General features: G+C 41.5%; 1 long non-coding RNA gene and 1 pseudogene across 1 annotated transcript; both read left to right on the top strand.

Annotated features, from left to right (window-relative positions):
- The first annotated feature begins 21,371 nt into the window (after nt 1–21,371).
- LOC127425160 (uncharacterized) lies at nt 21,372–25,642 on the top strand. The gene is made up of 3 exons (XR_007894570.1): nt 21,372–21,566; nt 21,850–21,963; nt 22,552–25,642. It is a non-coding gene; the product is annotated as an uncharacterized LOC127425160 (long non-coding RNA).
- Nucleotides 25,643–25,870: 228 nt separating this feature from the next.
- Nucleotides 25,871–62,628, top strand: LOC127425735 (CMP-N-acetylneuraminate-beta-galactosamide-alpha-2,3-sialyltransferase 1-like; annotated as a pseudogene).
- Nucleotides 62,629–72,089: the final 9,461 nt, after the last annotated feature.

Below are 72,089 nucleotides of genomic sequence, written 5' to 3'. Positions count from 1 at the left end.
ACTTGGAAGGGGTATTTAGTTCCCTCAAGCCAGTGTTGCCATTCTTCTAATGCAACTTTAATTGAGAGGAGTTCTTTGTTCCCCACATCATAGTGGCTTTTTGCTGTTGAGTTGAGGCCGTGGTTAATTCCCATCCACTAATTCTGGGAACCAATTGGCCTGGTTTTAAAATTTTATTGAGGGTAATGTGTATGGATGGGTCCTGCAAAGTGCTGTTGCGGTGTGTCACGTGCGACGCTATGGCTGGAGAGGCGGTGCCAGGGCTGTCGACGTCTGCTCCGCATCATGATGATGCAGACGAGGGAATTCCTGTACTCGGGGGCTTCCCTGAGGGGGATTTCCCTCTGGAGCAGTCACGTGACGAGTCCCTCAAGCACGTCTTTGACCAAGTGAAAGTAATTGATGGTCAGCAGCTCCAGCCTAATGTGGCGCTCACATACCCATACTTTTCTATTATTAAAGAGCGGTTGTATCGAGTGATGCAGGACACTCAGACCAAAGAAAATGTAACTCAGCTATTAGTACCATAGAGTCGCTGGGAAACACTCTTCCAGGCGGCTCACTATAGCCCAATAGCTGGTCACTTAGGTCATGAAAAGACTTTGAACCGTATAATGGCCCATTTTTTTTTTTTGGCAGGGCATTCACGGCGACGTACGAAAATGGTGTGCGGCGTGCCGCGAATGCCAATTGCAGAATCCACCGGCCACCCCAAAAGCGCCATTGCACCCTCTGCCATTGAACGAGGTCCCCTTCGAGAGAATTGGCATGGACCTCATCGGGCCATTAGAGTGGACTTCACATGGCCATTGCTTTGTATTAGTTCTGGTAGATTATGCAATGCGATATCCGGAAGCAGTGCCTCTACGCAACATCTCAGCATGTAGTATTGCGGAGGCACTCTTCAAAATTATCTCCTGAGTGGGGATTCCAAAGGAAATCTTCACTGACCAAGGCACAACATTCAACCCTAACCCTGTAGGAATTATTAGGTATTAAATAAATTCACACCAGCATTTATCACCCGCAAACCGACAGGTTGGTCGAACGATTTAATAAGACCTTGAAAAACATGATTCGTAAGTTCGTACATGAAGACACTAGAAATTGGGATAAGTGGCTCGAACCCCTGCTGTTTGCAGTACGAGAGGTTCTGCAAGCCTCCACAAGGTTTCCCCCATTTGAACTACTGTATGGGCGTCAGCTGCGAGGCGTGCTTGATGTCATATGGGTAGCTTGGGAGGAAGGACCTTCGAATAGCAAAAAACTAATTCAATATGTTCTTGACCTTAGAGCAAAACTCCACACTTTGGGGCAAGTAACACAGGAGAATTTGCTCCAAGCACAAGAACGTCAGCACTGACTGCATGACAGGGGCACTCGACTATGCAAACTCACACGGGGAGATAAAGTGCTTGTATTGCTGCCCACTTCGAGCTCCAAATTACTCACCAAGTGGCAAGGGCCCTTTGAGGTCACATGACAAGTTGGAGATCTCGATTATGAGGTTAGACGAACGGATAGGGGAGGGGCACATCAAATCTACCACCTCAACCTCCTCAAACAATGGAGGGAGGCGGTACCTGTAGCCTTGGTGACGGTAGTTCCAGAGAGGGCGGAGCTCGGGCCGGGTGTGAATCCCAAACTGGTCCTCGGTCCCCTTTGGAGACCACCTCTCACTGTCGCAGCTTACAGACATTGCTTGGTTGCAAGCAGAATTTGCGGACATGTATTCACCCTTTCCTGGTCGCACGAACCTTATAGATCACCATATTGAGACCACCCCGGGGGTGGTGGTTCATAGCCACCCCTATCATCTTCCTGAAGACAAGAAAAAGAATGTTCAAGAAGAATTAGAGGCAATGCTGGAAATGGGCGTAATACAAGAGTCTCACAGCGATTGGGCCAGCCCGGTAGTTCTAGTATCAAAGAGTGACGGCTCGGTCCGGTTCTGTGTTGACAGTGTTGGGGAGTAACAAAATACATGTAACAGGATTACATATTTAAAATACAAAATATAAGTAACTGTATTCCACTACAGTTACAATTTAAATCATTGGTAATTAGAATACAGTTATATTCTAAAAGTATTTTGATTACTGAAGAGATTACTTTGCATTTTATTGTCATTTGTTTCATTTAATATTTAGTCCTTTCAGATGGAAAAATGTATACATATAAATGATGCGATCCAAAGTGCATTTGAACAGCGGTGAAACACTTTCTTATGATGTGTTACATTCATACAAGCAGACAGAGAAGTAAGTTTGAAGTAAGTTTGGAGCAGAAGATATAGAAATAAACCTTGTGTATATTGTCAGTTTTACGCTAAGCTAAAATGCTATTTCTAGCCATTTTACATGCACGTTACCAGGCATGATCATATTTTTTTTTTCAAGAAGGCTTGTCATCGTCGCGCCACCTCTTTGGGCCGCCCTTCAGCCAGGCTCATGACGGGAGTTGAGCGGAAGAGTGAGAAGAGGTGCATAATTAATAAGCCTTGTTTGGTCAGCAGTGAATGAAGCACACCTGATGGGGATAATGCTTCATCACCGCTGTCTTTAAAACACAGTGTGCACCTCTTCTTGGGGAGCCGGCTTCAAATCTCCATGTGTGCACACTGGCATCCTCGCATGGCCAGGACCAGAGCTGGGAAGGATCGGATGAGTGGATGCGCTAATGAGTCGCCGGGGGTGAACTGCTCACGTTGCCGCCGATGGGTTAGATGCCGGGCCGCCTTCCCCTCATGCCCCACGTGCCATGGACTTAGGAGGGGAGTGTGAGTGGCCGACTGACCCAGCCCATGCCTGGACTTTCCTATGAACACTACCCCTCCCCTTTCACGGAGCCCCGTTCACCACGAGGATGCCAGATTCCCCCTTTTATTATGAACACTATTCCCCCTGGACACTTTATTATCCCTTTTGGACATTTTTACATTTATTATTCTTTCCGAGGTTTGACGCCACACCCACTGTGTCTGTCTCTTGCTCCACCTGCCACAATAAGATACTTAGGTTTTTCAGAGAATGTATTTTTAACATGTGTATTTTGTCTTACTGTACTGGCAGAGTTTTCTACCAGTACTGAAGAAGTAATCTAAAGTATTTAGAATATGTTACTGACCTTGAGTAATCTAACGGAATACGTTATAAATTACATATCACAGCATGTATTCTGTAATCTGTAGTGGAATACATTTCAAAAGTAACCCTCCCAACCCTGTGTGTTGACTATCGAAAAGTGAACGCGGTGTCCAAATTTGATGCTTACCCAATGCCGTGAATTGACGAGTTACTCGATCGGTTGGGCGCGGCTCAATTTTACTCGACGCTGGACTTAACAAAGGGTTATTAGCAGATCCCTTTAACTCCAATATCCAGAGAAAAAACTGCTTTTTCCACACCATTCGTATTACACCAATTCGTGATGCTTCTATTTGGTTTGTTCGGAGCCCCAGCCACATTTCAGCGCCTCATGGACAAGATCCTCAGACTGCATATCTAGATGATATCATAATTTATAGTAATGACTGGCGGAAGCATATGCAACATCTGAGAGCTGCCCTGAGAGCACTGCGACAGGCGGGACTCATGGTCAGCCCGAAGAAGTGTGCAATTTGGTGGGTGGAAGTTAGGTATTTGGGGTTCCACTTGGGTCATGGGCAAGTGCGTCCACAGGTTAATAAAACCGCAGTGATCGCAGCTTGTTGACACCCAAGACCAAAAAGGAGGTAAGGCAGTTTTTGGGGCTGGCTGGCTACTACCGGAGGTTTGTGCCTAGTTACTCTGATGTTACCAGCCTGCTGACTGACCTTACTAAAAAGGGGGCTCCCGATCCGGTCGGGCCGACAGGCTTTCCTTCAGGTAAATTCCGCACTTTGTGGGGGGCAGCTGTTACACCCACCGGACTTCTCTCTTTATTTTGCAGACGGATGCATCTGACAAGGGGCTGGGGGCAGTGCTCTCGCAGGAGGTGGGAGGGGAGGAACGGCTGGTGCTGTTTATTAGTCGCAAGCTCTCCTTCAGGGAGACAAAGTACAGTACCATCGAGAAGGAGTTTCTTGCGATTAAGTGGGCTGTTCTTACACTCCTCTACTACCTGCTGGGGTGGAACTTCACCCTCTGTTCCGATCACGCTCATCTGCAGTGGCTCCACCGCATGAAGGATACTAATGCGCAGATCACCTGTTGGTATCTGGCTCTTCAGCCCTTTAAATTCGAGGTTATCCACAGGCTGGGGGCGCAGATGGTTGTGGCTGACTTTCTCTCCAGAAAGGGGGGGGGGTAGGCAGGTTGGATGTAGTCAGCGGTTGGGGTATGTGGCATGAGGGGGTGTGGTCATATGTCTGTCTATGGGAGAGGGAAAGCGGTTTAGGCTTTTGGCTAACTACACCTGGGTTGCAATTACTCTAACACCTGTCTCTCATTATAGTGATGGTGGAGGGAGACCTGATAAGGCATGCCAGAGTGTCAGAACAAGAGAGAGAGTGACCAGAAGGCACAAGAGAGAGAGTGCCCAGTGATTTAGAGAGGGTGTGCACCGAATCTACGAGTGTTTATGTTAGCTGATGGTTGCCGTCGAGTGTGTGTGTCTTTCATTAAAAGAACTGACCTTGAACCTGTTTCGTTGTCTCCTGACTCCTCCATTGCCCATGAACTCAACATTATCACACATGTATAACCAGATTTTTGTCTCTGTACTCACCCGCTGAGGGCGGTCAGTAGATGAATTGGCCTTGTTGGGGCAGGTTGAACAGAAGTGACCCTTTCCACCACAGTGTTGGGCCTCATGTATTTGGATAGAAGACAAATGTAGGCCTAACACAGTCATAAAATCTAACTCAGGCCCACATACCAAGTCATAAATCTTACTGCTAAAAACCACGCCAAAATCAAACAAAGGGAGTCCAAAACAGACTACAAATCCCATGAAGCCTTGCTCACTAAAGGATCAAACTCTCAACTCCTATTGGATGAGGCACACGACAGAACGCTCCTCAACCATGACATCATCAGGAGTAGAAATACCTCTGAAATGCTTCCGGGATTTGCTTCCAGCAACTTTGTTCGCCGTGCGTAGACGCAGCTCATCGCTGCTTCCAGGTGTAGCCTTGTGGCACAAGGAAGTAACGTCTGACTTGAAACTGTGGCCATACAATCTCCATCTCGCTGGACGAGTTGAGATTACTCTGTGTTCCACCGAACACTCTAACGGATCCGAAGGAGAACGCCGACAGAGCAAGGAAACGGCCTCCCGTCATCACCCGAGCTTCGAGGAACCGAGTCGGAGTTAAAGGATGGATGAACACACAGTCTACCTGTGTCCTCATGCTATTCAAGTAAGAGATTTATGTCTGGGCAGAGATAGAATATTATAGTGTGTTATTCTTGTGTATCAACGTTATTGCTTGTACAGTTTACGGACCACCGAGTCCGCTCATTGCGGCTAATACTCAAGGTATTAATTATCATGAATGAGATTTGCTGTATTGTAGTCCAACCACATTGGACTGTTGTGCATTTCTGCCATCGCGGGTGAGACCGGCAAACTGAGTTTATCCATTAAAGAACCAAAGACAGCGGGACGGTTTACAAGCCGTCCACCGCGTCTCTGAGTGATAAACTAACAGCTGCTTTCTCTCCCACGATCGCGAAATCGGCTTTGGGGCCGTCACTTTATTCTCTCTCTCTCTCTCTCTCTCTCTTGTACTAACCACATACACACACGCGCGACCCCTCACAAACATTCTCGCACACATTTTTGGCTAGTAGATAGCTTCGTGATAAAGCTCAGCTTTGGCCCTAAGCTATCGTACAAGCGGCTACACGCGGTAACTGGTAGACGCCATTGACTGGTTTCTCTCCGCCCACATTCGCGGCCATATTCTCAGACCAGAAGTCTCGCGTGACATACTCTCCACGAGAGTCACGTCCGCCATTTTGTGCGCGTCCCTCCTTACACACTATCTCTCTCTCTCTCTCACACACACACACCCTCATGTGTTATAGGATTACTTTGGTTTCCATATCTAATCATATCACTGTTTAGTTTGTAGTTGTAAGTCGGAAGTTTATTGACTGCATTGTATTAATTATTAATTGATATTACTGCATAAATAAACTTTGTTATATTTCAGAGAGAAGTGTTTTGGTTTGTTTTGCATACACCTGTGTCACATGCTGACATGATGTCAGTGCTCGGATTCAAGCCTTCATTCATTGTTTTTTTTCCCGAAAATCGATATACTTCGGATGTCGATTTTCCTAAGAAAACAATTTAATATTGAGACTGTTATACTATCTGGTTATTAGTACCTGATTCCAGTGTGGTGCCCCGGCGAAATTAATCCTAATTAATATTCTATTGATTTTTTTTTTCATAATTATCTTTGATAATTGTTGAACTTGAGGGATCAAAAAGCTAGTGTTAATTTTAATTAATGTTTCATCGATGTTAACAATTGATGATTATCTTTGATAATTGTTGATTTAAAGGATTAAAAAAGCTAACATTGATTCAAATCAATGTTCTGTTGATTTTAATAATTAATAATTATCTTTGATAATTATTAATTATTGCTAATAACCAAACCCGCTCCTAAACGTAGCGCACTACATTTACTGGAGCCCCATATGAGGCTTTTATGAGGTTTTAATGAGTTAGATTCAATTAATTAATTTAAATATTAATTAATAACTAAAATAATTATTAATTATTTCTGATAGTAACACTGATCTAAACAATCAGTAAAGCCCTACATAATAATTAGTGCCCTGTGTGAGGCATCCTACTTGCAAGTTTTGTCACAGTGTGTATGCATAATTATCCAATGTAATAATTTGAATCCTTACTTCAAAGTTTGGTTCTGTTTGACAATTGACTTCTCACAACTTGCCAAGCATAAGCCAGTGTGGTGTGAAAGTGCTCTTAAGAGTGAATTAGGGGTTGGTAAATTTACGATAGTCTGCTTAAAACCTGTTGTTGTTGTTGTTATTTAACTCCTAACGCTTTCACCTAGATGTTACAGAGATGTGCCAAGTCACCTCACTGACATCCACAAATGAGAGAACACAGTGAAATTTGCACATTACATAACAATAGCCCGTAAGCCACAGGTCGAAGCCTCTCACCTGTGCGTTCATGTTAGCATTATAGAAGCTGTAAAACAACAAGCTATCAGAGCCACTGTGTCACAAGAATTTTTACTGCTCCAGTAAAATGAGTCACCAATCGCCCTGCGTGACTGGAGCTGAAGCTCCACAGAGGTTAGTCGACCCAGCACTTCAAGATGTAGTCGCTGCTGTCCTCCGTCTCTCCGTAGAGGAGAGAGATAACCTTAACGGCTACAATATTAGTCGTTGTGATGAAGCATTGCAGGAACTAGTTGATTATGTCAACAACCCGGTTGGGAAGCCAAAGCGCACAATCCCAGACCTAGTGGGCCAAATGTTCCTTCTTCATCACCGCAGAACCCAACTGCAAACCGCAGAGCACCAGGCCCAGCTCGCCAAGCTGCAGAGCAGCTACAAAGCAGTGCAGAGGGAAAATCTCAACCTGCACCAAGACGTTAGGTGCACCCAAGCTGAGAGAGTCCAGGCCCAGGAAGATAATGCCCGGATGCAGGAGGAAAACAAAACCCTGCGCAAGCAGCTTCAAGCTGCCCAGCTAAGAGTAGAGTCAGATCAGGTAAGTGCAGCTGAAACACACAGCACCACATCTGACATAGAAGAGGGCCCCCTCTTTAGCGCTATGCGTAGAAATTTGCCCCTGAGAAACCCAAGGACACACGCTTTGGATGACTCGGACGACCCGTGGTCATACCGCCACCAATGCTTGCGCATCCGACAACTCGAGTCCCTCGCAGGGACATTGAACACATTGACCCAAGTAATCGAGATTCAAACATCGATAATTATCTCAGAGAAATTGAGCACTGCCTGGTTGACTTACCTTATGCTTCGTTGTGTGAAAAACTCAAGCTTATATGGAAGACCACGGTAAGGAGTGTCCATGCGTTCATGGAAACGCTACCGACTGGTACACAAAACCGCTACTCAGCTCTGTGTAAAGCCCTATGCGAGGAGTATTCGCTGTATATCGATGAAGCCTCCGCTACCATAGCTGCTTTCGCCGTAACCCAGAAGAGGCAAGAGCCTCCGCATGAGTATTACAGACACCTGAGAACCAAGTACTTCCAAGGAAGTAACGCACCAGGTCTGGAGTAGGAATGAGCTTTCGAGTCTCTCTTCCTTCACAACCTCCATGAGTGCATGCGATATGACATCACGATGCACTGCAGAACGGGCAACCCCACCGTGCAGGAAATCAGAAGGTATGGGCAACTGGCATGGGAGACATGCATGAGCCCTGCCCGAGGGCACAAAGGCGATGCCAGAGCCCTTGGGATCCAAGCCTCAGAATATGCAGACCTAGCGCTCAAAGGCAACGAAATGCCTCGCGTTAAGGTGAATGCTAGAACAGGACCCCAGAGGTGCCGATCACCCCACCAGCAGGGTAGGCAACAGAACCAGGGGGGTGGTGACCAGACACACCCCCAGGGTCATGGCAGGCCTAAATGACAAAACGTTCGCCGGCCGAAAGGAAAAGCACAGTTCGAATGAAAACCCAAACAAGAAGGTGGGTGGGTAGAAAAGGTTTCAAACCCCCTCAGAGAACAAGATTTGAGAAAGGAAATGGAGGATATAAGGAGATGCTTGACTGAGTTAGTGTAAAGAGGAGGCGAGAAGCAGCTTTCCTGGTTCAGGTAAGTGTTTTATTCTCCTTACTGCAGCAAATTCACTCTCAAAGTAAACAAAGTATTTTACAAAAATAAACTCTCAGCTATGCTATGATAAACTTCCTGACTTCACAATAGGGTCTCTGGTGCCCAGGCTCTCTCTCTCATCTACTTGCGGTCTGGCTCTATTTATGCCGCTCTCCCCGTGCTCACTGAAATTAGAGACAGGTGTTAGACATAATTTAGCTCAGGTGTAAGCGCCCTTACCGCTTTCCCTCTCCGGAGAGATGCTTGACCACGCCCCCGCTGCCACATATCCCCACCGCCCGACTCAGGTCGGGGCGGCATCCGGCCTGCCTACCACTCCCCCCCATTCCTGGAAAGGAAGTCGGTGACAGCCATCTGCGCCCCTGGTCTGTGGACCACCTTGAACTTAAACGGCTGAAGAGCCAGTTACCAACGGGTGATCCGGGCGTTAGTATCTTTCATGCGGTGGAGCCACTGGAGTGGGGCGTGATCCGAGCAGAGGGTGAAGGCCCGCCCCAGCAGGTAGTATCGGATTTGTGAGGACCACCCACTTGATGGCGAGACACTCCTTTTCCACGGTGCTGTACTTAGTTTCCCTTAACGAGAGCTTACGGCTAATGTCAGTTGAATATAAAAGCGGCCCCCCGCAAAGTGCGGCTTTAACTTGCGTGAACGCCCGCTGACACTGCTCCGTCCACTGGACCGGATCTGGAGCTCCCTTTTTAATGAGATCAGTCAGCGGGCTGGTGACGTCCAAATAATTAGGCACGAACCTTCTATAATAACCAGCCAGCCTCAGGAACTGTCTCACCCCCTTTTTGGTCTTGGGTCTCGGGCAGGTCGCAATCGCCGCTGTCTTGTCAATTTGGGGACGCACCTGCCCGTGGCCCAAGTGGAACCCCAGATACTGTACCTCCACCCGTCCAATCACGCACTTCTTCGGATTCGCTGTGAGTCACGCTCGGCGCAGCGATCTCAGAACCGCCCTCAGATGTTGAATGTAAGCTGAATGCGTTCTGAGGATTCGGTCCATGAGACACTGAAACGTAGCCGGGGCTCCAAACAAACCGAACGGAAGTGTCACAAATTGGTGTAATCCAAACGGTGTGGAGAAGGCGGTTTTCTCACGGGAAATTGGTGTCAAGGGGATCTGCCAATAACCCTTCGTCAAATCCAATGTTGAATAAAAACGAGCAGTGCCCAACCGATCGAGCAACTCATCAACACGAGGCATTGGATACGGATCAAATTTAGACACCGCGTTGACTTTTCTATAATCCACACAGAATCGCACAGACCCGTCGCTCTTAGGCACAACAGGGCTGGACCAATCACTGTGGGATTCTTCTATTACACCCATATCAAGCATCACATCCAATTCTTCCCGAACGATTTTCTTCTTGTGTTCGGGTAATCGATAGGGGCGGCTGCGTACCACGACCCCCGGCTAGAGGGGAGAAAAAAATCTGCAAACTCCTGTTGCAACCTAGCAACCTCCGCGAGTTGGCTCGGTGAGAGGTGGTCTCCGCAAATTACCGGGGTGAACTGATTATGTTTTGAACTCACCTCTGGTCCGAGCTCCGCCTTCTCGGGAACTACTATAGCCAACGTCACAGGGACCGCCTCCCTCCACAATTTCAGGAGATTGAGGTGATATATTTGACGTGCGTCCCCTCTATCGGTTCGTTTAACCTCATAATTTAGATCTCCCACTCGTCGTGTGACCTCAAAGGGTCCTTGCCACTTGGCGAGTAATTTAGAGCTCGATGTGGGAAGCAATACAAGCACTTTATCTCCCGGTGCAAATTCCCTTAGCTGAGTTCCCCTGTCATACAGTCGGCGCTGTCGTTCTTGAGCTTGGAGCAAATTCTCCTGTGTTAGTTGCCCCAAGGTGTGGAGTTTTGCTCTAAGATCAAGAACGTACTGAATTTCACTTTTACTGTTTGAAGGTCCTTCCTCCCAGGCCTCTCGCAATACATCAAGCACGCCGCGTGGGCGTCACCCATACAGCAACTCGAATGGGGAGAAGCCAGTGGAGGCTTGCGGGACCTCTCGTACTGCAAATAACAGGGGGTCGAGCCATTTATCCCAATTTCTAGAATCATCGTGCACGAACTTACGAATCATGTTTTTGAGGGTTTTATTAAATCGTTCCACCAGGCCATCCGTTTGAGGATGGTATACACTGGTGCGAATCGATTTAATATTTAACAACTCGTACAGTTCGCGTAGTGTTTGTGACATAAATGTTGTGCCTTGATCGGTGAGGATTTCTTTTGGAATTTTGGAGAAGAGTGCCTCCGCAACACTGCGTGCTGAGATGTTGCGAAGAGGCACTGCTTCCGGATATCGCGTTGCATAGTCCACTAGGACCAATACAAAGCGATGTCCACGTGCTGACCGTTCTAATGGCCCGACGAGGTCCATTCCAATTCTCTCAAAGGGGACCTCGATCAAAGGGAGAGGGCACAATGGCGCTTTTGGGGTGGCCGGTGGGTTAACCAGTTGGCATTCGCGGCAAGCCGCACACCACCTGCGGACATCGCCGCCAATGCCCTGCCAATAGAAACGGGCTATTAGACGGTTCAGTGTTTTCCTTTCTCCTAGGTGACCCACCATGGGATTATAATGAGCCGCCTGGAATACCATTTCCCGACGGCTCCTTGGAATCAAAAGTTGGGTTGTATCTTCTTTGGTCCGAGTGTCCTGTGTCACTCGATACAACTGTTCATTTATAATTGCAAAATAGGGGTATGAAAGGGTGATGTCCGGCTGGAGTCGTTGACCATCGATAACTCTCACTTGGTCAAAGGCGTGTTTGAGGGTTTCGTTTCGCGACTGCTCCAAATGGAAATCCCCCTCAGGGAATTCCCTGAGAAGGGGAGGGGCTGCAGCCTCTCCCCCTCTCTCGTCATTATGACGTGGAGCTGTCGAGGATGGCCCCGGCTCCGCCTCCCCTGCCAGAGCATCGCATATTGCACATCTCCCTAACTTTATACAGGACCCATCCGCGCAAATTCCCTTTAATAAAGCTCTAAAGTCAGGCCAATCAGTCCCCAAAATCAGCGGATGGGTGAGGCGGGAACTAACCGCGGCCTCCACTCTATGCTTTTTCCCCCGGAATTTAATTGTCAGGGTCACCACCGGATACTTGTGAATATCCCCGTGTACACATTTCACCTTCACCGTTTTAGTTGTGACCAATGCCTCGGGTTGAACCAAGCGTTGGTGGATAGTGGTTTGATTACACCCGGTGTCCACCAACACTTGGTGAGTACCCCCCTTGACACTTACCGGTATCCGGTACGCTCCGGCCCGGTCGGGGGCAGCCTGTGGGATGTCAGAGACCTGCACCACCATCCCCAGCTCCATCAGAGGGCACTGATCTCGGAAGTGGCCCGGGTCTCCGCACCTCCGGCAGGCTGGCCCAGGCGCTACGCCCGCACTTGCATCAGCGGGCGCCCCCCCTGAGGGGGAGAGCGGCGGGGCATTGGAACAGAGGAAGGTGTCGCCTCCCACACCCGGGGAACTGGTCTCCGTGGCTGAAGTCCTCCTCGTCCGCGTGGGGCAGGAACGGGACCTGGAGAGAGAGCAGAACGAGAGGAGATAGGGAAGGGGAATGAGACAGGGGGAAGAGAGAGGGAGGGTTCTTCCGCTTGACCACGCCCCCGCTGCCACAGTTAGTAACGAAGCTTGACGTGCTCCGTTGTTCACCAGGTCAACCGAACTCAAAGGAATACAGTGCTGAAACCTCGTCAGTATGACTAGACGATGTACCCTCTCCCGTTAACGCCAAAGTTTACTTTGTAGGTCGCGAAAAGGGAAACAGGGTCCAAGTTGCTCCCCAAAACAGTCACTCCTAACATGCCACACCCTCCTTTTCTGACCTTCTTGGACGATCTGTTCCGTAAGGGCAACGCCTGACATGTGGGTGCATCAGATCCCACGCACTACTCGACACTGGTTCCGAAATAAGTGTAATGGGTTCCAACACCTTCGCAGAGGTGGCTAGAGCAAAGCTCTCCCTTGGCAAACCGTTATAGACAGAGATCTGCAATGTAAGCATCACAAGCTACACGCAAGATAGGTCGTCTATCACAAAACGGGCCTGGATTGACACCTTTCAAGGGATGATGCTAATAGACCCTGTTTACATATGTCCAATTAATACGGAACCACTGTTAGTTGGCCAGGACCTACTGAACCAATTGGCTCCGCTCATTGACTGCCATCGTGGACACGTGGGCTCAGGTTGACATACCGAGAAAACAGTTCGCCAGCTTCAGATGGACAAGTCATCATCATCCAAAAATCCAACAAGAACAATTACAGGGCCTGGGTAAAACCTTTCAGGGTACTATAGTCACTGTAAATTTGCACTCCGTCCTTATCAATAACACTTTGCACGCTTTAGGGACTTTGTCAGAGAAGACAACTTATGTGTGTATCATTAGAGATCTAATGCAGGACCTCAGGGAAATTAGCTCCTCAGTCAACAGTCTGAGTGGTGGAAGGATTCCAGTTTACCTGGTCTCCCTAGACCTTGTCGAACAACTCCTTAGATCTGCTACTATCTCCATTGTGGAACCTTCACAGATACACCTGGCATATAGTTTTGGCTTTGAAATTCCAATCCATGTAAATCCTCAGAACCTCGAAATAGGATTTATCCTCAATCTACCATCATAGGCAGAATACTAAAGTCCATATTTAATGTTGGTTTTCAGAGAGGTAATGCACACATTCACTTCAAAACACCACCAGCACTCGCCTACCGTGATGAGGACCCCTCGCTCTACCTTATCCCTAACCTAAACGTGTACCAAGACAAAGAACATTCATTGGGTTTGTCCAAACGCAACCCCTTTGTTAGAGAGGTGACTAACTACCTCTGCGGCCTAAGAGCCGAATTCCCTGAACAAGTGTCATGGTAGCATGTCCATCAAAGATGAAGGAACAGAGACAAGGGTAGAGCGAGCAGGCAATCGCTGGCTCGTTAACACACCAGCCACCGAAGTCCCAATGTCATACAACCGCCATGATACAGCCATTAAACTAAGGCTACCAAACCAAACGGTGTTCTCAACGGTTCCCCAAGGAGCCACAGTGCACATTGACGATATTGTCCTCCATCATCTCAATGTCGACAAACATGATGCAGAAATTGAGATCATGGACGCATTTAGAGGTCACAGCCTCACCGTTGATGACACCCTTCAACAGCAGCTTCAGGCTGAAGGGATGAAATTAGTGAAGTTCAGTCTCAAACCGACTGGCTTGACCACTATATTTCCTAGTAACATAAGCAGATCGTCGTCTTACCAAGAACACCCTATCAGTTCTGTTGGCCTCTGGCTCCTCTTTAGTGGTTAGATCATCGCGGCAATTATTGCACACGCTGTGTACAGGTACATTCAACACCTACAGGCCAGACTGGACTCCCTCCTCATGCGTTTTACACACCAGTCTGAGCCCATCCCACAGGTTAACCCCAATCATTTCCAAGGATAAGCCTTTTAACCTTTAACCCTCCTTTCCTCTAAAATTTTGTTCCAAGTAAACAATGTCAGGTTCTACTTTGATTTTGTGTTATGACCAAAGAACAACAAAGGATTGTGTTACAGTTAATGCTGTGCTTTCCAATAACTTGAAATGTTTATGTGTGATGAATGTAGTTTTAGATTTAGCTAGAAGTTCTATGCCCAGATGTTCCTCAATCTCTGTCCAGACTATAAAGCCTCTGTGAAATGTAATGAACTGTATGGACTGTGCAACCGTTTTCTTTCCTATCAGGAATACATGGACAAGAACTGTTCGGCCCTTCAGTTGCTCTGAAGATGCTGGACAACAACCAATCTTCAGACCAAAGGGGGGAATGTTGGGCCTCATGTATTCAGATAGAAGACAAAGGCAGGCCTAACACAGTCGTAAAACCTAACTCAGGCCCACATACCAAGTCATAAATCTTACTGATAAAAACCGCGCCAAAATCAAACAAAGGGAGTCCAAAACAGACTACAAATCCCATGAAGCCTTGCTCACTAAAGGAACTAACTCTCAACTCCTATTGGATGAGGCAACTTTGCTCGCCGTGCGTAGACACAGCTCATCGCTGCTCTCAGGTGTAGCCTCGTGGCACAAGGAAGTAACGTCTGACTTGAAACTGTGGCCATACAACTACAAGCATCCATCTCACCCCTTAAACCCATCTCCCTCAGGCTTTCAGGGTGGTGATGCCCTGCCTTAGGTTGCCCCCTTTCTTGCCATTGGAGAGTCTTACCCATCATTGGGTCATCACTTCTTGCCACTGGTCTGATACCGCTCAGTCCTATTAGCCAATACTTAACAATTTGGTATCAGTAAACAGATATTTTCTTTTGTTTCAGGGAGTATCTTCTGAGAACCGTCACAGCCAATGGAACCATCAACAACTGCTTAAATATGGAGACAATTCATAACATGGTTAAATTCACAAAGCATTATTCAAAATTCAATAATCTATTAAAATTGTCCAAATTAAAAGTAAAATGCTACAATTGAACTCATTTACAGATCATTAATTTCCATTCAGGTTGTATTTCTGCTCCTTTAGCAAACTTCACAAAAGACCATGTATCTCGGTAGGGACTATCAGAACAAAACAAAATAAAGGTAGCCTCTGTCAAGCTTTTAGGAAGCTTAATTTAAAAACATCACCTTAATTCAATAATAGTCTCTTTTTGAACCTACATTTATTCTTTCAGATGACCGTTCAACTGAATCTCTTCTCTTTAGTATAAACACTTAACTTCAATTTGTCCTCTGAATATATAACAGCTTTAATCATGATGAGGAAAGCCGTTTGAACCTCCCTTTCATATCACTGTATCTAACTTTATTGTCAGTTCACGTCATTGTCCATATAAAATAAAATAAAACAAAAAGAAAAGAAAAAAAAGAAAAGAAAACAATTTAGAGATGTGCCGTTAGCACACTTCAAAAACTTAAACTGAGAGTGAGAGAGAGAGCGGGGCAGGAATTCAGAGGAGGACATTCCACTCCTTCACACTGTTTCTAATCTTGTTACAGTTATTCCTTATATTTAAGTTACTCTTCAACAGTGAAAATAGTGATAATTATAATAATTCATTATATTAACTGCTTTCAAACTTTCCCATCTTAACCATCTTCAAGAAATCCTCTTCCAGAACTTTCAACTTAGTCGTTCCCTACTTTCTTTTGTCCATTCAAACAACATTCATCAAAAACTATAGAACCTTTCGGTATTCCGAATCTAGATATTACCTCCCTTGTTAGAAATTTGATTACTGTTCCTGATCCCTGATCAGCTGATGGTACTGCTTCAAGCCATCTGCTAAATCTGCATATCACCACAAGCATATAATTCTTTCCATGAACTTTATTTACCATACCCACATAACATTGTTTTGAGCACAGACTTCACATGTGGACAAAAACTCATCAACCTTCGCTTGCAAAAATGGAGACCAATATCCCTAATATTACTGTTGTTTAATTCTCCTTATAACTTCGCATCTGTAATAAGAACATTGAGAAACTTAGTTGATGCAACAATCTGTCTTTCATGAGAACACCATATACCTTGTGATCCCTAAACCAAGAACCATCAAATCTTTAATAAAACATAAACTTTTCCTTTCTTTTTTCGCCATTTTCTTTTCATTCAATACAACTTATTTTAGCCATCTGTTCAAGCAGAGCTTTACATTTACAACACCTATCTTGTAGTTTTGTCATTTTATTGCTGTCCTGATATCTTATTACTAATTTAATCCGCTCTTTTTTTTTATTTATTTTTTTTAAGTCATTTATCTCTCTTATGATTACTTTCTCCCTTTTCTTACTCTTTCTCAGGAGAAGGAACTTTCATTCTAATGAAGCAACACAATTCACCTTTTTAAACAAACAGAAAAGTAATTACAAATTTTAAACAAAATATAGTAGTAAATTGGCACAATGGAATTTCAGGCAAATCTCTTGTGTTTTGAAATATTTGATCAATATCATACACTACGTCCTTTTAATTTTTCATGTCTCTTATTATTATTATTTTTTAAATATTCTACTGTTTCAGCATCATTTAACAATAAGATTTTTCAGTTATTATTCTTTTATAATTCTCAGCATTTCTTGACAAATGATTCAGTTAAATAGCAAAACCAAAATTCTCAGTGCAGAAACTGTATGCCTCTAAAGTGATACTTTCATGGATTAATCTCAAAATAGAAATAGTTTATTAGAAAAAGACACTCAATCAACTCTTTGAGCACCCACTAACCTTTTTTTTTTTTTTTTTTTTTAAAGTGGGGGTTCTGTCTGGAAACTCTAACTTTGCCATCAAGTTTGTAATATTTAACCTTCACATCAATGAATCAGCGGTTAGATGCTGGATTCAACATTAAAAACAGAGAACATGAAATGATACAAATCATTCTTAAATTTCTTTCCTTTAATTCTAGTCTCAAAGGCAGCTCTCAGTGTACCCATGATCAACCAATGCTACACTGTTTATATAATAGAAGAAAATAAAAGAAAAATATCTAATCTTAACTAATCTCATTTCTTTGAGATTTTATCAATCAATTATTTACACAGTGGATTTCTAGATTTTAGTATTTCCACTGGAGTGTTTGCCATAATTATACCTTATGTAATATAACAATACTTATCTTAAATACAACCTTTGTTTAAAATCCAATTACTTTAGTTTAATGCAATACACTGGACTCAAAGATATATTGTTTGTCCAAATGGAATTCAATCACTTTATAGTCCTTTATAATGTCAATATTCTTACTTGTCACTGTGATATGAACTTTAACTCTAAGCACAGTTATACAACTTGAATGTATAAATTATCTCTATGAAGTCAAATAAATTTCTATGCTGTAGTCTAGTTTAGGAGTTATGAGCTGGCACATGTCCAACAACAGCTGCACTTTCTCAGTTTAGTTAATCTTACATCAGGCTTCCTGCATGGAATGAAAAGAACAGTCCAAGACTAAATTTTGTCCAGCCAGCTAAGAAATAACTTTTTGCTTTCATGCACATTTTGTTTATAGCTGTGTTGTCTCACCATTTTTATTCTTTTTCCTATTGTCAGTTTATACTGTATTATAGTTACCCTTCCATATATATATATATATATATATATATATATATATATATATATATATATATATATATATATATATATATATATATATATAGGCACAAACACTCTCACAGACACAGAAACTTTCACACATTTTTACAAACACAAGGCCTTTATAAACACAGAGCTCTCAAAAAATACTATACAATTCTAAAATGCAACTATTCTACCACCTCTCTTAGGTGTCCTACATGATTTCTGCCTACCTGGTCAAAATCCTGTGATTCATGCCTACCCGGCTTCTATATGCTTTCATTTACTGCTATCCATCTAGGCCCCCTTAACAGTAAAAGCAGATCATTGCATGCAATTATTTCTTCTGGAATCAAAACCCTTTTAGTCTTTTTGTTCTTTAAATTTGGAGAAGCTTTTTGAGTGTCCTTACCACCACGGGAAAACTCTGGCAAGCAACACAAACTAATTATAAGCAAAGAATGCTTACCTTTCAAGTGGCCACCTATTTTGTATTGTTTGTCAAGCCAGCCCGCTGTGGAAGACCCTCTTCTGCTCCTTTCCTATCCCATCCTCGTCACCAATTTGTTGTGGCTTCTGCCACCTCTGTGAAGCATCACTCTTGAAGTCTTGGGGTTTTGATGCCAGAAGATAGACTTTATTATTAGAGATAAAAAAGCAGAGTTGCTCCCAGCAAAATGGGTTTGCCCCCAATTAAATACATATGATTTACCTAGGAGTGGCTAATACATTCCATATGTGTCACTGGACACCACTGTGGAGAGACCTCACTATATTTCCTTTAGCGTTAACACAGGAGACTCAGTTTACCATATGCAAGGGGCCCCATATTCCACAGACACAGCAAGTCTCATGCTTGACCACCATAAAAAATTTTTTGAATAAAATGGCTATATTAACATTGATTATACTTGATTAATTTATACTCAACTTTATAAAAATATTCTACAATATCTGCTAAACATCTTAAGATCAGATTTACAAACATTCTAAATCATACATCTCAAAGACATCTGCTGAATGTCTTAATGACATCCGAGAGGAAACGTCTTATAGACGTATTGCAGATGAGCAAACAACCTAAAAAATGCGTCATCCAGATGTAAACACACACGTAAAATAGATGTCTGGGTGATGTACATGTGCTATCAGGGATATGACTTTCTTTCTAATGCGGACACAGAAGAAGATATCTTAATGAATATCACAGTCCTTCTTTAAAATATCTTCTTTTGTGTTCTGCAGAAGAAGGTCATACGGGTTTGGAATGACATTAGGGTGAGTAAATTATGACTGAATTTAAATTTTTTGGTGAACTATTCTTTTAAATGGTATAATGTTTTCTTGCCAGATTTGTGTAGACCAGTGTTTCTAAATACATTTTTCTGGTTCTGGAGGACCCCAGCAATGCATCCAAACATATAAAATGACCAGGGGGTGGATTCACGAAATGTTCTTAAGAAGAAAATTCTTCTTAACTACCATTTTCTTCTAATACCTGCCTCTTACTTTCCAGCATGATATAATTATCAAGCTTCCCAAGGAAAACATTTTCCTTGTAGCAATTTCCTCAACAAGAACCTCCAGCTTTTGTCTACTGAAGATTTTTTCCCCTCCATGTCAAATTAAAAGTTGTCAAATGGTTACTGGAAAGAAAATTTTCCTATGACAGTTGTTAAACCAGCACATCTCACACACTATATTTTTAAAATAAATAATCGCGATGTTCTTACTACTTAAAAAAAAAAAAACGTAATAGATAAATTTATTGTTACGATTTACCTCTGGAAATGTACGTGTTAATTTTTATTCACATGTAAATTACACATATTAAATTTGTTGTATTAGACAAGACAACCTCATGAGCAGGCAAGTATGATCAGACAATGTCAAAGCCTATCATTTTATTCTTATGAATGTTTTTTTTGGGGGGGGGGGGGTTCTTAAGAAAATATTTGAGAACTTAAGAATTTTTCAAGAATTGCACTTGGGAACATTCTTTCAAACTTTTTTTTCTAATTAAGAACATTCATGAAACAAAACTTGTAAAAGGTAACATACAAAAGCATCCAACTGTTGTTTTGGCCAACAAACATAACAATTGGTGAATGGCAAAAAATTACTACATACACTCACTGAGCACTTTATTATGAACACTATACTAATACTGGGTAGGGCCTTCCTTTGCTCTCAAAACAGCCTCAATTCTTTGTGGCATGGATTCCACAAGATGTTGGAAACATTCCTTTGAGATGAGATTCTGGTTTATCTTGACATGATTGCATCACGCATGCTAATTTTTCAGCTGCACATTTATACTGCGAATCTCCCATTCTACCACATCCCAAGGGTGTTCTATTGTGTTGGAGAAGCGATCTATCTACAGGAGTCAGCAAGTGCATGTAAGTGTGTGTTTATTTCATTGTTAGATTTGTGCTGTTTGTTTACTGTGTTGTATTGTGTTGAACTCGCGTCGCTTACGCGTATGTGTGTGCTACATTGTTTTGACTTGCCATAGGGTATTCACTGCTAGATTTAGAGTTGTTTGTTTATTGTGTGTGAAACTAGCATTGTGTTTAGTGTGTCTCTAAACAGTGCTTCACTTGTTTTAGAGTATTATTTATTGCTAAAGTTTAGCATTGTTTGTTTACGGTGTACTGAAGTAGTGTTTGTTCCCACGTTTGTTATCTCGAGCAACCCTTAGTTTCGGTTACCCACGTGACTAGCTTTGTTGTGCTAAGCAGCATTAAGGTGTCCAGCTATTTTCACTTAACAACTGGATAGCAGCCTGTATAAATCTGACGTGAATGCTGACACAGAAGCGGTAGCCCTCGTGTAAAGCCCTCCTCGTGTAAAGACCAGCGAGTCTACCTGTGTGAGTCCACCAAGCAAGGACACAGACAAGGCGCCACTTACCATAGCACATAAGTATCTTTTTTAACTTTTTAACAATTTTCCTTATACATTCCCAAATGTCTACGCCACACATAACATGTGCCCTCAAGCACATCCCTGTTCTCTGTTACAGACTGTTTAGACAATATAGCTGCAGGACACATCGCAACCCCAACAACCTACGGCCACTTTGCACATCAGCACCTGATCCACTCTCATTTTCGACTGGACTCTGGAACTGCAAGTCAGCTGTGAACAAAGCTGACTTCATTCCAGCTTTCACCACACAGTCTGCCCTCAGCATCCTCACACTGACAGAAATATGATATGAAATATGAAATATGATACTTCCAGAGGATACAGCAACACCCTCTGCTCTCTCCAACAATTTCTCCTTCTCACACCCCTCGGCATACCGGTGGGGTGGGGGAACAGGTTTTTCACCACACTCTTCTCTATGTAACAATATTTCTTTTGAATTCCATGCTATTACTACAATGCAACCCACAAAAATCCATGTTGTTGTCATCTATCATCCTCCAGGTCAGCTGGCAAACTTTCTTGAGGAGCTGGATGTTCTGCTGTCCACTTTCCCTGAAGATGGTAGGCCACTTGTGTTTCTTGGAGATTTCAACAAACACCAAGACAAGCCCCAGGCCACTGAACTTCATGCTCTTCTGGCCTCGTTTGACTTGGAAAGACTAAGCACTACTACACTTCACAGATCGGGCAACCAGCTGGACCTCATTTTTACATGTAACTGTGCCAACACAAATATTCTTGTTACTCCTTTACATGTCTCTGATCACTACTTTGTTCAGTTCAACTTAACTCTCCCATCTATATTAAAACAGACTCTGCCTTTGGTTTCCTTTTGCCTTAACCTCCGTTCTCTTTCACCCACATGCCTTTCCACTGCTGTCTCTATCTCTCTTCCCACACAACAGTTATTTTCCACCCTGGATGTAAACACTGCCACCGACACACTAGGATCTACTTTAACAACCTATCTAGACAGCATCTGTCCTCTCTCCTCTAGGCCAGCATGTATGACACCACCCAGCCCCTGGCTCTGATGTTTTTTGTGAACATCAGACTGACCTCAGGGCGGCTGAGAGGAGATGGTGGAAATCTAAAGATCCAGCAGATCTGGGTAAGAATCAGTCTCTGCTTGCATCTTTTTCAAATAACATTAAATCTGCAAAAACGTCCTATTTCCAGGACAAGATCAACAGCACCACAGACACTTGCAGCTTATTTAAAACATTCAACACACTCCTCTGTCCTCCCCCGCCTGACACCTCACTGACAGTAGATGTCTTTGCTACATTTTTTCTAATAATGTTGCAGCCATCAGCAATACATTCTCAGCACCACACCCTCTCAAACACCCGCCTCCTGTATGCAGCTCTTCTATCTCTATGTTCTCTCCTCTGACTGACTTTGAGGTCTCTAAACTCCTCCTCTCTAACCACCCCACTGTCTCCTTGACCCTATTCCTTCCCACCTTCTCCAAGCCATCTCCCTGTCCATCCTACCAGCACTCACACACATAATTAACACATCTCTACTTAAAGGCATTTTTCCCACTAAATTTAAGCAGGCTTGAGACCCCACTGCTTAAAAAACCTGCACTTAACCCCACACAAGTAGAACACTACAGACCAGTCTCTCTCATCCCATTCATGGTGAAAACACTTGAAGGGCAGTTTTCAATCAGATATCTGCCTATCTCTTGTAGAACAAGCTGCTGGATGACAATCAGTCAGGCTTCAAAAGTGGACATTCCACCGAGACTACCCTGCTGTCTGTCACTGAGTCGCTGAGACAGGGGAGAGCTGGATCCAGATCATCCATCCTGATTCTAATGGACCTTTCTGCAGCCTTTGACACAGTCAACCATCAGATCCTACTCTCCACCCTCTCTACTCTGGGCATCACAGGAACTGTGCTTTACTGGTTTATATCTATCAGGTATGTCCTTCAAGGTAGCCTGGAGTGGTGAGGTGTCCAAATCACATCAGCTACTTACTGGGGTACCTCAGGGCTCAGTGCTTGGACCACTTCTCTTCTCTATATACACAACATCACTGGGACCCATCATTCAGGCACATGGGTTCTCTTACCACTGCTACGCCAGAGACGCACAACTCTACTTGTCTTTCCAGCCCAACGACACCATGGTGACTGCTTAAGTCTCGGCCTGTTTGGCAGACATCTCACCCTGGATGAAGGAGCACCACCTGCAACTTAACCCAGTGAAAACTGAGCTCCTCGTCTTTCCAGCCAACTCTGCTGTTGAACACAATATCACTGTTCAGCTGAGTTCAACTACAGTAACACCGTCCAAAACAGTCAGAAATCTAGGGGTAACCATCGATAACCAACTAAATTTCATAGACCACATCTCAAAGACAGCACGTTCATGTAGATTTGCACTCTACAATATCAGGAAAATAAGACCCTTCCTCTCTGAACATGTCACACAACTTCTTGTTCAGTCACTTGTCATAACTAGACTGAACTACTGTAACGCTCTCATTGCAGGCCTCCCTTCTTGCGCAATTAGGCCCCTGTAAATTATCCAGAATTAATTAACCAAAGAGAGCGCATGTTACACCACTCCTAGTCTCTCCTCACTGGCTGCCGGTTGATTCATAAATCAAATTCAAGGCTCTAATGCTGGCATACAGAACAGTCACTGGGTCTGCTCCAGCATAACTAAAATCATCTCTGCAGAGCTACGTTCCCACCAGAAGCCTGCGGTCGGCTAATGAGTGGCGCCTTGTTGTACCAACATGAAGAGGCACCAAAACACTTTCCCGGGCTTTCGGTTTCACTGTACCACGTTGGTGGAATGACCTTCTCCATCCGTGAAGCAGACTCACTTTCTGTCTTCAAAAAATGTCTAAAAACGCATCTTTTCCATGAGCACTTAACCATGCACTCATTAAAAAAAAAATTATATATATACTTGTTGTACTCTAATCTGTCTTTGATACTATTACTCTGATGCAAGTGAAACTTTGTAATGCAGCACTTTTTGTACTACTGTCTTCTTAAGGTGAATTGCTTATGATGTATTATTCCTCTTTTGTAAGTCGCTTTGGATAAAAGCGTCTGCCAAATGAATAAATGTAAAATGTAAATGTGATTCAGATCCGATGACTGGGAAGGCCACTGAAGAACAGTGAAGTCATTGACACGTTCATAAAACCAGTTTGAAATGACTTTTGCTTTGTGACATAGTGCATTATCATGCTGAAAACATGAAGGGATGCACAGGGTCAGCAACAATACTCAAACAGGCTGTGGCATTCAAGCAATGATTGATTGGTATTAGCGGGCCCAAAGTTTGCCAAGAAAACAATCCCTACCCCATTACACCACCGCCGCCAACATGGACTGTTGACGCAAGGCAGGTTGGGTCCATGGATTCATGCAGTAGGCACCAAATTCTGACCCTACCATCTGGGTGCCTCAGCAGAAATTGAGATTCATCAGACCAGGCTACATTTTTCCAGTATTCAACTGTCAAGTTTTGGTAAGCCTGTGCCCACTGCAGCCTCTGCTTTCTGTTCTTGGCTGACAGAAGTGGAACCCAACATGGTCTTCTGCTGTTGTAGCCCATCCGCCTCAAGGTTCAACATGTTGTGCATTCTGAGATGCTATACTTCTCACCACAGTTGTACAGAGCGATTATCTGAGTTACTGTAGACTTTGTCAGTTTGAACAAGTCTGGCCATTCTCCGTTGACCTCTCTCATCAACCAGGCATTACCGTCCGCAGAACTGCTGCTCACTGGAAAATCCCAGGAGATCAGCAATTACAGAAATCTTCAAACCAGCCCATCTGGCAGCCCAACAATCATGCCACGGTTGAATCATTGAGATCAAAATGTTTTCCCCATTCTTATGGTTGATGTGAACAATAACTGAAGATTATTGGCTGATTGGATAATCACATAAAAAGTAGGTGTACAGGTGTTCCTAATTGTGTGCTTAGTAAGTGTATAAAACATATGTCAATTTAACTGTATTTTGTATTTTTGAAACCAAACCTCCCTTATAAAAATCAAGAGCTCGTGGCAAATTTGGCACAAACTTGCCGCAAATTTGCCACTGATTTTATTCGCATGCAAATGAGCATTGCGGCAAATTGTCCATTGTTGCCATTGTTGTTCTGGTAAACATCTGCGGTGAATCAAAAGCTCATTTGCATGTGTAAATATTGAGTGGCAAATTTGCTGCAAATTTGTGGCAAGTTTGTGGCTAGTTTGCCAGAACTCAAAACCTAAATAATAAATCAAAACCTTATAGTTACTGAGATATCGCCCTTGTGACAACTAGCCCCAGTCTCCCCTGTATTGTAATGAAGTATTGATAAACCAAGTACGTTGTAATGATGTAAAACCAGATGTATAGGATGTTGTTATATACACAATGTAACAAGTGTTTCTGTTTTACTGCAGAGTGAATGTGTGGGTGGAATTCCTTATTTGCATAGGTTTTGTATAGTAAATGATGTATAGTTTTGTTTAATTTTTAAAATAGAGAATTTAAATAGGCACTAACATTCCATTTTAGGTCATGCCTAAAATATCATGATGCCCTGCTTCTTAGCAAATAGAATAGCATATACTGTATCGTCTACAACAGGAGCACATCATGTAAAAGTATTTTTCAGAGAAACTTTATAAGGAATGTAATTTCCACAAAAATAAATATACAAAAAATAGCCTAAAATTGTTATACAGAAATTGAAAACATCAGAGATGTCTATTTAAGACACTGTATGCATGATTTACACTTTTATTTAATTAATAAAGGTCAGTGAGGTGACATTTATGTTTTTGTCCTGATTTATTAAGAATATTCAAAATTACATTAAAATTGCAATTCAAAATGTGTTTTAAATTGTTTTACAATTTCTAAATTAAAATTAATTTTGATATCTGTTTGATAAGTAAAAATAATCTTACCTGTGAATACTCTAACCTGTTAATTTGGTTGCCGAATAAATATGCACAGCAACGCTTACACACTGTTTTTGCGTCCGCTATGAAACAGACCATACACTCAACTGTGTATTAAAGGTGTTAATAAAAATATTGTCACACATTTTATAATCATTCAATCAAAACTTGAAACATTGAAAATGTTATTTAAAAATTAATCAACAAACATGGATACAAAGACGACAATTCCAAGAACTTGGCACATATGTTTTAAACTTTATTTTTATAGATTTCTCCTCACCTCATCTCCTTATTATCAGTGACCAATAGATTAATAAATCCAGAAACACAAAATTAGTATCATGTCATTTGACTCAGTTACACATAATCTGACAGAGATACTCTATACTCCCAAAAGCACTTGAAACATCTGCCTCTGAATTATCATTGTTTTTTTCTTCAAGGATAAATAAGGGCCCAACAGCAGGTTTTGAACGGGACGTGGGGTCTAAGACCACTCACCGGATCATCTACCCTGAGAGCGCTGTGGATATGGACAACTCCACCCACCTGGTGCTGATCCCATTCAAGACTGCGGATCTTCAGTGGATCATCAGTGTCTTCACCAGCAAACACATTGATCGGTGAGAGCTTATTAATCAAATCCCCTTTCACACACAGATCCCAGGATTAATCCTGGGAAAAGTCATTCCGGCAACTGTTCTTGGACTGCAAAATTTGTTCATTCACACTGCAAGAGCTTTCCCATTATCTGTGCTTGCATTCACACACATCCCGGGACAATCCCGTAAAGACAAAAGTGACATCACGATGTGACGTCTAATGTACAGCATCTTGAGTTTACTGATGACCGCGTCTTTTCTCTCGAGAAGCCCACTCTTTCATCTTTTTGTAAACCAATAAATTGCGTACGGTACACTGACGGTTAATTTCATCGTCTGCTCAGATGGCAAGTTGCTCCCATGGTCCCTGAATATGAGATTTGCATGATAGGCAGTTTTATTGATTTTATTCTTGCAGTTAGGCCTACTTTTACAAATAGCTATATTGCTATTAGCTATTTGTTTTGTTCGATGTTAATTGTTTTTGTGTTATTGGCTGCTGTATACCAATTGAAATGCCTCCCAAGGAAAATAAAGATTGAAAGTGTAAGTGATAACCATCAAAAAAACAAACACAAAAACAACAAGAAATGTTCACCCAAAAATGAAAATCCTCTCATGACTGACTCACCTTTAAGCCATCCCAGATGTGTATGTCCTTCCTTCTTCAGCAGAACTGAAATGAAGATTTTTATCACCAAAAGTCATATTTAGGTAACATAAAATTAATCCACACGACTCCAGTCAATCAATTAATGTCTTCTAAAGCAAATCTATAAGTTTATGTTAGAAACAAATCGATAAATAAAACTTTATTAACTTTAGAAAATTGCTTCCTGCCCTTTAAGTTGTGTATTCAATTCAGTAATCGCATTTGTAATTTAGTTTGATTCTAAATGAGCCAACCTTTCCAAAAATAAAGAAAACTATCTAGCTTACACCTGGAGGACGAAACCTGCATTAATAATAAATAAACAAATACACATATTTGTGCATAAATAAATATATAAATAATTAAATGTGCGAGGATATATACAAATAATTAAATACATGAATAAATAAATAAAGGTATTCATTATTGCAAAATAATACAACATAAAATGGTTGGGGAAATGCAAAAATGTTAAAGGAAATGTAAAATTGAAAGTTGATTTTTTTCTGATTAAAATTTTTATTGATTATATAGATAACAATGAAAAGCAAAACATATATATACAGAATCAATGTTTAACCCCACTATTACCCCTCCCAATCCCCAACCTCACCCTGACCCTTAACAACATCCCTGTGGTCACAAATGATTATAGACACACACCAAAAAAACATAAAAACTAAACTTCTCTCTCCACTGCCCCTCCCCGAGAGCCCTCCAAAAACTCCAAATAGCTGCCCCATTTCCCATCAAATGAATCCCAACTCCCCAGCCTCGAAAGCCGCCACCCTCCCCATCTCCGTGCAATATTCTTGAAATGATGGCGCACCAGCCGACTTCTATCCCCTTAAAAAAAATTGTCTGTCAAACATGACACTGGTTAGAACCCAATTTTTTATGTGTTTATCTCCTATATTGATGACCACCCGATCTCCTAAAATACAGAGTCTAGGGCAAAATGAAATTTGAGTGCCCAATACATCACACATAAAACTCTGAACCTTCAACCAAAATTCTTGGATCTTAACACACCACCAAAAAACTATATTATAATGTCTAGCTGGATCAGGGAAATTGGACAGTAACTTAAGAGTGTAAGCACTCACTTGGATCTATTTCCTTTTTAAGAATCAGACAGATCCGGGCTTGTGTCATGGTTGGCGGAAGCTTTCCATTCTTTAATGATTCCATATAAACTTCTAGCAAAAGTGGAGCTAGTTCTGTAGCATATGATCTAAAAAATTCAACGGCAAAGCCATCTGGCCCTGGAGCCTTGCCTGTAGGCAAGGCCTTATTTACCTTGCCAAGCTCCTCCAAGGTTATCTCAGAATCAAGAGAATTTTTTTGCTCAGTCATCAGTTTAGGAAGTTCTAATGGTTCCACAAAGTTTCTAATATCTTCATCAGTAGACGAAGATGTGGAACTATAGATATCAAGATAGAATTCTTTAAAAGCATTATTAATATCAATGGCCAAGGTAAATATTTCACCACCAGCAGAATTCACTGAGGGAATGGTAGAAAAAGACTCTCTCTGTTTTACATATCTAGCCAAAAGCTTCCCTACTTTGTCCCCTGACTCAAAGTATGACTGTCTTGCCCTGAATAGCCAAAACTCAACCTTCCATGACAAAATAGTGTTATATCTGTATTTCCATCGAGTCAATTGTCTGAGGCCATTAAATGATATTCGGCACTTCAGCTCTGCTTTGGCACTTTTAATATGGTGAATGAGGCATACTGTATGATCCGGCCCCAAAGAACCATCTTAAGTGCCTCCCAAGCCACGCCTACAGAAGATACTGAGGACCAGTTGGTCTCCTTATAAACATTGATTTCAGCCTTTAGCATTTGTTGGAATTCAGGATTTTGTAAAAGGGATACGTTAAAGCGCCAACTATATGATTTCTTTTTCTCTGTATGTGGCAACACCTCTAAACACACCAGGGTGTGATCTGAGACTAAAATATTTCCAATTACCAATTGAGCAATCAACAACAGATGAAATGAGGGAATTATATATATATATATATATAAGAAAATCTATTCTAGAGTAAATCTTATGGACTGATTAAAAAGAATGTATAGTCCCTACCAGATGGGTTCAAAAGTCTCCAGATATCTCTAAGACCAAGATTTTTACACATCCTGTGAACCGTCAGTGTTGCTCTAGGGGACTTACACACTTTTGCTTCACTATGATCAAGGACTGAGTCCATAAATAGATGAAAGTCTCCTCCCAATATTATATCATGAGGAGTGCCAGTGGCTTGCAACATTCCTTCAGGATCTATAAGAAAACCCTGATCATAAACGTTAGGTGTGTAAATATTAGCCAAAATAAGATTTTGCCCCTGAATTTCTGCTAAAACAATAATGAATCTTCCTAATTTGTCTTTAATCTGTTTGAGACATTAGAATTGTAGATGTTTACTTATCACTGTAATGACTCCCCTGCTCTTACTTGAGCCAGCACTAAATAAAACATGCCCACCCCATATCTTCCCAAATTTTTCAGCTTCCTGCGGGGAAGGATGCGTTTCTTGAAGAAACACTATATCATATTTCTTATGCTTAAGAAAAGAAATAAACTTCCTTCTTTTTATGGAGTGCCCCAACCCATTCACATTCCATGTGGAGAGAGACAGTCCACTCATATTAACATCTGACATTTTGACATATGAAAAAAATTGATTGTGTGTCAAAAACAAAATTATGAAGACCACATTCCAACATTAGAGCAACAAACAAACCCTGAACTTCCCCCAGAACCAAACAAACAGAAAAAAGATAAACGTGCGCATTAACCCCACGCACGACAGCGCCAACTGGCGTCCATCCCTCTAAACTCAAACAGTCTGTGTATGCCTACGCGACACTTTTGCCATCAGAATGCTCAAGTCAGGTGTTTCTATACAAATTTTGTGAGGCAGAATTTCACAACAAAAGATAATCTATAAAACAAACTCTAGCCAATAGGCGGAACCAGCACAAAAAATAAATAAATAAATAAAAAATAAAAAATAAAAAGCTGCTCATTTTCCTCGGACAGTCAAACAAATGTTCAGTGAGCAGGCCTATTTGGCTGCTACATGAGTGCAACAAATGACCTAATCACTCCAGCGTTTTGCAAAAAATACTCCACAAAACAAACTCCAACCAATAGAAGCCATAAGCACAAAGAGCATGCAGCTTCATCCACAACACTGTCCTGAAGGAGTGTTATTTCACAAAACAAACTCCAGCCGCTAAGCGGAGTTTCTAGCACAAAAAGAAACAAAAAAGTCGCTTAGTTCCTCGAACAGTAAAGTGAATGTTCAGTGAGTCAGGCCCACTCGGCTGCAATGTGAGTACCACAAAATAACTTAATCTATTGACTTTATGAAAGACAATGCTTGCTGTGGGCATGTGAATGTTTTACAGCCATCCTTAGCATCTATTCTCAATTTGGCCGGGAACATCAGTGCAAAAAGAGTTTGATGTAAGAGTTTCTTGCATTCCTTGAATTGATCATGTTTCTATCTTATCGAATTCGCAAAGTCTGGGAACAAGAAAATGCTGTGGTTTTTCCAAGAAAGCCTTCCTTTACTCCTCACCTCGCATAACACGAGATCTTTATCGGATGATCTCAGAAATTTGGCCAGAATTGATCAGGCCTGTCTCTCTCAGCAGATCGCCGAGCTGGAACCCTGTGAGCTCACTCGATTTCCAGCTTATGGCCTGTTATGTCGAGCAGACTCGGAAAGAGCCCGTCCAGGAATTCTGACCCTCTGCTCCCTCAGGAATTCCAACAATACGGACATTATTCTGCCGACTACGATTCTCCATATCCTCCAGCTTCTCCCAGACGTGCTCCAAATCTGCCTTGGTCACTAGCAGATTAGCAGCTAATTCCCTCTCTGATGACTCCAGATAATCGATCCATTTCTCGACATCCCCCACTCTTGTAACGACCTTAGTGAATTTCATCTCCATGGCAGTGATCAATCGATGTATTACAGCAAGATCCTCCAAGTCATCAATGACCTTCGACAGCATTGCCGACAAGTTCATCAATTCATGCCAAATTTCCCTCACTTCACCAGCCATATCGACTCCCTGGTCCACGGCCTTGTCAGGGGTGTCAGCTTAAGCACATAAGTGTCTTTTAATGTCTCCAGAGCCCGAGGATTTTGAATTATTTGACATATTGTCTTCCTAGAACAGTTATGGAACAGGGTGTATCGAATCTCACTGGTTTATGACAGTAATTGTGTTAAAACTAGCAAAGTGCACAGAGCTCGCCGTTCACAGGTCCGAACCTTGCATGGCGTCACGTGACTCCCCCGAAAGTTGATTTTTAATTCTATATTTCTTTAATCATTAATTTATTTCTGTATGTAGTTCCGTATTTATTTTTCCTCCATGCAACATGCTAATGAGAGGATGTCAATCAAACATAAGTAGGCGGAATTTATGACACCACTGGCTAATCACTGTCAAAGTGCTTCGCTTGATTATGAAATTACTAAGGACATTACCAAATTTTCACAATCAATCAATAAATAAAAGTTTAGCAAAGGATCACACTTTTATGATTCTCCAAACTATATTGCCTTGTTGAGCGACTCTGCCATCGACCTTCTCTTCACCATGGTGAAACTGCAAACCTGCCAAAAACTGTTGCACTTGGTATCGATAGTTTGACTGTGATGCTTGAACAGCTGTTGACATCCTCTCATTAATATGTTGCTTGAAGGAAAAATAAATACAGAACAGCATACAGAAAAGAAATATAGAAATGTGGAATAAAAAAAAATCTACTTTCAATTTTGCATTTCCTTTAACAATTTGCATTTCCCCAACCATTTATTTATTTTTTATATTGTGTTATTTTTGCGTATATCCTCGAACATTTAATTATTTATATATTTATTTGTGTTTTTATGTATTTTTGTTTATTCTTTTTGCAGGTTTCATCATCCATATACACCGACAAGGTAAAACTATGCTTTTTTTCCTTCATACATTAGCATTTATTACAACCAAAAATTATTAGGTTATTCATTTGCCATTTATCTGTTGGTGTTTTTCTTTTCTCTTTTTCTTTTTTGCACTAGCACTGCCATTTTTTCTGTATGATTAAGCAATTTTTAAACTGTATCTGGGTGGGTTTCTTAATTAGCCTATACCTACCATATTTTCACTTACATTCATTTTTGAAAATTCCATGGGATGCTCACAGAGATTGTACTGCAGGTTTGAAATGTTCCCTACATGAGACGGCACTTTTTTCGACACAATTTACAAACTGGTTAACCATCATTAAAATGTTGAAATACCCAAAGTATTCCAAAGTGGGGGTAGTTACCCAAATATTGTAGAGTGGGGGGATGTTTTTAATTGTCATTGCTTTTACTTTTAAGAATGTCTTGCTTACTCTATTTCTCCAGTCTGTGTTTATCATCTTTTTCATGTCTAATATAATATAATATAATTTTATATAATGCAAATCTTTTTCTTTCTCTTTAGAACATATGTTCCAGTAAAACCTTAAATAAAAGCAAACAGGGAAAAGGTAAGGAGCTTCTGGCAGTTAATTGTACAGCCTGATCTAATGAAAATGACGTGACTATGGCAAAATGTTTGCAGAACGAAATTATGTGGTTCTTTATTACACATTATAGTTCCGAGGTGTAATGTCCTATTTGTGGCACTAAAAGCGAGTTACATTTTTACCCAAACAGATGAGGTTTTTTTTTTTTTTTTTTTAAGGTTAATGCTAAGGTTAACTCGGTGTACTTCTATGATACATTTAGTTTTGCTGGTCTCGTATCCTGGTCCTTCACGTTGCAAGTTCATCTCTTTATCAGTTAAGCTACCGCACAACTTTACTGCACCCAAAAAATCTTGCAAATGTAGTTGATTATGTTGTGCAAACCCTAAAATGTATTGTATTTTAATTTTTGCTCTGTAGTAAAAGTGTTTTGATGTCATAAGATAGCATCGAGTGAGGAAAAGAGCAAGTAAGTGTTTATGAACTGATAATTGAACTGAATTGGTGAGCAAACTTAAAAATTAAATATGATGCAGTAAGATTTTTGAGTTCTCTCAACAACTGTCTTAACTTAAGTAACATTGCTTTTTTTAGTCAATGTGAATTTGTTTGTTCACTAAATGCAAAAATTCTTGTTGAATGAACTATTCATTTCTTGTTCAGTGAACAAACAATTCGGAACATGAGAACCTTTCAATTTGTCACCATTTAAATTACTTTATTTGAATTTACCTGCTGAAGAGAGTGGTATGTCTTGAAAGGCAAGGCAGTATTAACAGCTGGTTGACAAACATACATAACTCAGCAGTCATTGAGTCTGTCTTCTGCACTTCAGTAACTGTCTGGTTTGGTGCAGCTATGAAATCGGATATCAGAAGTCTACAGAGGACAGTTTGGATCCCTTCAAGAACTGTAAACCTCCAGAGTGAGGAAAAAGGCTGGAAAAGATCACTCTGGACCCCACTCACCCTGCCCACTACCTTTTTGAACTGTTGCCTTCTGGCTGACGCTACAGAGCTCTGAGCACCAGAACCGTCAGGCACAGGAACGTTTTTTTCCCTCAGGCTATGCATCTCATGAACAGTTAAAACTGCCCCATTGAGCAATAATTATGTGCAATTCACAGTTTAGTCTTTTTATATCTATCCAACACATCCTACCTCTTCTGCCATTACATTTCCTTGCACTGTATATAACAGATTTGTATTTGCACTACGTATATATGTATATGTATATGTGTGTATATATTATACACAGTTGGGAGGGTTACTTTTGAAATGTATCCCACTACAGATTACAGAATACATGCTGTAAAATGTAGTTTGTAACATATTTAATTAGATTACTCAAGGTCAGTAACGTATTCTGAATACTTTGGATTACATCTTCAGCACTGGTAGATTTTTTCACTTGTTTTGACTGTAAAAACTCTGCCAGTACAGTAAGACAAAATACACGTTAAAAATGCATTCTCTGAAAACATAAATATCTTATGCAGTGTTGTTTCTAAAACAAGGTAAATCAAATTAATCTTGTTTTAAGGATTTTTAGATATTTTTACAGGAAAACAATACAAAAATTATTATCAAGAATACGATTTTTGCCCTAATATCAAAGGTTTTACTAGAAAAAAGAAGTTATGATCTAACGTGAATTTTCTTGATAAAAAAATATGATCATGCCTGGTAACTGTCAGGTTTATGTGTTTTGTTCTTGTTTTCATGTCTTTTATTTTCAAGTTTAGTTCCTGTTCCTGTCATGTCATGTGATTTCCTGTTCCCTTGTCCTTGTATTTAAGCCCACATGTTTGCCATTGTCTAGTGTCAGGTACTGTGAATGTAACTTTGTTTAGTCTAGTCAAGCCAAGTCTAGTTTTATGTCAAGTCATGTTATAGTCAAGTTCATGTTTATGTTTTATTTACATTTGGATTTACTGTTTGGGATTTCACGTTTGGATTAAATTGCACTTGGGTTCCTCATTTCTTCGTCATTGTCTTCATTGTCATTGCCAGCCCATCGTTACAGTAACATGTGCATGTAAAATGGCTAGAAATAGCATTTTAGCTTAGTGTAAAGCTGACAATTTACACATGGTTTATTTCTATTTCTTGTGCTCCAAACGTACTTCTCTGTCTGCTCGTATGATTGTAACACATCAAAGTGTTTCACCGCTGTTCAAATGCACTTTGGATCGCATAATTTATATGTATACATTTTTCCATCTGAAAGGACTAAATATTAAATTAAACAAATGACAATAAAATGCAAAGTAATCTCTTCAGTAATAAAAATACTTTTTGAATGTAACTGTATTCAAAATTCCAATGATTTAAATTGTAACTGTAGTGGAATACAGTTACTTATATTCTGTATTTTAAATATGTATTCCCATTACTTGTATTTCGTTACTCCCCAACCCTGTGTATATGTATATATGTATGTATATTTTGTCTTATAGTGTATTCTATATATACTTTATTTTCTATCCAATTTTTATTCTTAATCTATTTATTTGATTTATAATTTTTTCTTATTATTATCTCTGTCTTGATGCTGTATTGTATTGTTGTGCACTGGAAGCTCCTGTCACCAAGACAAATTCCTCGTATGTGTAGGCATACCTGGGAATAAAGCTGATTCTGATATATATTTACAGTATCACTTTCAAAATGTAATTAGCATTTTATCTAGCTTATGGGGTTTTTGAGTCACATAAACTAAAAATGTAAATTACTTTGCATCTATGTAAAAACAGATGAGACCAACAATATTCCATCAAATGTTGTCCCAACTAGTCTAACAGAGTCTGAATGAACAATTTCATATTGAACAATGTTGCTGATTTGTGAGTTCCCAGCATGCTTTGCAGCATGAATAAATTATTGTTATAGGATAATTTTTACTGTTTGCTGACTTTATTTATGCTGTTTTTGTTGTTGTTGTGTTGTTTGCCACAGTTAATTGTTGTGTGGTAATTTTAAGAATATAAAAGTATATAAAGTATATAAAAGTGTGTATGTATGTGTGTATATATATATATATATATATATATATATATATATATATATATATATATATATATATATATACTTACAGAACCAGAGAGTTGCACTCAATATTTTTTTACTTTTTTTTTTTTAGTGCTGTCGGAATTAATGCGTTAATCACATGCAATTTATTTTAAAAGTTTAACGCATACATTTTTCGTAATCGCGATTAACGCATTTACTGTTAATACAGTATAAACCAGCATAAACACTGGTTGGGAGGGCAGAATCTTTGTAAGGTGTCCGCCCGGAGTCATTACACTGACTGACACACCTCAACAGCACTTCACTGTCAGTGATAAAATGATGGAGAATGGACCTATTAGCGCTATTATTTGATGTATAAAACAAGCCCAGATGGGAGTTGTGATAGAAATCAAGTATTTTCAGCATATGTAAGGTACATATTAATTACCACAGAAGCACGTCAAGTCTTAACTATCAATATTTTTTCCTGTGGAGTTCAAAGCAGCGCTGGACACTGGCTTTGCCGCCCTGACTAACGTGAATCATGAGCGCAGCTTCACGATTGCTTTAACAAACCTTTAACCCAGTAAAGGTGGCAGAGAAGCTGAATCTGAAATGGCAATAAGATGTATTCACACAGAGCAGGAATAAATGCATTTACATAGCAGTTGCAAATGCATAATGTTATGAGATGAATATTTTAAATGTAAAATTATGAGATATAGAGAATATAGAAATATGAAATGAATGAAAATATGAATTAATACGCAACCTATGGGGACTAATTGTTTCAATAAGTCAACCTCCCAATTAGACTTTGGGAAAAGTTTAAATTTAGATGAATTGGTGCTATTTTAGTGCATTCCTGTCTTTATACTGTGGAAGGCTTTGTACAAAAATATTAATAAAGCAATATATATTGTTACATATGGTTTTGCTTTCTTTCCTAAGATGGAAAAATAGCATTTTGACAGGAAAATAAGTATACATGTTGTCAAATTTCAGCATTTTCAAAATCTGCCATTAATCACGATTAACTACAAAAAATATGCAAATTAATTGATTAAAAATGTAATTGACTGAGAGAGCCCTCCTTTTTTTCCCTGAAAGACTTTACATTTTAAATCTGTATATTGGCCTAAAGTAAATTTTTTCAGTAAATGTTAGCCAAAACTAATAGACATGAATTAAAATCCACAAAGCTCAACAAAAAAAAATCATGGGGTCTTTGATCAAGACATGAGCTTTTTTTTTTTTTATCAAGCCTATTATGTGTAGACTTTCTAAGCATCTCAGTGAGATCAGTGTAGTTTCTCTCAGTTGATGATCCTCCATCCGGCTTTCCTTAAATATATTCAAGAACGATGGCTGCAGAAACATGGCAGATATCATCCACCGGTTTCATCACACTCATATTTAGCCTCCACATCTGTGATCAGGTAAAACTGCCTCACATTACACAACAGTTACTGGCCACTTCTGGATAAACGTGTGTTAAAACATGCACTCTGACTCAAAAACACAAATTACTTTTACATGTGTGCACTCAGTCCTTTACACATTCAGATTGTTTCAAGTCTTTAATTCACTTACGAGACAACTTTAGTAATCATAGGTATTCTAATGTAAAGTGTAGATCTAGGACACATACACCGATGATCCAAAACATTATGACCACCTGCCTAATATGCTTTTGGTCCGCCGACCCTCCGAAGGTGTCCTGTGGTATCTGGCACCAAGACATTAGCAGCAGATCCTTCAAGTCCTGTAAGTTGCGATGTGGAGCCACTGTGGATCGGACTTGTTGGTCCAGCACATCCCATAGATGCTCAGTTGGATTGAGATCTGGGGAATTTGGAGGCCAGGGCAACACCTTGAACTCTTCATCATGTTCCTTAATTATCCTGCGCATTATCCTGCTGAAAGAGGCCACTGCCATCAGGGAATATCATTGCCATGAAGGGGTGTACCTTGTCTGCAGCAATGTTTAGGTAGGTGGCATGTGTCAAATTGAAATTCCACATGAATGGCCGGACCCAGGGTTTCCCAGCAGAACATTGCCCAGAGCATCACACTCCCTCCATCGGCTTGTCATCTTCCCACAAGTGCATCCTGGTGCCATCAATTCCCCAGGTACACAGCACACACATACATTGCCATCCACATGATGTAAAAGAAAAGAGGACTCATCGGACCAGGCGAACTTCTTCCAATGCTCCAAGGTCCAGTTCCGATGCTCGCGTGCCCATTGTAGGTGCTTTCGATGGTGGACAGGGGTCATCGTGGGCACTCTGACCGGTCTTCTGCTACGCAGCCCAATACGCAGCAGGGTGCGATGCACTCTGTATTGTGATACATACCTCCCGTAACATCATTAACATTTTCTGTGGCTTGTGCCACAGTAGACCTTCTGTCAGTTTGGACCAGACGGGATAGCCTTAGTTGCCCTCGTGCATCGATGAGCCTTGGGCGCCCAACACCCTGTCGCCAGTTTGTGGTTTGTCTCTCCTCGGACCACTGTCAGTTGACTATGAGAACTGATTGTTCGCTTACCATCTAATCTACCCAGAACTTGACATGTGGGCCTTGTTAAGAGATGATCAACCTGTCATAATGTTTTGGCTCATCCGTGTATTTTTGGATTGACTTTGATATATACAGAACAATATCAACATATGGACAGCTTCTACACCGTAAAAAGTGGTAACCGGCAATTGTTCCCTTAAGGAGCTATTTCTACCTTCTCTAAAGGGGTGGTCACACTTCACTTCAGGCTCCATTCACACCCATTCAAATGGATCCAAATGCAGGAGACCAGAAACAAAACCTCATGCAAAGAAATTTCGTACTACGCTGCCATTGAAAGTTCAAGTTTGGTGAACTCTGACCTGGGAATCCGTATGACAAGAGGACACATGACCAATAGAAGATTGAAATGTCACACGCTGACCTCTTGGCTCAATTTAAAGAATACATTTTACAAAGTTGTATGTTTTATTGTTGTAGGAAAGTGAGTAGACAATATATTTGAATACTTTGAATATAATATTATTTGTTATTTGTGATGTATTGTTTACATACACCAGAAGCTGTGTGACATCATATCCTGGTCCGCGTTGTCTGAAAAAAAACATTGCGTGCTCAATGCCTAGTGTGACCGCCCCTTATCCCTTACAATTTGATTTGCTGGTGTTACTTAATGTATTCAGTTTGATTCAGTGATGTTAAATAATATTTTTGACTTGAATAAAACATAGGTACTCAACCAAAATGATCCTCTTTACCGCAGTAAAACATCGGGCATCGAGCGCTCTGTTTATAGCAGATGACAGCAAGCAGAGCACTAATTCACTTTGTAGTGTGAGGCACATACAGAGTACACACTTATTTAATTACATAGCAGCCTTTTGTGGTTTGATATTCACTTTGAGTCACATAGCGACAGACTTTTTCCGGACTGAAAAGCTACTGTCATAATGCAGATACACTTCAAAATAAAAGCTCCATCAAAATAAAAGCAAAATTTAAATGAAAAAAGTATGACAGAAATATATCACTACTAAATAAACTGTTGATATTGAGTTCAGAAAAAATAAAACAAAAAAACAGGTATCGGACTCTGTATCAGCGAGTATCAAAAATAAAGTATTGGTGCTCGTTCTCGTTCTCAAATAAATGGTATCGGGACACCCCTAATTGTTAATATTATTAATTGGATTGTATTTTTTTATATTTTTATATGCAGAAGGAGATCTAACAATGCAAAAGGAATGGCAGCATTAAAGTTAGCTCATGAATTTACCATTGGCATATACAGTATGCCTTTTTCAATAAATGGAAATGCTTCATAGATATTAGTTACTTAATTATCTTTCTGAAAATCTAAACGAAGATATATTGTGAACATTCATAATTTCATTTTTAGCACTACTGGAAAAAAAAAAAACCCAACAAAAATGCATTTTATTTTCTTCTTTTTTTAAATTTAATGTTGCTACTCTATTTGATCATGTTTGATCTTTCTTGACAACGTGAGTCCCCACCACTTCAATAAAATACGAATCCACTGACTCAAGATGAGGGGCAATCTGGGCCTGTATTCACAAAGATTTTTATCTTACCACTAGGAGTTCTCCAAAGAGTCCCTAGTTAAGAATATTTGCTTAATACCTATTCACAAAACTGCTAAGAGCAAGATTTACCAAGGAAATCTAAATGTAAGAGTAAGGTTGAGTTGATCTCGTTGCTATGGATGATGTCACGTTTTATGAGAGCGCTCTTTTAAATCATCCAAAGTAATTGGTAGACAGGGAATCACAATTTGTCAGCAAATTCCTCCTAGACAGATAGCACGATATACACACACTCACTGAGCACTTTATTCGGAACACCTGTACACCTATTTATTCATGTGATTATCATATCAGCCAATCGTGTGGCAGCAGTGCAATGCATAAAATCGTACAGATATAGGTAAGGAGTCTTCAGATTAACCATCAGAATGGGGAAAAAATTGATCTCAGTGATTTCGACTGTGTCATGATTGTTGGTGACAGACGGGCTGGTTTGAGTATTTCTGCTGATCTCCTGGTATTTTCACACACAACAGTCTATAGAGTTTACTTAGAATGGTGCTAACAACAAAAAAACATCCAGTGAGTGGCAGTTCTGGAGACAGAAATGACTTGATGAGAGAGGTCAACAGAGAATGGCCAGACTGGTTTGAGCTGACAGAAAGGCTATGGTAACTCAGATAACCACTCTGTACAATTGTAGTGGGCAGAATAGCATCTCAGAATGCACAACATGACTATAGTGTTCCTAATAAAGTGCTCAGTGAGTGGACAGACAGACAGAGAGAGAGAGAGAGACAGAGAGAGAGATAGATAGGTTGGTTTTTTTTTGGTTGACAAACACTTCATTGGTGCAATCTACTACACCCATTTGCCCCACGAAATGGCAGTGAGTGCCACCTTTTTTTCTATGCTGCAAGTGCGCATCCACAGGAAAACGCACGCTATGAATTGCTGGACAATGAGTGGTCTGGAGAGGACATACATAGTTTGATAGGTATAGATGGAACTATTATTCTTGGAATATATTCTAAATTTGCTATGCCCATTTTATTAACCATATCTTCAATAACCCATCCAAATCTACAATTCTTACTTTTTCCATACACCCAACTTTTTTGTGGGGTGTGATTCATCCTGGCTTTTAAGATTATTCCAGTATACTGCTGTCAATTGTTGTCGCCTTATACATAGTGGCATTTCACCTACTTCAACCTGTAACGCTGAAACAGGTGTAGACTGCTATGCTCTACAGCAGATTCTCAAAGCCTGAGATTGAATTCTGTCTAATTTTAATAACTGAGTTTTATTGGCAGCACCACACACTACACATCCATAATCTAACACTGATGTAATCATTGATATACATTATATATATTGTCTTCAGTGCCACTCTGTCTGCCCCCCATTCTCTTCCAGTTAAATATTTCATGACATTTAATATCCCTTTACATTTTTTTTCTTTCTTATCTATATGATTTTTTCATGCTTATTTACAATCAAACCATAAGCATAAATATCTCACTGTTGATACCCTACATAATTCTTTGCTATATAAATTTTGCTTAAATTATCGTTAACTTTCCTATTCGTGAACACCATAGTCTGTGTTTTCTCAACTGAAAATATAACTCCCCATTCATATGACCATTTCTCTACTTGATTTAATGCTACTTGCATTTTTTTTTTTTAACTATACTGTATATTCCTACCTCGATACCAGAGCACCCCATCATCTGCAAATAGAGACTTACTTATACTCTTGTCAACTGTTGCAGAGACATAATTTATCATTATAATAAACAATAAAAGAACTTATAACGCTACCTTGTAGGGCTCCATTCTTAACCTTACCTGCAGTGTCTTAGATATATCTTCACCTACCTTAACTTTAATAATTCTTTCAACAAGAAATTATTTTAACCAATTATAAATTCTCCCCCCTATCCCCATCTGCTCCAATTTAATTAACAAACCCTCCTTCCATAACATTTCATATGCTTTTTCGATGTAAAAAAAAAAAAAAAAAAAAACTGCTACCACTGATTCTTTATTCAATAATACTTTCTTTATATCAGTCTCTAAACATACCACTGAATCCATAGTACCCCTCCCACTTCTAAGCCCATTCTAATATGGGGAAAAGAAATGTCTTTTTTCCAAGTAATATGTTAGTCTGTCAGCAATCATCCTTTCCATTAATTTACAATGATGTGATGTTAGAGCTATTGGTCTATAATTTAAGGGATTATTTGGATCCTTCCCTGGCTTCTTTATGGGTATTATTAAAGCTTCTTTCCAATTTTGTGAGATAATCCCTTCCATCCACACTTTATTATAAAACTTCAAAATCACTTTTGTTGACTCATTACTAAGACGTTATGACATATCATAGCTTATGCCATCTTGTCCTGGAGTTGATTTCTTCATTCTTCCTAATGCTCTTTTTACTACTTGCATAGAAAATGGGACATCCAGAAGATTATCCATTGCTTCTTTTTTGCCCATTAGGTTTGGATACTCTATTAATATCTTCTTTATTTCCTTACTTTCCTTTGATAGATTAGCTGAACTATTTACTTTAATAAAAGCAGATCTCAGCATTTCTGCTTTCTCTTTATTGCTAACTGCTATTTCCTCAACCACATTTAATACTGGATAATCGAATTCTCTCCTAAATCCACTCTTTTTTTTTATTTTTTTATTTTTTTTTTTTTTTTTATATTCCAGACCTGAGTGTTGTTCACTATTTCACTACAAAAATTCCTCTTAGATTTCCTAACTATATTTCTTACTTCAGCTTGAGCTTGTTTATACATTATTAAGTGCTGATAATTATGCATTGACTTGACTTTTTTTAAGAGCTTTCCTTTTCTTTTTAACTGCTTTTGTACATTCCTCATTCCACCATGGAACTATCTTCTCTTTCCTTCTATCTTCTTGAAATACTTTATGATGCAGAGAAACGTATGACTGAATTAATTTCTTTACTTAAACTTTCTTCACTCAACTTATTACATTTTCCCCAGAAAAACCCTTCACAACAAAATCAAACCTAGGCTTAAGCGAGCCACGAGACTCCATGCGATGTTCAGATGTGTGAACGCCAAGCTCTGCGCACTTTGCTAGTTTTAATACTTTTTATTTCATAAACCATTGAGATTCGATATACCCTGTTCCATAACTGTTCTAGGAAGACAATATGTCAAAGAATTAAAAATCCTCGGGCTCTGGAGACATTAAAAGACACTTACGTGCTCAAGCTGACGCCCCTGAGCAGCAGGCCACAAGCCAGGGAGCCGATTTGGCCAAAGAAGTGAGGGAAATTTGGCAAGAATTGTTGAACATGTCAGCAATGCTGAGGAAGGTCATTGCTGACTTGGAGGATCTTGCTGTAATACGTCGATCGATCACTGCCTTGGAGACGAAATTCACTGAGGTGGATACAAGAGTGGGGGATGTTGAGAAACAGATCAATTATCTGGAGTCATCGGAGAGGGAATTAGCTTCTAATCCGCTAGCGACCGAGGTGGATTTGGAGCATGTCTGGGAGAAGTTGTAGGATATGGAGAACTGTAGTCAGCGGAATAACGTCCGTATTGTTAGAATTCTTGAGGCCAAAGAATGTCAGAATATGGTGAAATTCCTGGACAGGCTATTTTCGAAATAACAGACCATAAGCTGAAAATTGCTTATGTGAAAAAAAAGAATTTCACTGTATATGTGCAAATGTATAATGTGTGATAAATAAAGAAAATTATAATTATAATTATAAAATTATAATTAATTAATTAATTATAATTAATTGAATTATAATTAAATTGAGTGAACTCAGAGTTCTGGCTTGGCGATATTCCTGGCCAAATTGAGAATAAATGCTAAGGATGGCTGTAAAACATTTACATGTCCACAGCAAGCGATGTCCTTCATAAAGTCAATGGACTGAGTAAGTTATTTTGTGGTACTCACGTTGCAGCCAAGTGGACGACTCACTGGACATTCACTTGACTGTCCGAGGAAACTGAGCACCTTTTTTGTTTCTTTTTGTGCTGGTTCTGCCTAGCAGCTGGAGTTTGTTTTGTGTAGTAACACACCTTCGGGACAGTGTTGTGAATGAATCTGCACGTTCTTTGTGCTTATGCCTCCTATTGGCTGGAGTTTGTTTTGTGGAGTATTTCTTGCAAGTTATTGGAGTGATTAGGTCATTTGTTGCACTCATGTAGCAGCCAAATGGGCCGGCTCACTGAACATTCGTTTGACTGTTCGAGGAAACTTTTTTGTTTGTTTGTTTGTTTTTTCTGGTTCCGCCTAGCGGCTGGAGTTTGTTTTGAGGAGCAACACACCTTCGGGACAGTTATGTGGATGAATCTACATGTTCTTTGTTTATTTTGCCTATTGGCTGGAGTTTGTTTTATAGATTATCTTCTGTTGTATAATTCTGTCTCACAAAATTTGTATAGAAACACCTGACTTGAGCAATCTGATGGGGGTTGAAGTTGTCGTGGGGGCTTTCGTAGAAGTACATGGACTGTTTGAGTTTAGAGGGATGGACGCCAGTTGGCGCTGTCTTGCACTGGGTTAATGCGCACGTTTTTCTTTTTGTTTGGTTTGGGGGGACGTTTGGGGTTTGATTGTTGCACTAATGTTGGAATGTGGTTTTTATAATTTTTATTTTTGACAGTATGTCAAATGTTAATATGAGTGGATTGTCTCTCTCCACGTGGAATGTGAATGGGTTGGGGCACCCCATAAAAAGAAGGAAGGTTATTTCTCTTCTTAAGCTTAAGAAATATGATATAGCGTTTCTTAAAATGTTTTTATCTTTCAACACTCGGACATGACGCCATGCGAGGAGCGGATGTGTGAATGATGAGCTCTGCGCACTTTGTTAGTTTTATTACCATTTGTGTCATAAACTGGTGAGATTCAATACACCCTGATTCTTAACTCTTCTAGGAAGTCAATATGTCAAAAAATTTTAAATCCTCGGGCTCTGGTGACATTAAAAGACACTTAAGTGCTCAAGCTGACGCCCCAGATAAACAGGCCGAAAGCCCCAGACTCTATTCGGACGGTGAACTGAAAGAAATCCGGCGTGAATTCATGACGAAGGTTGTTGCAGACTTGGAGGATTAGGCTGTAATATGTCGATCAATCACTTCCATGGAGACAAAATTCTCTGAGTTGGTTACAAGATTGCGGGATGTTGAAAGACGGATCGATTATCTGGAGTCATCGGAGAGGGAATTATCTGCTAATCCGCTAGCGACCAAGACAGATTTACAGTGCATTTGGGAAAAATTTAAGGATTTGGAGAATCGCAATCGATTAAACAACGTCTGAATTGTTGGAATTCCTGAGCATGAGGAAGGCACAGATATGGTAAAATTCCTAGATGAGCTCTTCCCGAGTCTGCTCGACATAACATGCCTTAAACTGGAAATTGAGCAAGCTCACAGAGTCCCGGCTCGCAGATATGCAGAGGGAGACAGGCTCCGATCAATTCTGGCCAAATTTCTGAAATCATCCGATAAAGATCTCGTGTTAGTCGAGGAGTAAATGAAGGCTTTCTTTGAAAAACCACAACATTTTCTTGTTCATAGATTTGCGAATTCGACGAGACAAAGGTGATCAATTCAAGGAATGTAAGAATCTCTTACATCAACGGAAGATCGCTTTTGCACTGATGTTTCCGGTCAAACTCAGATTAGATGGCCGCAAAGTATTTACATGCCCACAGCAAGCATTGTCTTTCATAAAGACAATGGAGTAAGCCATTTGGTGATTTTCATGTGGCCGACTAGTGGAACTGTCTCGCTGAACATTCTCTTTCTGTCCGAGGAAACTGGGTATCTTTTTCATTTTGTTTTGTGCTGGTTCTGCCTAGCGGCTGGAGTTTATTTTGTGTAGTATCATTTCTTCGGGACAGCTTGTGGATGAACTGCTTGTTTTGGGTGCTTATGCCTCCTGTTGGCTGGAGTTGGTTTTGTGGAATATTTCTTGCAGGACACTGGAGTGAGTTTGACTGCCAGAAGAACTGAATGGCTCATTTTTTTGATGCTGGTTCTGCTAGCAGCTGGTGCTTGTTTTGTCGAGGGACACACCTTCGAGACAGTTAAGTGGATGAATCTACATGTTTTGGGGGGTTTTTTTTATTTATTTTTTTTATTCCACTTATGGGCTGGAATTTGTTTTATAGACTTTTTTGCTGTGTAAGTCTGTCTCACAAAATTTGTACAGAAGCACTGGTCTTGAGCAATCCAACAGCAAAGTTGTCGCGGGGGCTCTCGTAGGCGTACCTGGACTGTTTGAGTTTAGAGGGATAGATGGCGGTTGGTGCTGTCATGCGCGGGGTTAATGCGTTTTTCTTTTTTCTGTTTGTTTTGTTCTGGGGAAAGTTCGGGGGTTGATTGTTGCACCAATGTGGAATGTGGTCTTTATTATTTTCTTTTTGACACACAATCTATTTTTTCTCATATGTCAAAATGTCAGATGTTAATGTAAGTGGATTGTCTCTCTCAACGTGGAATGTGAATGGGTTGGGGCGCCCCATAAAAAGAAGAAAGGTTATTTCTTTTCTTAAGCATAAGAAATAGGATATAGTGTTTCTTCAAGAAACGCATCTTTCCCTGCACAAAGCGGAAAATTTGGGAAGATATGGGGTGGACATATTTTCTTTTGTGCTGGCTCAGGTAAGAGCAGGGGAGTCATTACATTGATAAGTAAGCATCTACAATTCAAATGTCTCAAACAGATTAAAGATAAATTTGGAAGAGTCATTATTGTTTTAGCTGAAATTCAGGGGCAAAGGTTGAATTTGGCTAATATTTACGTACCTAACGCTGATGATCAGGGCTTTTTTATAGATCCTGAAGGGATGTTGCAAACTGCTGGCAACCCTCATGATATAATATTGGGAGGAGACTTTAATCTATTGATGGATTCAGTCCTTGATCATAGTGAAGCAAAAGTGTGTAAGCTCCATAGAGCGACATTGACGCTTCATAGGATGTGTAAAATTCTTGGTCTTACGGGTATTTGGAGACTTTTGAACCAAAAAAGTCCATAAGATTTATTCTAGAATAGATTTTTTTATATATCTAAGTCCCTTATTTCATCTGTTGTTGATTGCTCAATTGGAAACATTTTAGTCTCAGATCATGTCCTGGTGTGTTTAGAGGTGTTGCCACATATGGAGAAAAAGAAATCATATAGTTGGCGCTTTAATGTATCCCTTTTGCAAAATCCTGAATTCCATCAAATGTTAAAGGCTGAAATCAGTGTTTATATGGAGACCAACTGGTCCTCAGTATCCTCTGTGGGTGTGGCTTGGGAGGCACTTAAGGCGGTTCTTAGGGGTCCGATCATACAGTATGCCTCGTTCATCAAATAATCCAAAGCACGAGAACTCGTGGAGTTGGAAGGGAATATTAAAAGTGCCGAGGTAGAGCTGAAGCGCCGAATGTCGTCTGATGGCCTCAGAGAATTGATCCGATTGAAATACAGATATAATACTATTTTGCTGTGGAAGGTGGAGTTTTGGCTATTCAGGGCAAGACAGTCATACTTTGAGTCGGGTGACAAAGCAGAGAAGCTTTTGACTAGATATATAAAGCAGAGAGTATCTTTTTCTACCATTCCCTCAGTGAAATCTGCTGGTGGTGAAATATTCACCTCAGCCATTGATATTAATAATGCTTTTAAAGAATTCTATCTTGATCTTTATAGTTCCACATCTTTGTCTACTGATGAAGATATTAGAAACTTTGTGGAACCACTAGAACTCCCTAAACTGACGACTGAGCAAAACAATTATCTTGATTCTGAGATAACCTTGGGGGAGCTTGGTGAGGTAATTAAGGCCTTGCCTACAGGCAAGGCTCTGAGGCGGATGGCTTTGCTGCTGAATTTTTTAGATCTTATGCTACAGAACTGGCTCCACTTTTGTTAGAAGTTTATACGGAATCATTAAAGAATGGAAAGCTTCCACCAACCATGACACAAGCCCGGATCAGTCTGATTCTTAAAAAGGACAAAGATCCATGCGAGTTTACGAGTTACCGTCCAATTTCCCTGATCCAGCTAGACGTTAAAATATTGTCAAAAAATGTTGGTCAACTCATTAAGTTATGACATCTCTTACACATATAAATCAGGTGGGGTTTATTGGGGGCTGTAGCTCTTCTGATAACATTAGGCGTTTCATCAATATCATGTGATCAGTGGCGAATGATCAGACTCCTGTTGCTGCCATCTCACTTGATGCCAAAAAGGCATTTGATATGGTAGAATGGGATTATCTTTTTAAGATTTTGGAAATGTACGGGTTCGGGAATACTTCTATTGGATGGATTAAGTTACTTTATAAACACCCGGTAGAGGCGGTACAAACAAATGGATTAATTTCAGATTATTTTACCCTGGATAGTGGCAGCCAGCAGGGTTGCCCTCTTTCCCCATTATTGTTCTGTCTTGCCCTGGAACCATTAGCAGCATAAGAAAAGAGGATAATTTTCCAGGGGTGGTGGCGGAAGGTATGGCGCATAAGCTTTTGCTTTACGCAGATGATATTTTATTATTCGTCTCTGACCCCACTAGATCTATGCCTTGCCTCCACAGAATTATTAATTCCTTTTCCAAGTTCTCAGGATACAGAGTCAAGTGGTCTAAATCCGAAGCTTTGGCTCTGACAGCATACTGCCCTGTAATGGCTTTTCAGCCGGGTGCCTTGCAGAGGCCCAAACAGGGCATTAAGTATTTGGGCATTTTATTCCCAGCAAATTTTTGTGATTTATTTATAGTTTATTTTGACCCCTTAATAAAAAGGTTTTCGAGCGATGTGGACAGGTTGGCTTCATTACATTTATCTATGATTGGGAAGGTTAATGTTATTAAAATGAATAATATTCCAAAATTCAACTACCTGCTACCATCTCTCCCTTTAGATGTCCCCCTGTCTTATTTCAAGCAATTTGATAGCAGCAAAGTCCTTTATTTGGAATGGTAAACGTCCCAGATTAAATTTTAATAGGTTACATAGACTGATTGCCAAAGGGGGGCTAGGCCTACCCAAGATTTTGTTTTATTATTATGCATTCAGTCTCAGACATTTGGCTCATTGGTCACTTCCACCTGAGAGAGCCCCTCCCTGGTTTTGTATTGAACAGGAAGTTCTTGCCCCTATTTTGCCATTGCAAAGCCTTTCTATTAAACTAACAGGAGAAGTTAAGTTACACCCCGTTATCTCACATTTGCACTCGGTATGGACAAAAGTGTCCAGAGTGTTTAATTTGGACATTTATTTAAATGTTGCCTCAAGCATATGGCTGAACCCAACATTATGTATTTATAAGTCCCCTTTCTGCTGGTCAGAGTGGATTGTGAGGGTGGTTAATACGCTCTGAGATCTATATGAGAGTGGAGTGTTGAGATCTTTTGAAAATATGGTTCAACATTTTGGGATTCCCAGATCTCAGTTCTTTAGGTATTTACAGCTGTGCCATCTGCTCTGTACTATTTTTGGAGTAGCACACACCCCACTAAAGCAGCAGATGCTCTGGGAGAGGTGATTACTGCTTTTGGAAAAGGTCATGAGGCATCAGTGTATTACTCCCTGTTAATTCAGTGTCTAGGGGATGAAGCTTCAACTTCTCTCAAGAGATTATGGGAGAAAGATTTTAACTTGGTATTGGAGGAGGGAGTGTGGACTTGGATTCTAAAAAACATTTTACATCGATTCTATTGGACCCCCTCTAGATTGTATAGGCTTGGTCTTAAAGACACACCCATATGCTGGCAATACCAATCAGAAGATGGGGACACAACCTATGTTTTTTGTGGTGTGTTAAGATCCAAGAATTTTGGTTGAGGGTTCAGAGCTTTATGTGTGACTTATTGGACACTCATTTTCATTTTGCCCCAGACTCTGTATCTTAGGCGATGGGGCGGTCATTAATATAGGGGACAGACATATAAAAAGTTGGGTCCTAGCCAGAGTTATGATCGGCAGACGGATCATTCTTTGGGGATGGAAGTCAGCTGGAGCACCCTCATTTCAGGAGTGGTGCAAAGAGATGGGCGGGGTAGCGGCATTTGAGGAGGTCATATATAGAAGGCTGGGAAAATGGGATTTGTTTAATGGAAGTGGGGTAGATATTTGGCTTTTTTGGAGGGTTCTCGAGGAGGGGTAGTGGAGAGGGATTTGTAGTTTTAAATGTGTATGTGCATTCTTATTGTTTTTTGAAAGTGTTTTTTTATGTTCTAATTATTTATGACCACTGTAGTGCGTGTTTGTGTCGGGGGGGGGGGAGGTGGGGGGGGTTAGGCTGGGTTTCAGTTATCAAACCATCTCTTATCATTTCCCAAGATATTCCACTTACTCCCAAATACATTTCAGCCACTTTAATAATGATCTGAATCTTTTCCGTTCTCCTTTCTGTCTGTGCCATGCAATTAACAACTTCTGCCATAAACAGTAATATGTTTTCCTTACTTGCGACCATTGTATCTTCAGTTCCCTATCTGTCACTCACTCGACATTGTGTCGATGTAGTGACACTAGGGGTCACTCTTGGGAGCCCCAAACACCTCTGCTTTTTTTTAAAAAGGCCAATGAGAATTGGCGAGTGGAATTTGCATGCCACTCCCCTGGACATACGGGTATAAAAGGAGCTGGTATGCAACCACTCATTCAGATTTCCTCTTCGGAGCCGAGCGGTTCTATTCATTGAGCTGAATTCAACGCCGAGTTCATTCAATTCTCTCTGCTGGATTTTACGGCACATTTCAGCGGCTTCTCCCCCTCTGCATCTGTGGTTTGCAGAGAACACCCCTGGGCACTTCGGCAGAAACAACTAAAAGAGAATATTCTAAAAAAAAGAGTATATTTTCTTTCTAAAAGAGCAGCACACACGGAACGTCTTTTTAAAGATGACTTTCCATCTGTGTGTTATTCCTGGTTGCGGTCGATATCTCTCCGCTTCTGACGGCCACGATCGCTGTCTTTCGTGTCTGGGCACTGCCCATGCGGAGACATCATTCGTGGATGGGACTTGTCCTCACTGCGAGAACATGACCATGGCAACTTTGCGGTCGCGGCTTGTATTCATAAGAAAGCAAGCCACCCCAGAGGCTTCCCGCCTTGGTCCTTCTACCTATGGGTATGAGGCCGTGCCGGTTAGCACTGGGGGCGATTTGGGACATCAGTGGAACCACCACTGGGTATACCCCCATGGACCTCCCATTCCCCAGCATGCTCGCTTGCTCCAGTTGGGCGCTCGGATGAGATCGCCGGCTCGTCTCAGGGAGAGTTCGACATCTCGTTCGGAGCCGGGAAGAAGATGAGTTATCGAGGGGTGATCGCGGGCTTGTCCAGTCAGACGCAGAGGCTTCAACTGGGATTCCTCCTTCGGGAGTGGTCACCCAGTCCCAGGCTGACGCGGAAATTACGGACATGCTTTCCCAGGTGGCCGCAAACGTCAGGCTAGAGTGGAACCCTCCGCTCTCCCCTGAACCCTCGTGGCTCGACGATTGGTTCCTGGGTTCCCATTCCTTACTTCCCGGAAGTGCATGAGAAGCTGACAAGATCGTGGGAGGCACCTTTTACTGCCCGGTCACGGTCTTTCAGCTCCCCCGCTCTCGCTGCTCTTGATGGCGGAGCGGCCAGGGGGTATTCGGTGATCCCCCAGGTGGATAAGGCTCTCGCGGTGCACCTGTGTCCGCAGAGTGCCGCCACCTGGCGTGGGTGCCCGAAACTCCCGTCCAGGGCCTGTAGGTTTACGTCATCCCTGACGGCTAGAGCCTACGGTGCCACTGGACAAGCCGCCTCCGCCCTGCACACCATGGCTCTTCTGCAAGTACACCAAGCCAAGGTGCTAAAAGAACTGCATGAGGGTAGTTCTGACCCAGGATTGATGCAGGAACTGCACTCACCGACCGACCTCGCTCTCCGGGCGATGAAGGTCACGGCACGGTCTCTCGGGCAGGCGATGTCCACCCTGGTGGTCCAGGACTGCCACCTTTGGCTCAACTTGGTTGAGATGCGCGAGGCTGACAAGGCACGGTTCCTTGACGCCCCCATCGTCCCCCCGCCCCTGTGCGCCCAGCTGTGGCACAAACACACCCACACGGGATTGGGTCTAGTGGAATACGGGGACGAGACTCCTCCTCCCCCCTCCTCGGCCAATCTTATGGTGGGCGGCAGGAGCCAGGTAAGTGCTTCGATGTCCCTCGACTCAGCACAGCCATGGGGCTTGAATCCCCTGGCACTTCAAGCTCCGCCCCGCCGCGAGGCGAGGGGGACCAAGGGAATGATCCCTTGGTCCCCCTCGTCCAGAGTTTGGACGTATGGCTCGCGCTTTCCAACCCGTCGTGGTGGCTGATCCAGACCGTCTGGCACCTGCCCAGGTTCAGCGGCGTCCGCTTCACCTCAGTGAAGGGTGAGAACGCCGCTACCTTGCGTGCGGAGATCACTACCCTTCTGCGCAAGGGCGCGATAGAGCCTTTCCCGTCAGTCGAGATGAAGAATGGGTTCTACAGCCCTTCATCGTACTGAAGAAAGGCGGTGGGTTGCGACCAATCCTGGACCTGCAAGTACTGAACCAGGCTTTGCACAGACTCCCGTTCAAGATGCTGACGTAAAAACGCATTCTAGCGAGTGTCCGGCTTCAAGATTGGTTCGCAACGGTAGACCTGAAGGACGCATACTTTCACATCTTGGTCTTACCTTGACACAGACCCTTCCTGCCAGGCGTACCAGTACAAGGTCCTCCCCTTCACCCTGTCCCTGTCCCCTCGCATCTTCACGAAGGACGCAGAGGCTGCCCTTGCCCCGCTAAGGGAAGTGGGCATCCGCATCCTCAACTATCTCGACGACTGGCTAATCCTAGCTCACTCTCGAGAGTTGCTGTGTGCACACAGGGACCTCATGCTCCGGCACCTCAGCCGACTGGGGCTTCTGGTAAAAAGAGCAAGCTCTCCCCAGTTCAGAGCATCTCTTTTCTCGGTCTGGAGTTGGACTCAGTCTCAATGACAGCACGCCTCACAAATGAGCGTGCACAGTCGGTGCTGAACTGTCTGAAGGCATTCAGATGGAGAGCAGCAGTTCCACTGAAATTTTTTCATTGGCTTCTGGGGCATATGGCATCCTCAGCAGTGGCCACACCACTCAGGTTGATGTATATAAGACCGCTTCAGCACTGGCTTCAGACTCGAGTCCCAAGATGGGCATGGCGCCGCGGGACACATCACATGGCCATCATGCCAATCTGTCGCTGCCTCTTCAGCCCGTGGACCGACCTTGCATTTCTACAGGCAGGAGTTCCCCTAGAGCAGATCTCCAGACGTGTCGTGGTTACAGCAGATGCCTCCAAGACGGGCTGGGGCACCGTATGCAATGGGCACACAGCTGCCGGCTCCTGGACTGTCCCGTGGCTGCATTGGCACTTCAACTGCCTAGAGTTGTTGGCAGTACTGCTCGCCCTGCGGAGGTTTCGGCCATTGATCCAGGGCAAGCACGTGTTGGTCCGGACAGACAACACAGCATCGGTAGTGTACATCAAACGCCAAGGCGGTCTACGCTCCCATTGCATGTCACAACTCGCCCGCCGTCTCCTCCTCTGGAGTCAGCAGTGCCTCAAGTCGCTACGAGCCACTCACATCCTGGGCGACCTCAACACCGCAGCGGACGCACTGTCATGTCAGGTTACCCTCAGGGGAGAGTAGAGACTCCACCCTCAGGTGGTCCAGCTGATTTGGAGTCGATTCGGTTGAGCACAGGTAGACCTGTTTGCTTCCTGGGAATCCTCCCACTGCCCGCTCTGGAACGCCCTGACCGAGGCACCTCTCGGTATAGATGCGCTGGCACACAAATGGCCCCCTGGACTATGCAAATACGTGTTTCCCCCAGTGAGCCTACTTGCACAGACCCTGTGCAAGGTCAGGGAGGATGAGGAGCAGGTCATCCTAGTAGCACCCTACTGGACCACCCAGACGTGGTTCTCGGATCTCACACACCTCGCGACAGCCCCCCCCGGCGAATTCCCCTGAGGAAGGACCTTCTATCTCAGGGACGGGGCACCATCTGGCACCCGCGACCAGACCTCTGGAATCTCCACCTCTGGCCCCTGGACGGGACGTGGAAGACCTAAGTGGCCTACCACCCGCGGTGGTAGACACGATCACTCAGGCTAGGGCTCCCTCTATGAGGCGCCTGTATGCCTTGAAGTGGCGTCTGTTCGCTAAGTGGTGTTCTTCCCGACGCGAAGACCCCCAGAGATGCGCAGTCGGATCAGTGCTTTCCTTCCTGCAGGAGAGGCTGGAGGGGCGGCTATTCCCCTCCACCCTGAAGGTGTATGTAGCTGCTGCATCGTGATGCGCTGAAATAGTAGATGGTAAGTATTTGGGGAAGCACGACTTGATCATCAGGTTCCTGAGAGATGCCAGGAGGTTGAATCCCTCCAGACCAGGCCTCGTCCCCTCATGGGACCTCTCCGTAGTCCTTCGGGGTCTACAGGGAGCTCCCTTTGAGCCCTTGGAGTCAGTTGAGCTTAAGGCACTCTCTTTGAAGACTGCCCTCCTGACTGTGCTCACTTCCATCAAAAGGGTAGGGGACATGCAGGCATTCTCTGTCAGTGAATCATGCCTGGAGTTCGATCTGGGTTACTCTCACGTGATCCTGAGACCCCGACCGGACTATGTGCCCAAGGTTCCCACGACTCCTTTTAGGGATCAAGTGGTGAACCTGCAAGCGCTGCCCCAGGAGGAGGCAGACCCAGCCTTGGCATTGCTGTGTCCAGTGCGAGCTTTAAGCATCTATTTGGATTGCACGCAGAGCCTTAGAAGCTCCGAGCAGCTCTTTGTTTGCTTTGATGGACAGTGGAAAGGAAGCGCTGTCCCCAAACTGAGGATCACCCACTGCGTCATCGACACCATCACGATGGCATATCAGGCTCAGGACATGCAACCCCCTGCGGGGTTACGAGCCCACTCCACCAGGAATGTGGTGGACTCCTGGGACAGGTCCCAGGAGGCCACCACATTCCTGGTGGAATGGGCACATTCCAGTGGTGCCTCTTTGGCAGACATCTGCAGAGCAGCAGGCTGGGCAACACCCAACACCTTTGTGAGGTTCTACAATCTCCGGGTTGAGCCGGTCTCGTCCCGTGTATTGGCAGGCATGAGCAGGTAAGTTCTGGGACAACTGGACGGGTGTACCGCTTGCGCATAGCGCTTTTCCCCTCCCTTGAGGGAAGACGTGCACTCTTGACTCCCAGTCGTGTTCACAGACTGTGATCCTTGGATGACTTTCCTCCTTAGCCCTCTGGCAGCTGAGTTTGCAGAGAAACTCGCTGACCGGCCCAGTACGTGCGCTAATGAGCCCCTGTACTGAGCTAGGTGCTCCACATGTGCTGGTTTCCCAAAGGCGACCCCATGTGATATCTTCTGCAAAATTTTTTCCCTGATGGCAAACTGCATCTTCCTTTGGCAGAGGCCCCTCTGCCCCCGGTCGCCATGCTTTGTAGAAACTCCTCCCCCTTTGGGTAGGACCTACCATGGGACCTCTCCACATGACATACTTCCGACAAGACTCGGTAAGACCGTGTGACATATTCCTCTCAAAATAACCCCCCCCCCTTTTTGGGTGGGGTGTGGTCTCCGTGGTGTCTTCCCCTTGGGAGGGACACCCCTCGACGCAGACACTTATGGCTCCCATTCAGTTAACAAATTCCACTCTTTTTGGGGAGAAAAGAGAGGGAAAAGAGGCCTCGGCTGGGCTAGACTGTCCCTATAGTTGGGCAGTCGACTTGTTCCTGATGGACCGTTCGACGCTCATAAGAGCATTGGGGGAGGTTATGTGACAGCCTGGTGCGCTGGCTATGAGACACACAGCAGTCTGCCTGTCACACACCGCCAGTTCATGTAACACAGTTCAGCTAGTTGTGGCATTTTGTATAGGGACCCCTAGTGTCACTACATCGACACAACGTCGAGTGAGTGACAGACAGGGAATGTCCTGGTTACTTTCATAACCTCCGTTCCCTGATGGAGGGAATGAGACATTGTGTCCTTCTTGCCACAACACTGAACTACCCGCTGAAATGGCCGGGACCTGGTCTCGGCTCCTCAGCACAAAACCTGAATGAGTGGTTGCATACCAGCTCCTTTTATACCCGTATGTCCGGTGCGAGTATGTCCAGTTCTCATTGGCCTTTTTTCAAAAAAGCAGAGGTGTTTGGGGCTCCCAAGAGTGACCCCTAGTGTCACTACATCGACACAACATCTCGTTCCCTCCATCAGGGAACGTGGGTTACGAAAGTAACCAGGACATTATCCTCCCATTTCTCTCTGTTCTTGCAAACTCTTCATCTCCACCCAAACTCACTCCTTTTTGCTTCGTCCTTGAAGCGCCAGCTTTCAATGCATTCGAATATGTCACTGTGTATCTCTGTTGCTCTCTTCCTAGCTTCACATCCTCCATAGGCCACACTGTGAGCTCCTCCACTTCCTCAATTCATTATTTAATGTTATTGGACTACTTCCTTGCATACTTTTTTCTTCTCTAAATTTCAGTATCATTTTGTATTCCTCACTACTTTTATCCTCTGTTTCTCCCTCCTCTCCACTATCTGCATTACTACTTAATAATTCATCTTGATTATTTTAACAAGTTTTTCACAAGAATAATCTGGGGAAGGAATTAAAACACTGCAGATATAAAGATGCAACAAACTCACATAGAGTGAAAATATGAGCAATCAATCAGCAAAATATCTACACTTTAAGAGGTATGTTTTTTTTTTTTTTACTTATTTAGATTTGTTTATATTTATATATGTACATATTCTGGCCAACTTTCTTTTCATATTTTTTTTTAAATACACATTTACACATAGTTATGTGGGTATTTGACACAAACTTTTAAGCATTGTCATCAGTGTCCTGCTGTGACACTTTCTTCATCTAACTATTTTAAACATCATTTTATGATCTTGTATAGCTAAATATACATCATATATTATTATTATACTTGTTGTTTCCACAGCCTCATATTAACTAAGACAATAGTTTATTTGCACTTCTAGAAAAAATTTGAAAGGTGATTAAGTTCTTTAAAAACTTTGAAGAAATGCTGACTTGGGGTCTGGGTAGCTCATCGAGTATTGACGCTGACTACCACCCTTGGAGTCGCGAGTTCGAATCCAGGGCATGCTGAGTGACTCCAGCCAGGTCTCCTAAGCAACCAAATTGGCCCGGTTGCTAGGGAGGGCAGAGTCACATGGGGCAACCTCCTCGTGATCACGATTAGGGGTTCTCGCTCTCATTGGGGCTCATGGTAAGTTGTGCGTGGATTGCGGAGGGTAGCATGAGCCTCCACATGTTGTCAGTCTCCACGGTGTCATGCACAGTGAGCCACCTGATAAGATGCGCGGATTGACTGTCTCAGAAGTGGAGGCAACTGAGACTTGTCCTCCACCACCCGGATTGAGGTGAGTTACTGCGCCACCATTCCCACTAAGTAGTGGGAATTGGACATTCCAAATTGGGAGAAAAAGGGGATAAAAAAAAAGAAATGCTGACTTGTCACAGCATCTAAAATACACACTTTTCCTTGAACTTTCAAGTACATTTTAACCTAACATCTGTATGTTGGGAAAAAACTTTTCAGACATGTTATTTGTCTGAGCTATAAAGTGCTTATTTTTAGTGCTTTCTCTAAAAAAAATCCACTCATCACATTTACAGTGGATTTATATGTTTTAAAGTTATGACCATTTTTGCAATGGTGGGTTTTTTGCATTGTCATGACTAAATTTTTTTTTTAATTGAGCCAGTAAATGAAATCAATGAGCTGGTGTGGTGGGTTGTGAGCCGGGTTTGGTGGGCCGCTCTAGGCCAGAAAGTCCAGGGCCACTTTTTAGTCCCAGTCCATCCCTGGTCAAAACCTTTATTAAATGTAATTGGGTTGTTTGTGGGAGAGGTAACTGCATCACTAACTTACAATAAGGAAAATAACCTCGGGATTCAGACGATACTTTTTTTAAAGAGTCAGTGTGATAATAATATTCTAATATAATGTTTTTAATGTGGATTAACGACAGCAGCCTTGCTTCAGATCGTTTGTGAGTCACTGTTAGGGATTTAGAAGTCCTCAGGACAACGTTTAAGTTGTCGTGGGTTTAGGAGCTACTTTTAGCATAAAAATGCTTCATGAATTACTCTTAGATGTAAAATTTACGTTTGAATATGCTGCCTAATGATGCTCACTCATAATATCTGTGCATATGTATAAAAATACAAATACATATATGATAATGGAGACATGAGTCATCTGGTGATCTTTCTTTCACAGGTGAGTGTATTTGGGTTTAGAGCAGATGAAAAGGGAAACTGGCATCACTACTTTGAAAAAAAAATAAGCATCATCTTAATTCTGGCAATCACGGTGGAAGTTTTGAATATATTATTATAGTTAAGCTTCATGAGAAAAATGCACTTCGGTTGTATAAAGGATGGTTATCATGTAGGTGCATTTCTCTTTTATTGTTATTATGTATTCAAAATACAAAAGTACAATGAACTGTTATATGCAAAAATATCAAGGAAAATTTCATTTATCATGTTGTGACACCTTTAAAGGCATTAACAGATTATGTCATCATAAACAAAGCAAAGCCTGTTTAAATCTCAAAAACTCCCACCTAAAAAATTAATAAAAAGCACAATATGTTTGTGTATGCCTTTTTCCACAACACACTTGTGTTATTTAGCTGACACTCTTATCGACAGTGACTCATACATGTGTTGTATATGAGACTGCTGTGGTTAACAGAAGGTGAGAATGTATGTGATTGCAGTTATCTACAAAGAATAGATAAGTACTAGCCAAATTAACAAATAAATGTTTTGGTTGGTGTTATATACCACCAGAGGTCATTATTGTCTATTTACTAACTTGGATCTGGAATTATGTTACACCCTCTGAGTCACTGGCTGCACTCTATTCATAAGTGATCATCTGTATTCCACTGTGAGGCTGAAAGGTGTGGGGATCAAAAATAACTGTCATTCTAAATTCACTTTTAAGTTATTTTAATTGGGAATTCTGATTGGAACGTCTCTTTAGCGTGGTTCCCATAATTGTTCTCACTTCATAGTGCCTTAAAAGGCATCATTTATGCAGTTTGGAATGCAGTGATTCACTAACATCCCACTGCCCTTGATTCATCTTAAGGCCAATTTATATTTCTGCATTAAACTACACTTTAGGCTACGCTTAGTGACCAATGAGGGGGGTTGCAATTATAGTGTGACACAACAATTCTCGGAAAGATTTAGCATGTTAATGTGGGTATGAAATATTTATAGGATATTGGTCTCGGCAGTTTAAATCTACCATGCTGCTGCAGAGCAAGTACGGAGACTTGCTAATGTTAGAACATACACAGACATACTGAGTTAAACATGTGGACATGTCGCTGCTGCTGCTGCACAGTTAGAAAAACAATAGACATGCTGCATTAAGCATTTATGACATACTGCTGCACAATACGACATAAATACAATCCCCATGTATCAGATCTAAACAGGTGGAGACGAATGTTAAGCAAGGAGAGAGTATGCAAATTTATTGGCTACCCGATTACACGTCAAAGGACCTATCAGCTTACACCTTACACCATGTGAGACGATTGGCTTGATATATCACATGTGAGTGAGCTGATTGACAAACAGGTAACAAATTCAAAGAACATATCAGTTTCATGCTGAAATAACTTACCATAGTCATTTCTGCGTTGGTGTTTGTCATTCTTCAAGAACACAGCCAAAGTGCTAGTGTATTTAGAGAAAATGTTTCATTCCTGAAATAATTATACATTTCATGAATAAACAAAAGCAAAGTGATTTGTGGATTCAGAAGTATTTATTAAATGATTGTTGCATTAAAATTAATCAAAGTATGTGAACATGTTAAGATTTAGGTACGTATTATTTATTATACATGTTGTCTGCCATGCGAGAAAATAAATCATGCATATACTTAACAGGTGCTTATTAATTTGTTGACAAATTACAAGTGTTCCATTTTCAAAACTTATGAAAAATGATTATTTACAGTTCTGTCTGTATACTGTCAAACATACAAAATCAAATCAAAACATAAAAAAAAAATATTAAAAAAATAAAAACCCACACAGTCAAATCATTCTGATCACATACATGTAGATAAAACAAATATCAAGTAGAATACAACAAATATTGTTTAAAGTTGTAAACAGTATCTTTTAGTCACATTTTCGCATATTAAAAATGATAAAAGAAGTATATTTTTTATGAGTGTATGGTCAAGTGCTCATGGAAAAGATGAGTCTTTAGCCATATTTTGAAGACAGAAAGGGAGTCTGCTGTTGGAAAGGTCACTCCACCAACGAGGTACAGTGAAGCCTAAAGTCTGGGAAAGTGATTTGGTGCCTCTTTGTGTTGGTACAACAAGGCACCGTTCATTAGCCAACTGCAGGCTTCTGGTGGGAACGTAGCTCTGCAGGAGTGATTTTGGTAAGCTAGAGCAGATCCAGTGACTGATCTATATGCCAGCATCAGAGCCTTGAACTTGATACGTGCAGCAACCGGCAGCCAGTGTAGAGAGACATAACATGTGCTCTCTTTGGTTCGTTGAAGACCAGACCTTCTGCTGCATTCTGGATCATTTGCAGAGGCTAAATTGTGCATGCAAGAAGGCCGGCAATGAGAGCATTACAGTAATCCAGTCTATATATGACAAGTGATTGAACAAAGAATTGTGTGGCATGTTCAGACAGGAAGGGTCTTATTTTGCTGATGTTGTAGAATGTAAATCGACATGATTGTGCTGTCTTTGATATGTGGTCGGTGAAAATGAGTTGGTTGTCAATAGTTACCCCTAGATTTCTGACAATTTTGGAAGGTGTTATTGTAGATGAACCCAGCTGAACGGTGATGTTTGGCTCAACAGCAGGGTTGGCTTAAAAGACGAGGAGCTCATTTTTCTCTAGGTTGAGTTGAAGGTGGTGATCCTTCATCCAGGCAAAGATATCTGCCAAAAAGGCAGAGATGCGAGCCATCATTATGAGGCCATTGGGCTGGAAAGACAAGTAGAGATATTTGTCATCAGCGTAGCAGTGGTAAGAGAACCCATGTGCTTAAATGATGGGTCCCAGTGATGTTGTGTATGTAGAGAAGAGAAGTGGACACCTTACATCTCCAGGCTACCTTGAAAGACCTGCCTGAGAGATAGGACTTGAACCAGCCAAGCACTGTTCCTGTGATTCCCAGAGTAGAGAGGGTGGACAGGAGGATCTGATGGTTGACTGTCTCAAAGGCAGCAGATAGGTCCAGCAGAATAAGGACAGATGATCTGAATCCAGCTCTTGTGACTCTCTTGAGACTTTTGAAGCCTGACTGATTGTCATCTAGCAGCTTGTTCTGTGAGAGATGAGCAGAGATCTGATTGAAAACTACCCTTTTGAGTGTTTAAACTGGTCTGTAATTTTCTACTGTCAGTGCGAGGATAAGCGCAGATTTTTTTAGCAGTGGAGTTACTCGAGCCAGATTAAATACAGTGGGAAAAGTGCCTGTAAGAAGAGATGTGTTAATTATGTGAGTGCTGGCAGGATGGACGGGGAGATGGCTTGGATAAGGTGAGAAGGAATGGGGTAAAGGGGGCAGGTGGTGATGTAGTTGGAGAGGAGGAGTTTAGAAACCTTAGTGTCAGACAGAGGAGAGAGCATAGAGATAGAAGAGCTGCATCCAGAAGGCGGGTGTTTGAGAGGGTGTGGTGCTGAGAATGTATTGCTGATGTCTGCAACCTTATCAGTAAAAAAAGTGGCAAAGACATCTGCTGTCAGCGAGGTGTCAGGTGGTGAGGTGGAGGACAGAGGAGTGTATTAAATGTCCTAAATATGCTGTGAGTGTCTGTGGTGTTGTTGATCATGTCCTGATAATAGGATATTTTTGCAGATGCAACATTATTAGAAAAGGAAGCAAACAGAGACTGATACTTACTCAGATCTGCAGGATCTTTAGATTTCCACTATCTCTTCTCAGCCACCCTGAGGTCAGTCCGATGTTCACAAAGAACATCAGAGAGCCTGGGGATGGGTGGTGTCATACGTGCTGGCCTAGAGGAGAGAGGACAGATGCTGTCTTCACAAGTTGTTAAAGTGGAGCATAGAGTGTCTGTAGCAGTGTTTACTTTCAGGGTGGAAAATAAATTTTTCAAGGGAAGAGAGGTAGAGACAACAGTGGAAAGGCAGGCAGGTGGAGAATGGAGGTTACATTGAAAAAAAGTATGTGTTAGTATAGATGGGAGTGTCATGTTGAATTGAATAAAGTAGTGATAAGAAACATGTAAAGAAGTAACAAGAATATTAGTGGTGGTACACTTACATGTAAAATTGAGGTCCAGCTGGTTGCCCAATCAGTGAGTTGCTGTAGTGCATAGTCTTTCCAATTCAAATGAGGCCAGAAGAGCATGAAGTTCAGTGGCCTGGGGCTTGTCTAAGTGTATGTTGAAATCACTAAGAACCACAAGCGGGCTGCTATCTTTGGGGAAGGAGGATAGCAGGATACCCAGCTCCTCAAGAAAGTTAGCCAGCTGACGTGGAGGGCGATATATGACAACAACATGGATTTTTGTGGGTTGCATTGTAGTGATAGCATGGAATTCAAGTATTGTTACATAGTGAGGAGAGTGGTGAAAAGGTTCAGTTGTTTGGATTGAACAAACCTGTTCCCCCACCCCTGTATGTCGAGGGGTGTGAGAAAAGAAGTTGTTGTAGAGGGCAGAGGGTGTTGCTGTATCCTCTGGGTGTATCCATGTTTCTGTCAGTGTGAGGATGCTGAGGGCTGACTGCGTGGCGAAGGCTGGAATGAAGTCTGCTTTGTTCACAGCTGACTGGCTGTTCCAGAGTCCAACCGAAAATGCATGAGGGGCAGGTGCTGATGTGCATAGTGGCCATAGGTTGTGTGGGTTGCAATGCATCCTGCATCTGCATCGTGTAAACTGTCTGTAACAAATAACAGGGATGTGCTTTAGGGCAAATGTTATATGGGGAGTAGACATACAGGAATGTATAAGGAAGTAGTCAAAATAAAACAGATACTTAAGTGCTATTGTGAGTGGCGCCTTGTAGGTGTCCTTGCTCAGTGGACTCGCACAGGTACACTCGCTGTTTTTAACACAAGTAGTTCTTCACACGAGGAGGGCTTCACACGAGGGCTGCCACTTCTTCTGATGTGTCAAATAGGAAGATATGCTGCTATTGTGTCGTTAAGTGAAAAAAGCTTGACACGCCTTACTATTTCGTACAACAAAGCTAGTGCACATGGCTAACCGAAACTGAGGCTCGCGCGAGATGACAAACGTGGGAACAAATGCAACTTCAGTACACCGTAAACAAACAACACTAAACGTAGTAATGTGAATAACTCTCTAAAACAAGTGAAATGCTGTTAAAAATACGCTTAACACGAGTTTAACACACAGTAAACAAACAACTCAAAACCTTGGTGCCAATGGTCTCTACGATCAACTTAAGCCTGCCATGCTTTTGGGAAACGCAGCCCAGAGCTGTTGTGGTCTGCGTTGATGCAACACATTGTCACATTCTTGTAGAGGTGCATGTCAGGCAACGGCGTAGGTTCGAAATATAAATCAGCCTTTAACCCTATCATACATTCCATCACAAATTTGTGAAGATAAATAACTGGCCCCGCAGAGGAGCATCACACATTGGTGGTTCTGCAATATCCAGTGGCGTCACAAGCTGCCAGATTTAAATCGGCTTTCATGCAGACTTACAGAGATGCGCTGGCTGAGTGCATTCTTTTTCGCACAAGTAATTACTCATACAGTCTTTTCAAGCACATGATAAGTTAGTTTTATACACGGAAATCCAAATGGTCACAAATGTACCAGGATTAAAAGCTTACATACGCACAGTCAACACATCAAACCCGATCATGCATTCAGCCATATCTGCTTATTAGGTGGGTCATTTAAAATTGACATTCTGACTTATAAAAATGTTCAATTCAGTTCAGTTTTCGCCAATTAAAGTGAGGCTAAAATTTTGTTAACATCTTGACATTATTTTTATTCATAAAGGAGAACTTGACTATTGTTCTGTATTTTATTATTTAATTTTGTTTTGCAAATGAAGTAAAGGTTGTAACACCAGTGACAAATTCTCTTGTAAGATGGTGTCAATAGCATCACGAAACATACACCACTGATCAGACATAAAAAAATATATACAAAATACAACTTGTTGTGAAAACCTGAGCTCCTGAAATAATAGCATATAATGAAAATTATACTTATTAGAAGTTATCCTACTGCATTCTGTATTCGTCATGCTTTAGAGACTGTTATTAATTTCCTGTTATTAGCCAGTGTAGGATATTGCATTGCGTGTTTTTACTGAAACAACATATTCACAACTTACATTAGCAATGCATATTCTGACACTTACTTCAAGTTCACCTTCACCTTCAAGTTGCTTCACTGTGCAGATATAAGTTGTTATATTACATATATGATGTGGATATAGTGATTTATCTCATGTATAAATAGGATGCATTTGAGTGAGTTAATTAACAACATAATTAATGGATTAGATGAATCCATATCTTATATCTTCCTTTATAAACAGATGTTTCTCTAGATGTTTCCTCTTCTGTTTATATCTTGCACTGTTATTATCCTGCCCAATTTTTGTCAACAGTATGCTTTAAGAAAATTGTTTAATTATCGGCATGATGTGTCTTTTTCATCATGTTTTCGTTATCATTGACAAAATCAAAAAACCCTTTGTCCGACTAATGTTTTGATCAGTGATTGACGAGATTAACACTGGTACTAGAGGCTAAACTTTACCAAAAGGCCAATCAGTCTTTCTAGTTAATACTTAGTGATTCATGTATGTATCCACTGACTGACAAAATCCCAGTACTGACAGTGTTAAATGTAGCCTATAGTTCAAGTTATCAAATTAATTATGATAAATATTTACTGGAGTGCTTGAATTGGTTAATCAAGAATGACTATTTATTAAGAGAGTAAAAGATTATTTAACAATTAATATTTATGAGTTTCGCCACTTTGTGATGTCACCCCTTTCTCCCCAACCCCCCAGTAATAAATGAAAATAATGAGCAACCAGTTGTATCCGTGTTTAATAGCGTGTTTAATGCATTGCAACCACGTCTTCAAATGCTGATACCAACATTTTGACTGCGACGAGGACACTCTTCAGGCAGCGTGGAAATCAAGTTCAAGATAAGCAATTTGTTAGAGGTTGAAATTGTATTTTCTTTTTTTCTTTTTCTTTTTTTTTATTAACATTTTTTATTGATTCGTTGACATATAACAAAGAAAAAAAACACAACATATATACATTGAATCAACATTTAACATTTATCCCCCACTATTACCCCTCCCCCTCCCCCTCCCCAATCACCAACCTCACCCTGACCCCCAATGAGCACCCCTGTGGTCACAAATAAGAATATACACACACGAAAAAAACACACAAACACACACAAAAAAAGCAAATATAATAATCATATATAATTAAAACTAAACTTCTCTCTCCACAGCCCCCAAAAACACTAAATAATTGACCCATTTCCTATCAAACAAATCCCAAAACCCCAGCCTTCTGCTTGACAACTCCTCGAAAGCTGCCACCCTCCCTGTTTCCGCACACCACTCTGGAAATGAGGGTGCTCCATCCGACTTCCATCCCCTTAAAATAATCTGCCTACTAATCATAATACTGGTCAGAACCCAATTTTTTATGTGTTTATCCCCCAAATTCGGCGGTCATCGCCCCATCGCCCCTAAAAACAGAGTCTATGGCAAGATAAAATGTGAGTGCCCAAAACATCACATATAAAACTATGAACCTTCAACCAAAATTCTTGGATCTTAACACACCCCCAAAAAACAAGGGTTGTGTCTCCATCTTCTGATTGGCATCACCAGCAGGTGGGTGTGTCTTTAAGACCAAGCCTATACAATCTAGAGGGGGTCCAATAGAATCAATGTAAAATACTGAATTGCATAAGGCGAACCCTTGCATCTCTAGATGCAGAATTTACGTTTTTTTTTATCCTAGCCCAGACTCCCTCCTCCAGTACCAAGTTTAAATCTTTCTCCCATAATCTCTTGAGAGAAGTTAAAGCTCCGACCCCCAAACTCCGAATTAGCAGGGAGTAATACACTGATGCCTCATGACCTTTTCCAAAAGCAGTAATCACCTCTCCCAGAGTATCTTCCACTCTGGGTGTGCTACTCCCAAAAACAGTACAGAGCAGGTGGCGCAGCTGTAAATACCAAAGAACTGAGATCTGGGAATCCCAAAATGTTGAACCAAATTTTCAAAAGATCTCAACACTCCACTCACATATAGGTCACCGAGTGTAGTAAACCCCTTTACAATCCACACTGACCAGCAGAAAGGGGACTTATTAATACATAATTTAGGGTTCAGCCATATGCTTGAGGCAACATTTAAATGTCAGAATTAAACACTCTGGACACTTTTGTACATACTGAGTGCAAATGCGAGATAACAGGGTGTAACTTAACTTCTTTGATTAGTTTTGGCGATTAGATTAACTTCTCCATAGGCTTTGCAATGGCGAAAAAGGGGCAAGAACTTCCTGTTCAATACAAAACCAGGGAGGGGTTCTCTGAGGTGGAAGCGACCAATGAGCCAAATGTCTGAGACCGAATGCATAATTATAAAACAAAATCTTGGGAAGGCCTAGCCCACATTTGTCAATTGGCCTATGTAATCTAGGATGCTTACCATTCCAAATGAAGGACTTCACTATGCTTTCAAATTGCTTGAAATAAGAGAGGGGGACATCTACAGGGAGAGATTGTAACAGGTAGTTACATTTTGGAATACAATTAATTTTGATAACATTTATCTATGATTGGGAAGGTTAATGTATTGAAGCCCACCTGTCCACATCACTCGAAAACCTTTTTATTAAAGGGTCAAAATTAACTAACTAAATGCCCAAATACTTAATGCCCTGTTTGGGCCACTGGAAGGTGCCCGGCTGAAAAGCTGTTACTAGGCAGTACGCTGTCAGAGCCAAAGCTCGGATTTAGACCAACTGACTCTGTATCCTAAGAACTTAGAAAAGGAATTAATAATTTGGTGGAGGCAAGGCAATCTAATAGGGTCGGAGACGAATAATAAAATATCATCTGCATAAAGCTAAAGCTTATACGCCACACCTCCCGCCACCACCCATGGAAAATCATCTTCCCTTCTTATAGCAGCAAATAATGGTTCCAGGACAAGACAGAACAATAATGGTGAAAGAGGGCAACCCTGCCAGGTGCCCCTATCAAGAGTAAAATAATCTGAAATTAATCCATTTGTTTGTACCGCCGCTACTGGGTGTCTATAAAGTAACTTAATCCATCCAATGAAAGTATTCCCGAACCCATATATTTCCAAAATCTTAAAAAGATAATCCCATTCTACCATATCAAATGCCTTTTCAGTGTCAAGTGAGATGGCAGCAACCAGAGTCTGATCATTCACCACTGACCACATGATATTGATGAAACGCCTAATATTATCAGAAGAGCTGCAGCCCCGAATAAACCCCACCTGATCTATATGTATAAGATGCATAACTTTACTTAATCGGATAGCCAGAATTTTTGACAATATTTTTACATCTAGCTGGAACAGGGATCTTTGGTTCTCTGTCCTTTTTAAGAATCAGACTGATCCAGGCTTGTGTCATGGTTGGCAGAAGCTTTCCATTCTTTAATGATTCCATATACATTTCTAACAAAAGTAGAGCCAGTTCTGTAGCATAAGATCTAAAAAAAATCAGCAGCAAAGCCATCTGGCCCTGGATGCCTGTAGGCAAGGCCTTGATTACCTCACCAAGCTCCTCCAAGGTTATCTCAGAATCAAGAGAATTTTTTTGCTCAGTCATCCGTTTACGGAGTTCTAATGGTTCCACAAAATTTCTAATAGCTTCATCAGTAGACAAAGACGTGGAGCTATAGAGATCAAGATATAATTATTAATATTAATGGCTGAGGTAAAACATTTCACCACCATCAGATCTCACTGAGGGAATGGTAGAAAAAGACTCTCTCTGCTTTATATATCTAGCCAAAAGCTTCTCTGCTTTGTCCCCCGACTCAAAGTATGACTGTCTTGCCCTGAATAGCCAAAACTCCCCCTTCCGTGACAAAATAGTATCGGGTCAATTCTCTGAGGCCATCAGACGACATTTGGCGCTTCAGCTCTGTCTCGGCACTTTTAATATTCCCTTGCAACTCCACGAGTTCTCGTGCTTTAGATTTTTTGATGAATGAGGCATACTGTATGATCCGACCCCTAAGAACCACCTTAAATGCCTCCCAAGCCACGCCCACAGAGGATACTGAGGACCAGTTGGTCTCCATATAAACATTGATTTCAGCCTTTAACATTTGTTGGAATTCAGGATTTAGCAAAAGGGATACATTAAAGCACCAACTATATGATTTATTTTGCTCCATATGTGGCAACATCTCTAAGGTCACCAGGGCATGATCTGAGACTAAGATGTTTCCAATTGAGCAATAAACAACAGATGAAATGAGGGACTTAGATATCCAAAAAAAATCTATTCTAGAATAAATCTTATGGACTGATGAAAAGAATGTGTAGTCCCTACCAGATGGGTTCAAAAGTCTCCAAATATCTGTAAGACCAAGATTTTTACACATCCTGTGAAGCGTCAATGTTGCTCTAGGGGGCTTACACACTTTTGCTTCACTATGATCAAGGATTGAGTCTATCAATAGATTAAAGTTTCCTCCCAATATTATATCATGAGGGGTGCCAGCAGCTTGCAGCATCCCTTCAAGATCTATAAAAAAGCCCTGATCATCAGCTTTAGGTGTGTAAATATTAGCCAAAATCAACCTTTGCCCCTGAATTATAATAACAATTATATAACAATAATGACTCTTCCCTAATTTGTCTTTAGTCTGTTTGAGACATTTGAATTGTAGACGCTTACTTATCAATGTAATGACTCCCCTGCTCTAACTTGAGCCAGCACTAAAGAAAACATGTTCACCCCATATCTTCCCAAATTTTTCAGCTTCCCATAGGGAAAGATGCGTTTCTTGAAGAAACACTATATCATATTTCTTACGTTTAAGAAAAGAAATAACCTTCCTTCTTTTTATGGGGTGCCCCAACCCATTCACATTCCACATGGAGAGAAACAATCCACTCATATTAACATTTGACATTTTGACATATTAGAAAAAATAGATTGTGTGTCAAAAATACAATTATAAAGACCACATTCCAACATTAGTGCAATAATCAAACTCCAAACTTCCCCCCGAACCAAACAAAAAGAAAAAAGAAAAGCGTGCGCATTAACCCCGCGCACAACAGCGCCATCCCTCTACCGTCGGATTGCTGAAGTCCGGTGTTTCAATAAAACTTTTGTGAGACAGAATTACATTACCTAAGATAATCTATAAAACAAACTCCAGCCAATAGGCGGGATAAACACAAAGAACATGTAGATTCATCCACATAACTGTCCCGAAGGTGTGTTCCTCCACAAAACAAGCTCCAGCCGCTAGGCGGAACCAGCACAAAAAGAAACAAAAAAGGCGTCCAGTTTCCTCGGATGGTCAAGTGAATGTTCAGTGAGTCAGTCCGACTCGGCTGCAATGTGAGCACCAAAAAATAACTTACTCCATTGACTTTATGAAGGACAGTGCTTGCTGGGGACATGTAAATACTTTGCGGCCATCCTTAACATCTATTCTCAATTTGGCCGGGAACATCAGTGCAAAAGCTACCTTCCGTTAATGTAAGAGATTCTTACATTCCTTGAATCGATCATGTTTCTCTCTGGTTGAATTCGCAAAGTCTGGGAACAAGAAAATGTTGTGGTTCTTCCAAGAAAGCCTTCCTTTACTCCTCGCCTCGCGTAACACAAGATCTTTATCGGATGATCTCAGAAATTTGGCCAGAATATATCGGGGCCTCTCTCCCTCAGCGGATCGCCGGGCCGGAACTCTGTGAGCTCGCTCGATTTCCAGCTTATGGCCTGTTATGTCTCAGAAAGAGCCCGTCCAGGAATTACACCATATTCTGACCCTCTGCTCTCTCAGGAATTCCAACAATTCTGATATTATTCTGCTGGTTACAATTCTCTATATCTTCCAACTTTACCCAGACATGCTCCGAGTCCACCTTGGTTGCTAGCTAATTAGCAGCTAATTTCCTCTCCAAAAACTCCAGATAATCGATCCGTTTCTCAACATCTGCCACTTTTGTAACCATCTCAGTGAATTTTGTCTCCATGGCAGTGATCGATCGACGTATTACAGCAAGCTCCTCCAAGTCAGCAACGACCTTCATCAGCATTGCCAACACGTTCATCAATTGTCCCAGAATTTCCTTCACCTCACCGGCCAAATCGACTCCAGGGCTTGCGGCCTGCTGCTCAGGGGCTTCAGCTTGAGCACGTAAGTGTCTTTGAATGTCTCTAGAGCCCAAGGATTTTGAATTCTTTTACATATTGCCTTCCTAGGACAGTTAAGGGTGTATCAAATCTCTCCAGTTTATGACACAAAAAGTATTAAAACTAGCAAAGTGCACAGAGCTCACCATTCACGTCCGAACCTCACATGGCACCACGCAACATTCTCTGAAATTTTATTTTATTGTTGTGTTAATAGTGACATCATATATACAACTCATGTTTACTCATGTTTAGTTATATAATTTAGATGGTTATTAGTCACCAAGGTGTTCTAATTTATTTATTTATTTATTTTTGTTTGTTTATTTGTATGAGGACAGTACAAAAACATGATTTCAGCAACTAAAAAAGATGCATTGTATGTAAAGATTATAGCACATGCTAATTTGCATCTCTGGTCCCTAGACAGGCTTTTTTCTAAAAAAATAAAAAATAAATAATTACATAAAACAAGCAATATAAACTAATCATATAATAATAATAATTATAATAAATACATAAATACTAAGGTTGCTCCCAACCCTGGTGACATATAGTATAAAAGATTAGACCAAAACTTCATTGAGAATTAAAAATTAGTATAGCTCTGTTTTCTTTTAAACCAGCACTTCACCAATATTATGAAAGATTTTATGTCTGTTATTGATTTTATTTCAGATGGTAGCATGTTCCAGAGTTGGGAACACTTCACAGAAAAGGCCATTTGCCTCTGAGTTGTTCTGCGATAATCAACCCTACAGTTACCATTCGCTGTGCTCCCTGTTGTTCTACTACCATCCTGTCTATTTATCCATTTACATAATACCTGTGGGGCTTTATTGTGGATACATTTATACACCAATTTTATGTAGGACAAATGTATAAACATTTTAAAACTAAGAAAATAGTTTTATATATACAGTTGTGCTCAAAAGTTTGCATACCCTGGCAGAAATTGTGAAATTTTGGCATTGATTTTGAAAATATGACTGATCATGCAAAAACAAATGTCTTTTATTTAAGGATAGTGATCATATGAAGCCATTTACCATCACATAGTTGTTTAGCTCCTTTTTAAATAATAATGATAACAGAAATCACCCAAATGGCCCTGATCTAAAGTTTACATACCCTTGAATGTTTGGCCTTGTTACAGACACACAAGGTGACACACAGTTTTAAATGGCAATTAAAGATTAATTTCCCACACCTGTGGCTTTTTAAATTGCAATTAGTGCCTGTGTATAAATAGTCAATGAGCTTGTTAGCTCTCATGTGGATGCACTGAGCAGGCTAGATACTGAGCCATGGGGAGCAGAAAAGAACTGTCAAAAGACCTGTGTAACAAGGTAATAGAACTTTATAAAGATGGAAAAGGATATAAAAAGATATCCAAAGCCTTGAAAATGCCAGTCAGTACTGTTCAATCACTTAAGAAGTGGAAAATTCAGGGATCTCTTGATACCAAGCCAAGGTCAGGTAGACCAAGAAAGATTTCAGCCACAACTGCCAGAAGAATTGTTCGGGATACAAAGAAAAACCCACAGGTAACCTCAGGAGAAATACAGGCTGCTCTGGAAAAAGACGGTGTGGTTGTTTCAAGGAGCACAATACGACGATACTTGAACAAAAATGAGCTGCATGGTCGGTTGCCAGAAAGAAGCCTTTACTGTGCCAATGCCACAAAAAAGCCCGGTTACAATATGCCCGACAACACCTCGACACGCCTCACAGCTTCTGGCACACTGTAATTTGTAGTGACAAGACCAAAATAGAGTTTTATGGTCACAACCATAAGCGCTATGTTTGGAGAGGGGTCAACAAGGCCTATAGTGAAAAGAATACCATCCCCACTGTGAAG

This window comes from Myxocyprinus asiaticus, chromosome 34 (genome assembly GCF_019703515.2).
Source record: "Myxocyprinus asiaticus isolate MX2 ecotype Aquarium Trade chromosome 34, UBuf_Myxa_2, whole genome shotgun sequence".
NCBI classification, from domain to species: domain Eukaryota; kingdom Metazoa; phylum Chordata; class Actinopteri; order Cypriniformes; family Catostomidae; genus Myxocyprinus; species Myxocyprinus asiaticus.
This window is presented reverse-complemented; position numbering and strand designations above follow the sequence as displayed.